The sequence below is a fragment of the Symphalangus syndactylus genome, chromosome 22 (assembly GCF_028878055.3).
Source record: "Symphalangus syndactylus isolate Jambi chromosome 22, NHGRI_mSymSyn1-v2.1_pri, whole genome shotgun sequence".
Taxonomy (NCBI): domain Eukaryota; kingdom Metazoa; phylum Chordata; class Mammalia; order Primates; family Hylobatidae; genus Symphalangus; species Symphalangus syndactylus.
Window position 1 is genome coordinate 25866088 of NC_072444.2, and position 70247 is coordinate 25936334.

Sequence of the window (70247 nt, forward strand, 5' to 3'; positions counted from 1 at the left end):
TTTGAGACCAGCCTGGACAACGTAGTGGTATCTTTTGTGCAGACCCCATCTCAGAGACCTCTGTTCTGTCTCTCTTGTTTGTTTGTGTTTTGAGACAGGATCTTGCTCTGTCGCCCACGCTGGAGTGCAGCAGTGTGATCGCGGCTCACTGCAACCTCCGCCTCCTGGGTTCAAGTGATTCTCGTGCCTCAACCTCCCGAGTAGCTAGAATGAGTGATATGCGCCATGATGCCTGGCTAATTTTTGTATTTTTAGTAGAGATGGGGTTTCACCATGTTGGCCAGGCTGGCCTCAAACTCCTGACCTCAAGTGATCTGCCCACCTCAGCCTCCCAATGTGCTGGGATTACAGGCGTGAGCCACTGTGGCTGTTCCCTCTGGTCTCTTTTGTCTCTAGAAAAAATTTAAAAATCATCCAAGCATGGTGATGTATGCCTGTATTTTCAGTTACTCGGAAGGCTGAAACAGGAGGATTGCTTGAACCCAGGAGGTTGAGGCTGCAGTGAACCGTGATTGCACCATTGCACTCATGCCTGGGTGACAGAGTAGGACCCTGTCTCAAAGAAAAAAAAAAAAGCCAAATCCCAGATATGTGGGAATGTGACCTTATTTAGAAATAGGGTCTTTGCTGGTGCAATCAAGTTAGGTGAGGTCATACTGGATTAGGCTGGCCCCTAATCCAGTAATTAGAGTCTTTATAAGAAGAGGAAAATATGGGCCAGGCGTGGTGGCTCATGCCTGTAATCCCAGCACTTAGTGCCCCTGTACTCCAGCCCGGTGACAGAGTGATACTCTCTCTCAAAAAAAAAAAAAAAGAGAAAAATGTGGACAGAGACACCCAGGAAGAACACCATACGCTGGTGATGGAGGCAGAGATGGGAGTGATGCAGCTACAAGCCCAGGACACCCAGGACTGCCACCCGCCACTAGAAGCTAGGAAGAGGCAGGGAACGACCCTCCTCTGGGATCTTTAGAGAGATCGTGGCCCTGCTGACACCTGGATTTTGGACTTCTGGCCTCTAAACCTGGGAGACAATTAGTTTCTGGGTTTTTTTTTGAGATGGAGTTTCACTCATCACCCAGGCTAGAATGTGATGGTGCCATCTTGGCTCACTTGCAACCTCCGCCTCCTGGGTTCAAGTGATTCTCCTGCCTCAGCCTCCTGAGTAGCTGGGATTACAGGCGTGTGCCATCATGCCTGGCTAATTTTTGTATTTTTAGTAGAGATGGGGTTTCACCATGTTGGCCAGGCTGGTCTCAAACTCCTGACCTCAGGTGATCCACCAGCCTCGGCCTCCCAAAGTGTTGGGATTACAGGCTCTCTCTCTTTCTCACTCTCTCTCCCTCTCTGTCTCTCTTCCTGAGATAGAGTCTTGCTCTGTTGCCCAGGCTGGAGTGAGCCACTGTGCCTGGCTTCCTCGACTTTCAATAATGGCAAGTATTTGGGGCAGGGGGAGAAAGGGATAAACACAGATAAAATGGAATAGTTAAAATCAAGACTTTTTTTTTTTTTTTTTTTTTACTTGCAAAGGGTATTAGGAACCATCTAGTCCTAAATTCTCATTTTGCAGGGGTATTTGTGAGGGCTGCCATGACAGAGTACTACAGATTTGGGACTTATACACCAATTGATTTCTTCACAGTTCTAGAGGCTAGGAGTCCGAGGTCAAGGTGCAGGCAGGGCTGGTTTCTCCAGAGCTCTCTCTCTGGCTCACAGCTGGCCGTCTTCTCCCTGTGTCCTCACATGTTCATTCCTCCATATGTGTCCATGCCCTAATCGCCTCTTCCTTTTTTTTTTTTGAGACGGAGTCTTATTCTATCGCCCAGGCAGGAGTGCAATGGCGCGATCTCAGCTCTCTGCAACCTCCGCCTTCTGGGTTCAAGCGATTCTCCTGCCTCAGCCTCCAGAGTAGCTGGGATTACAGGTGCCTGCCAACAAGCCCGGCTAATTTTTGTATTTTTGGTAGAGACGGGGTTTCATCATGTTGGCCAGGCTGGTCTCAAACTCCTGCCCTGGTGATCCACCCACCTTGGCCTCCCAAAGTGCTGATATTACAGGCGTGAGTCACTGCGCCTGGTCTTTTTTTTTTTTTTTTTTTTTTTTTTTTTTAAGATAGAGTTTTGCTCTTGTCACCCAGGCTGCAGTGCAATGGTGCGATCTCGGCTCCCTGCAACCTCCGCCTCCCGGGTTCGAGCAAGTCTCCTGCCTCAGCTTCCCAAGTAGCTGGGATTACAGGTGTGCACCCCCACACCTGGCTAGTTTTGTATTTTTAGTAGAGATGAAGTTTCACCATGTTGGCCAGGCTGGTCTCAAAGTCCTGACATCAGGTGATCTGCCTGCCTCGGCCTCCCAAAGCACTGGGATTATGGGCATGAGCGACTGTGCCCGGCCCTGGCCTTTTTTTTTTTTTTTTGAGACAGGGTCTTGTTCTGTTGCCCAGGCTGGAGTGCAGTAGCACAGTCACGGCTCACTGTAGCCTCAACCTCCTGGGCTCAAGCAATCCTCCCAACTCAGCCTCCTGAGTAGCTAGGACCACAGGTGTATGCCACTATGCCCAGCTAGTTTTTAAATTTTTTGTAGAGACAGGGTCTGGCCATGTTCCCCTGGCTTGTTTCAAACTCCTGGCCTCAAATGATCTGCCCATCTCTGCCTCCCAAAGTGTTGGGGTTACAGGCATGAGCCACCATGCCTGGCCCCTCAGCTCCTTTTGAGCTCTGCCAGGAGGGGCCTGGAGCAGAGTTCTGGGAAACCCCGTCAAGAAAGCGTGACTGTTCCTCTGGTGAAGCTCAGTTTCTCAGCTTCTTTCCTTCCTTGGGCACAGAGACAGGCTTCTCCCGGGAGCAGAGGCTGAGGGCCTGCACTCCAGCCTCAGTGGACCAATTCATCTTCAGCCTTCTGATCCGCATTCTTATTTTGAGCTCCCACGGCTAAAGCAATTCATCTCACCTATGCAGAGGGATGGGGAGGAGCTGAGAGTGTTGACACCCACCTGTGTTTTCTGGCACCTGAGTGACCCCTGAGACCTGCACTGGAGGGGAAGGGGAGGAGCCAACCTTTTGTTTAGTTGCTTGGAACTGCTTCAGATTAAATTCTCCCAGGGCAGGAGAGAGCTGCTGGGCCTGAGGATGTGGGGGTCCCTGGCACTTGCCTGGTAAGTGTCCCTTATTCAGGAATTGGGAGAAGCCAGTGGCATGCTTAGTGTGCTCACACTCCTTGAAGAAGCCAAATATCTTCCATCAGAATCAGAAGCCTTGCATCTAAGAAGGAAGGGGGCCAAGTGGGTGAGGGGCCCAGGCGCATGGATGCCTTGGGAAGGGCTGGCCTTCTCAGGTGAGGTCCGGCCACAGTCTCCCCCACCTTTCTCACACTCCTGTCATCCCTTGTTCTGGAATTCCAGTCCTTCCATCTTGGGAAGGATTTCCAGAAGGTTGGAAGAAAACGGAACACGACTTCCTTGTCTTAGAGGGTCCTTAAAACAAAACAAATTAGGGGTCAAGTTGACCAAGAGGTGCTTGATTTCAAGGAGTTTTCAAATGATAGGAGTCATGGTCACTAGCTATTCGATTGTAAGGATTAGGAGAAAATTTCATTTTTCCTTTCTTCCTTCCTTCCTTCCTTCCTTCCTTCCTTCCTTCCTTCCTTCCTTCCTTCCCTTTCTTTTCTCTTTCTCTCTCTCTCTCTCCCTCTCTGTCTCTCTTTCTTCCTGAGATAGAGTCTTGCTCTCTTGCCCAGGCTGGAGTGCAGTGGCGTGATCATAGTTCACTGTTATCTCTTAACTCCTGGGCTCAAGTAATCACTCCACTTTAGCCTCCTGAGTGGCTGGGACCATAGGCATGTGCCATCACACTTGGGTAATTTTTTAATTTTTTTGTAGAGACAGGGTCTTAGTGTGTTGCCCAGGCTGCTCTTGAACTCCTGGGTTCAAGCCATCCTCCTGTCTCGGCCTCCCAAAGTGTTGGGATTACAGGCATGAGTCACTGTGCTTGGCCAAAATCTCATTTTCCTTGGCAGCAGAATTGCTACCTCCTGTCCCCATCTGAGATGCATTTTTAAGAAATACTTTAAAAAGCTCCTGAGAGTGGGAAGTGAAGCCTCCCAGGCCAGCTTGAATGTCACAATAGCTGGCTTGTGGCCTTTGGGCCGTGGACTGCAGGGCTTTTGTTGGGTGTTTTGTGAGGTTGAAGTCTGTAGACAATGAAGGCAGTGGAGAAGCTGAGTGGGGCTTTGTGGGGCCGGGCGAGCAAGGGGGAGGTCCGGGCCCTGTCCTGGGGACCCATTGCCTTCTCTTGGATGCCCCATGAAGGGGCTCAGCTTTGGGGGATGGAGCATCATGTCTTCCCTGAGACTGGGATGGGGCAGTTCCGGGTCTGCCCCAGCTGGACTGAGAAGTGAGGGGGGAAAACCCAAACCCACGTCTTTCTCCCGATTGATGCTCAAGGAGGAGAACAGGAGCAGGCATCAGGTGGAGCGGAGAGCTGTCTATCCCCCACCTGCCACTGGGCCGATTCCAGACAGCATTCCCTGTGTAACAGCAGAGTCGGGGTCCCCGCAGAGGCCGGGGCTCAACACCAGAGTCAGCCACTTTACTCTTCCCCAAGTTTATTCTTCTGGTCCTGTCTCAGATTTACTCGCCCTGGGAGAACCTTCCTTCAAGACGAATTGCCTCAGCCAGGTTTTTGTTTTGCAAATTAATTGACTAATAATAGCGCCTCCCCGCTGCTGGGAGAGGAATCCCACATCGGGCTCAGCGTCCAGGCAGCAGAGCCCAGGGCGGGTACCCGGCCGTCCATGGGAGAGGCTCGCCACAGGCGCTTCTGAATTCAGTAAATGAAGCGGGGCAGCGGGGCAGCCAGGCAGCCGCAAGCTCCTCCCAGCTCGAAGGCTGCAGGCTCAGCTTAGATTCCAGGTTGGGGAACCAGTCCTGTCATTCTTTGCCAACCCACTCTGGGGAGACTGTGGGCCCTGGCATTTGGCCTCCCTGGGCTGGGCCTGAGGCCCTGGCCCTCTGCCCACCCAGGAATCGAATGGCTCAATGAGGGCAGCCCTAGAAGGAAATGCAGCACCCATTCCTGCCTTTTCACATTGCTTTTTAAACTTTAAACTTTCTTTCTTTCTTTTTTTTGAGACGGAGTTTTGCTCTTGTTGCCCAGGCTGGAGTGTAATGGTGCAATCTCAGCTCACCACAACCTCCGCCTCACGGGTTCAAGCAATTCTCCTGCCTCAGCCTCTTGAGTAGCTGGGATTACAGGCATACGCCACCAAACCTGGCTAGTTTTGTATTTTTAGTAGAGATAGGGTTTTGCCATGTTGGCCAGGCTGCTCTCAAACCCCTGACCTCAAGTGATCCGCCCGCCTCAGCTTCCCAAAGTGCTGGGATTACAGGCGTGAGCCACTGCACCCGTCCTATAGTAGTTTCTTTCTTCTCATTGCAGTTCAGTATTCCATTGCAGGAGTAGACCACAATGGGTCCATTCTACCACTGCTGGGCATTGGGGTGGTTTCCAGGTTACAGGAAATAATAGCACTGCCATGAACAGTCTTGGACGTGTCCTCTGATGCACTTGTGCATGCCTTGCAGTTGGAGCGGAAGCACTGGGTCGAAGGGTGGAGGAATGTTCAGTTTTAGTAGATTCTACCAGTTCCCAAGAGTGGTTGAACCAAGCTCACTCCCACCAGAAGGCAGGAGCTTTCTCAATGCTCCACATTCTGCCAATCTCTCCCTGTCATTCTTTCTTTCCAGCTTCTGGCTTCAGGATTGTTTCCCGAACTCCTCTAAGGAAAGCTTCTTTGTGGGAAGTTTAGGTTCTTGCCTGCAGTCATTTTAAATAGTTACAGTCTCAGCTGCCCACAGAGTCTTTTAAAATGTGAGATCTTTGCCCTGGGTGTGGTGGCCCACACCTGTAATCCCAGCATTTTGAGAGGCTGAGGTGGGTGAATAACTTGAAGCCAGGAGTTCAAGACCAGCCATGGCCAACATGGTGAAACCCCCGACTCTACTAAAAATACAAAAATTAGCCAGGCGTGGTGGCACACGCCTGTAATCCTAGCTACTCGGGAGGCTGAGGCACGAGAATCACTTAAACCTGAGAAGCAGAGATTGCAGTGAGCCGAGACCGTGCCACTGCACTCCAGCCTGGGTGACAGAGTGAGAGACTCAGTCTCAAAAAAGAAAAAAAAAAGTGAGATCCTCTTCCTTCCCTGCTTAGAGTTCCCCAGGGCTTCCCACCATTTTTTACGGAAAAACCCCAGTCTGCGCCCCTGGCCGTGGCTCCTGCCTGCCCCTCTCCTTTTTGCCCACCAGCGGCCCCTCTGTCACTGGCTGTAGTTCCACTGACCTTCTTTTGAGTCCTTAATTACAAACACACCAAACTCATTTCCGACTGTTTGCACCTATGCACTGACTATTTCCTCTGCTGGGAAATGCCCTTCCCCAGGTCTTTGCATGGGACTCTTTTTTTTGTTTGTTTTTGAGACAGGGTCTCGGTTTCTCACCCAGGCTGGAGTGTAGTGGCTTAATCATTGCTCATTGCAGCCTAGACCTCCCAGGCTCAAGCAATCCTCCCACCTCAGCCTCCTGAGTAGCTGGGACCACAAGCGCATGCCACCACGCCAGGTTAATTTTAAAATGTTTTTGTAGACATCGAGTCTTGCTGTGTTGCCCAGGCTGGTCTCAAACTCCTGGGCTCAAGTGATCCTCCTGCCTCAGTCTCCCAAAGTGTTGGGATTATAGGCATAAGCCACCATGCCCAGCGGGATGCCATGACATACATACCATCTTTGTTCGAATGTCACCTCTCAGTGATGTTTTACCTGACATAAAGAAATTTGGGGGCTCGGTGCAGTGGCTCACGCCTGTAATCCCAGCACTTTGGGAGACCGAGGTGAGTGGGTCGCTTGAGCTTAGGAGTTTGAGACCAGCCTGGGCAACATGGTGAAACCCCGTCTCTACAAAAAAATACTAAAAAATTAGCCAGGCGTAGTGGCTAATTTTTTTTTTTTTTTTTTTTTTTTTTTTTTTTTTTACTGTGGAGTTTTGTTCTTGTCATCCAGGCTGGAGTGGTGCAATGGCATGATCTCAGCTCACTGAGACCTCCACCTCTTGGGTTCAAGCGATTCTCCTGCCTCAGCTTCCTGAGTAGCTGGGATTACACGCATGTGCCATCATGCCCAGCTAATTTTTGTATTTTTAGTACAGACGAGGTTTTGCCATGTTGACCAGGTTGGTCTTGAACTCCTGACCTCAGATGATCCGCTAGCCTCGGCCTCCCAAAGTGCTGGGATTACAGGCGTGAGCCACAGCGCCCGGCAAAAAGAGAAATTTGGAATAAACAAAAATATTATTTTTAAAGGTTACTGATGGAAATGGTAATCCAATGGAAAACTAAGTGTTGTTTGGAGAAGAGGCTTCCTGCTGTCTAACTCCAGCCTTTCATCAGCTTTGTGCTATTTTATGGTGCTCTAGGTCTTAGAGAACCTATGGCAATGCAACCGATTCCTGCCTATGGACATGCAAATAAATTTCATCAGGGGAGGTTCCATTGGCTTCCCTTCCCCACTGTGGAAGAAGCCAGTTTGGTGTCTGTTTGCATCCTGATCTAGAAATGTATCTGTTCTTTCTTCTCCTTTGAACTGGTTGTAACCTCTGCCTGGTTCCCTCACTAATAATGAGTTAATAAAATCTTTACTACAGATTCATCATTTTATTTATTTATTTATTTATTGGAGACAGAGTCTTACTCTGTCACGCAGGCTGGAGTGCAGTGGCGAGATCTCAGCTCACTGCAATCTCTGCCTACTGGGCTCAAGCAATTCTCCTGTTTCAGCCTCCCGAGTAGCTGGGATTACAGGTGCACACCACCACGCCCAGCTAATGTTTTATATTTTTAGTAGAGACAGGGTTTCACCATGTTGCCCAGGCTGATCTCAAACTCCTGGGCTCAAGCCGTCCTCCACTGCCTCAGCATCCCAAAGTGTCGGGATTACAGCTGTGAGCCATCGCACCCGGCCTAAAATATACGTTGCCTTTTTTGAGAATGATCTTTTCACAGTGACCTCCCCATCAGAGGTCCTCTCAGGCTCTCTGTATCTCACCACTCTGTTTCATTTTCTTCTGAGCCTGATTATTATCTGAGATTATTTTGTTCTTCTATTTCTTTTACTTATTTTTATTTATTTATTTTTGCATTTGAAACAAAATTGTTTATAAGCTAGTTGTGTTTACAGAATGAAAAGTAAAATTAAAGACATTAATATTCTAAATTAGCACTTTCCAAACTGTGTTCTAAAAATCAACACTCATAACACAAGGAGATGATAATAATGTACACGGGACAGCCCCTGTGCGGTGGTGTTGGTTGTTGTTCCTTTTAAAATAAACTTCATCTCAGGGTGCTCTCAAAGCACATCTCTGTGGCCCATGAGGTGCTCATGCACAATGGGAAAAAATCAAATGCAGATATACTGTGGTGCCAGAAGAGAAAAAGCTGTTCCTTCTTCCAAGGCTAATGTCCAAAGTAGTACACATTGATTTAGGTCTGGAATGCAGTGAAAAACTAATTTTTCACAAAAAACATTCAGTAAAGGGAACCTATCCTTCTCACTGCGTTCAACATTGTCTTAAGGCATAAAGGCATCAAATAGCTACACTTTTTCTGGGATTGCTTATTTGCTAACTGATTTTTCCTTCCATCACGACGTCTAAGATTAAAAGAGAAATTGATACTTAATATTTAGAATCTGGATATCAATATATAGTTGACTCCAATTTCTTTTTCTTTTTTTTCTTTCGTTTTTTTTGAGACGGAGCCTAGCTCTGTCGCCCAGGCTGGAGTGCAGTGGCACGATCTTGGCTCACTGCAAGCTCTGTCTCCTGGGTTCACGCCATTCTCCTGCCTCAGCCTCCTGAGTAGCTGGGACTACAGGCATCCGCCACCACGCCTGGCTAATTTTTTGCATTTTTTAGTAGAGACGGGGTTTCACCGCGTTAGCCAGATGGTCTTGATCTCCTGACCTCGTGATCCGCCGCCTCGGCCTCCCAAAGTGCTGGGATTACAGGCATGAGCCACCGAGCCCAGCCCCAATTTCTTTTTTTTTTAATTATGCAATTATTTTATTAACTATGAGTGAAGGAAATGAATTGAGTATTTTAAAAAAATTGTTTAGTTAGTTAGTTTTTTGAGATGAGGTCTCTGTGTCGCCCAGGCTGGAGTGCAGTGGCACCATCATTATAAACAACGTCTTGTTTATAATTTTGGGTAAATTATTTCTCTATTAGCCAGGACACACTTGAGAAATATTTTTTTTCTGGTAGTAATTTGAAGTGCTCCGTTATCCCATTCTTGTCTCTTTTGCATAAGTAAACTGCTGCTGATGTCCATGGATACAGCTTGTTGCCCTCCCAGACGGGGCGGCCCGGCAGAGGCACTCCCCACATCCCAGACGGGGCGGCCGGGCAGAGGCGCTCCTCACATCCCAGACCGGGCGGCCAGGCAGAGGCGCTCCTCACATCCCAGACGGGGCGGCGGGGCAGAGACGTTCCTCACTTCCCAGACGGGGCGGCCAGGCAGAGGCGCTCCTCACCTCCTAGACGGGGCGGCCGGGCAGAGACGCCCCTCACTTCCTAGACGGGGTGGCGGCCTGGCAGGGGCGCTCCTCACTTCCCAGACGGGGCGGGCCGGGCAGAGGCGCTCCTCACATCCCAGACAATGGGCGGCCAGGCAGAGACGCTCCCCACCTCCCAGACTGGGCGGCAGCCGGGCAGAGGCTGCAATCCTAGCACCCTGGGAGGCCAAGGCAGGCGGCTGGGAGGCGGAGGCTGAGACCACGCCACCATACTCCAGCCCGGGCAACACCGGGCACCGAGTGAGCGAGACTCCGTCTGCAATCCCAGCACCTTGGGAGGCCGAGGCAGGCAGATCACTCGAGGTCAGGAGTTGGAGACCAGCCTGGCCGACACGGCGAAACCCCGCCTCCACCAAAAATACAAAAACCAGCCAGGCGCGGTGGCGCGCGCCCGCAATCCCAGCCACCCGGCAGGCCGAGGCAGGAGAATCACGGGACCCCGAGGCAGGGAGGCTGCAGCGAGCCGAGACCACACCACTGCACCCCAGCCTGGGCAACAGAGGGCGACCGTTCCGTAGGAAGGAAGGAAGGAAGGAAGGAAGGAAGGAAGGAAGGAAGGAAGGAAGGAAGGAAGGAAGGAAGCTCTTCTATTTCTTTACTTATGGTTGTTTTTTCGTCTCTTGGCCATTGTGCATAGTAGGCACTCAAAAGAAATATAACAAGTGGGCGGGACGCGGTGGCTCACGCTGGGATTACAATCCTAGCACTTTGGGAGGCCGAGGCGGGTGGATCACGAGGTCAGGAGTTTAAGACCAGCCTGGCCAAGATGGTGAAACCCCATCTCTACTGAAAATACAAAAATTAGCCGGGCGTGGTAGCGTGTGCCTGTAATCATCCCAGCTACTTGGGAGGCTGAGGCAGAGAACTGCTTAAACTGGGGAGGCCGAGGTTGCAGTGAGCCAAGATCGCGCCACTGCACTCCAGCCAGGGTGACAGAGCGAGACTCCGTCTCAAAAAAAAAAAAAAGAAATATAATGAGTGAATGAAGGTAGATGAGGCAGTGGCTGGGTGGTGCATGTCCCCACCCCCTTCCCTCCTCTCCCGCAGGGCCGTCTGTCTTGCCTGTGTTCAGCCCACGGTGTTCCCATGGAGCCTCTCCTTCGGGTCAGACAGGGACAAGCCAAGCTCTGCAGTGGAAGTTTTAACAGGTAAATCAATCACACTTTCATGGCTGGCATCAGGCTTTGGGTATTTCCTCAATGAGCAGACTGGGAACCAACCTGCTGGGTGACACTGGGCAACTTTGGAAGCGAGAAAGCCTTCCAAAGCCTTCACCAAAGCGTGGATTTCAGGCTCTCATTCTCCCAACAAGGAAGCGGCATTCCTGCAGGCCGAGTGCTGGAGCTCACGTGGCTGGCTGGGGCCAGACTTAGGGCTGGGCCTGGCATCCTCTGACTCAGAGCTCGGTGCTTGTTTCAATAATAAAAACTAGCACAGGGAGCGTGTGTCCTGTGCTGGGCCTGTCTTGGGGGATTTGTGTCTATTAATTAACTCATTCTAACAAGACTTGTAGATGATGACGCGAAGTCCAGAGGAGTGGGTGACTTGTCTAAGGTCCCATAGCAATGAGTAACGAGCCAGGATTTCACCCTCCAGAGCCCCTGCACTTAGCCACCCAGCAAACAGATGACACTGTGGGAGTAACATGTCTTTGTTGAGCGCTTACTCTGGGCTTGGCCCTGTGCTGAGGGTTTCACATGCATCATCTCATTTCATCTCCTTTTTTCTTTTTTTTTTCTGAGACAGAGTCTCGCTCTGTTGCCCAGGCTGTCATGCGGTGGCGCGATCTCAGCTCACTGCAACCTCCGCCTCTCAGGTTCAAGCTATTCTCCCACCTCAGCCTCCCAAGTGGCTGGGACTACAGACGTGCACCACCACACCCAGCTAATTTTTGTATTTTTAGTAGAGATGGGGTTTCATCATGTTGGCCAGGCTAATCTTGAACTCCTGACCTCCAGTGATCTGCCTGCCTTGGCCTCCCAAAGTGCTGGGATTACAGGTGTGAGCCACCATGCCTGGCCCTCACTTCAACTTCTTGATATCAGTGAGAGAGGGGCTATTTTTGTGCTACAAGGTTCAGGAGTCTCCAACACTACCTTCACTATTGACAGCAACTTCAAGTTCAAGGGAGCCCAATACCACCTTCAGGTGTGATAATTTACCAGAAGGACCCATAGAGCTCAGAGAAGCTGTGATACTCATGGTTAAATGCTGTGGGTTAAAATCAGCCAAGGGAAGAGGTGTATGGGGCGCAGTACAGTAGAGACCCGGGGGCAAGCTTCTGTTACGGGATCTCTGGGGTGTCATTTTCTGGCCAGAAACCTCTGTGGCCACTGGCACCTTTGCCTGAGTTCTTGGAGTTCTTGTCCTGTGTCCAAGAAGAATGAGGTACACAGACAAGTGAAGAGTGAAGAAGGGGAAGAGTTTTATTTAGTGTTAGAACAGCTCAGAGTAGTGGGTAGCTCCTCTCTGTAGGCAGGTCTTCCCACGGAGTGTTCAGCTCTCAGCAGAGAGGAGGCCCTGGAGACGGTGGCTTCTCTCCACAGGCAAGTCTTTCGGACGTCTCTGCAGGTCTCTGCAGCTCTCAGCAGAGCGGTTATCTTCTCTCTGCCCACTGGTCGTCCCACCCTCTGCTGCTCTCAGCAGAGAGGGTACTCAACCCATCCCGTTGCCTCTCTGCCCTCGTCTTCCTCTGGCTGTCCTCTGCCTGGCTCTGGCTGTGCCCTGGGCTTTTATGGACCTGAGGGGAGGAAGTGTGTGCTGATTGGTCCATGGGCAGCTATGGGCCAGCCGGAAAGAGGCACCACGAGTCCCTACTCCAGTCTGGGGGACTGGCAGCCCGGCCCGCAGCCTTCAGGCCCTCCCTGGCCCGCAGGTGGGGCCTTACTGGGGACCTGCCCCCTTCCACCCAGGAATCAATCGGCCTCCCACTGCCATTCATGGCCCATAGGCTCGGCCCCAAATCCCCTAAGAGATCTGAGCAGGCCCCTAGAGTGGAGAGAGGCCAGGCAGCAGGAGAAGACACCCCTGAGCTTGCAGAGACTTGGTGGGGGGGGCCCTTCCTGGGGTCCCCGAGGGTGCAGGCTGCAGAGACACCCAGCTCCTGCACCTGGGAAGGCAACCGCCGCTACACCTGGGAAGGCAGCCACAGCTGCACCCAGGAAGGCAGATCCTGCCTGCTCCTAGCCCTCCCCCAAGAGCACAGGGAGGCTCCGATCCACAGCTGCAGTTTGGGCAGCTGTAGCCCCATCCAGGAGGGTGGGGCTCCTGCCTGCTCCACAGAGCAGGAGGCCTGGGTCTGCAGCTGCGGTTTGGGAGGCTGCCGAGGCAGCCAAGGGGCTCCTGTCCCAACTCAGAAGGGGCAGGGCTCCCACCCGCTCCATAGAGTGTTCAACCCCAGCCGCACCTCCCTGCTGCAGCCAGTGTGATGGCACCAGCCACTGCCACCACTTCTAGGTGCCCTTTCCTCGTGGGGTTGTACAGACAGGGCCAGCTTCTCTCAGAATCGATGAGTGACAATACATACAGGGTATGCCGACCTGAGAAGAGCTCCTGAGCCTTCCTATCCAGAGGGTTTACTGGAGGTCAGTTGCATAGCCATGGCTGACTACCTACATGGCTGACTTTAGTCTTTTTTTAATTTTTATTTTATTTTTAATTTTTTGAGACAGAGTCTCGCTCTGCCATCCAGGCTGGAGTGCAGTGGTGTGATCTCGGCCCACTGCAGCCTCCACCTCCCAGGTTCAAGCGATTCTCCTGCCTCAGCTTCCTGAGTAGCTGGGATTACAGGCACCCGCAACCATGCCCAGCTAATTTTTGTATTTTTAGTAGAGACAGGGTTTCACCATGTTGGCCAGGCTGGTCTCGAACTCCTGACCTCAAGTGATCTGCCCACTTCGGCCTCCCAGAGTGTTGGGATTACAGGCGTGAGCCACTGCACCTGGTCTGACTTTAGTCTTGAGCCCCGCCAGAGGCTGAGCTGACACCACGTGGTCCAAGGCCACCAGCATTAATCACATTTTTAGCAAAGGCTATACAGCATGGCCCAATGCCCCAGGTAAACAAAGACACTCTTTTTTTTTTTTAAATTTTAAATTTTTACTTATTTATTTTAGAGATGGGGGGGGGTCTTGCTATGTTGCCCAGGCTGGTCTTGAACTCCTAGACTCGAGTGATCCTCCTGCCTCAGCCTCCCAAAGTGCTGGGATTACAGGCATAAGCCACCACACCCAGCCACAGAGACACTCTTAACAGGCAAAACATTCCAAGGGCTTAGAATTTACTTCCCAGGTGCTTTCACCCAGGAGGGGCAAAGGGCCAATTCTTTGGGCCCAGGTTAATTATTTACTGCACATGTGCCCATTTTGCAGAAAAGGAAATGGGGTCTTGGAGAGATTAAATGACTCGCCCCAGGTCACATAGGTTGATCCAGGGTCTAAGCCCTGATCATCCAACTCCAGGGCCCAGGTGCCTTGTGTTCTTCCTGGTGGCTTAAATGTCTCTGCTGAGAGAGAAATTAGCCCAGAAGATAATATTATTCCATATTCCCATTTCTTCAGTTTTAGAATAATGCTAGAGTGTGTGTGTGTGTGTGTGTGTGTGTGTGTATTTCAGAGACAGGGTCTTGCTAGATTGCCCAGGCTGGAGTGCAGTGGCATTCACAGGCATGATCATCGCACACTAAAACCTCAACTTACTGGGTAAAGGCGATCCTGCTGCCTCATCTTCCAGAGCAGCTGAATCTACAGATGTGCACCACTGTGCCCAGCTTGGAGTATATTTAACCTAAGCTCTCTATCAACTCTGGGCAGGGCTCTATTAGGGGAAATAGGTTACATCCAACAAGATTCCACTTCCTGTGGCTGAACAATCTCACATACTGTTGTTCTTGTGTGATTACAGAAAACTCCAGTGTTCTGTACTGGAGTACTTGGGATGAAAACATGTGCCTAACCCATATTTAGCACGCCTCTGTGGATGCCACGCACAGGGCAAGGTGCTGGGGGTGCCATGGTGAACAAGTTAGACATAACTCATGCCTTTTCCTGGAGCTCGTGGTTTATGTGTCATGGTGGAGAAGGGAAAAAGACAAATTTCTGGGTCACGGCTTCTCTTATTCTCCAGCTTCAGGCTCCAGCCACAGCCCTTTGCTGGCCAGATACCGAGCAGTTGCTGGCCAACAGGCATTGGTCCATGGGAGGACCCTGGGGATAGAGTGGTCTACAAGGCAGACATGGCCCCTCCCCTACCTGAGCTTCTCTTTGCCTCAGTGCGAGACAACCTTCTCTCCACCTATCCTCACTCGAGTAGGAGAAGTATACAGAAATCTCACGAACAACTAGATAACATATTCCCAACAGTGACTCAAGTCAGGAAGGAAAGAGACACAGGACCAGGGTAGAGAATGGGTGGGAGTGGTCAGGGAGGACCTCCCAGAGGAGGTGACGTTTAAGCTGAGACCTGCAGATGAAGAAGAGCCAGCCACATGAAGAGTCGGGAATGGTGTTTCAGGCAGAGGGAACAGTATGTGCAGAGGCCCTGAGGTAGAGAAAAGACCAGCTTGGCTCAGGGACACATGGATTGTGGAAGTGTTTGGATTTTATTCCAAGGGCAGTGGGGAGCCACTGAAGGTTCTGAGAAGGGACTGACATGATCTCATTTCCATTTTAAGATCCCTTGTGGCTGCCGTGTCAAGAATGGACGGGGGTGGGATGGGCAGAGGCTGGGGTCAGGGGTGACCAGGACATTGCACACTGCCTCTCCCCTCTGGTCTGAGCACAGGCTGTGCTCTCTGCCTGGAGCGGTCAGCAAAGCTGCAGAATTCCATGGCTGAGCCATTTTGCCCCTACTCTACGTATTTTTTTTTTTTTTTTTTGAGATGGAGTCTTGCTCTGTCGCCTAGGCTGGAGTGTAGTTGCGCCATCTCAGCTCACTGCAGCCTCTGCCTCCCTGGTTCCAGCGATTCTCCTGCCTCAGCCTCCTGCGTAGCTGGAATTACAGGCACGTGCCACCACGCCCTGCTAATTTTTGTATTTTTAGTAGAGATGGGGTTTTGCCATGTTGGCCAGGCTGGTCTCGAACTCCTGACCTCAGGTGATCCGCCCACCTCGGCCTCCCAAAGTGCTGGGATTACAGTCATGAGTCACCGTGCCTCGCCCATAATTTTTTTTTTTTTTGAGACAGAGTCTTGCTCTGTTGCCCAGGCTGGAGTGCAGTGGCATGATCTCCGTTCACTGCAACCTCCGCCCCTCCAGGTTTAAGCAATTCTCTGCCTCAGCCTCCTGAGTAGCTGGGATTACTGGCGTGTGCCACCACGCTCGGCTAATTTGTTTTTCGTATTTTTAGTAGAGGCAGGGTTTCACCATCTTGGCCAGGCTGGTCTTTAACTTCTGACCTCGTGATCCATCCACCTCAGCCTCCCAAAGTGCTGGGGTTACAGGCGTGAGCCACTGTGCCCGGCCCCGGCCCGTAGTTTTTAAAGTGCACGTGAATATCCCATATCCATGTCAAGCAGATTCAGGGGAGACCTCCCAGTTTCTCCACCAGCTCTCCTAGACAGTGGGAGGCTGTGTCCACAATGAAGCCCTGAGGTCGGTAGGAGTCAGACATACGTCTCATAACCACAGAGGAACACAACATTGGGTTCGTTATGGATTCAGCGTCATGTGTATTGTAACATTTACTCGATTTCTGTAATACTCTGTCTGGCTCTGTGATGGGCTGGAAAATGATGGCGTGGAGTTTGGGCCGCTGGTCCTGCTGCACTGTTCCTGGATAAGTCCTTTCATCTCTGGATGATGGTAATTATTATTATTATAAGAGCTGTCACCTTTAGGCAAGTGCTCTGCAGTGATCACCCTGTAAAGACTTTTATATGAGTTAACTCATTAAAGTCTCACATCTATCCTATGAAGTCCCATCATTGCCATCATCACCACCATCACCACCATTACCATCACCATCATCATCACCAGCACCACCACCACATGACCACCACCATCACCACCATAATCACCATCACTATTATTGCCATCATCACTGTCACTAGCACCAACGCCACCATCATCACTACCACCATCATTACCACCACCATCGACACCATAATCACCATAATCATCATATCACTTTTATCACCATCATCACCACCACAAATAACACCATCACCACCATCACCAGCACCATCATCACTATGACCATCACTACCACGATTATCACCATCACCATCATGATCACCACCATCACCACCATCACCACCATTAACATCATCATCACCACCGCCATCACCATCAATATCATCCCACTACTACCATCACTATTATTACTATCATCACCATCATTATCATACAATCAATTCACAGAAATAAACTGAAACTAAGCAACAGGTACACACACACACATACATGCAACAGAGGTGGGATTCAAACCCAGATGCCTACTGACACCAGTGCCTATGCTCTTTTTTTTTTTTTTTTTTTGAGACAGGGTCTCACTCTGTCCACCAGGCTGGACTCACTGCAGCCTCTGCCTCTTGGGCTCACAGTCTTCCCTCTCAGCCTCCCGAGTAGCTGGGACTACAGGCGTGTACCACTACGCTCCGCTAATTTAAACAATAATTTTTTTTCTTAGAGATGGGGGTCTTGCTTTTGCCCAGGCTGGTCTCGAACTTCTGAGCTTAAGCAATCTGTTCTCCTCAGCCTCCCAAAGTGCTGGGATTACAGGTGTGAGCCAACACGCCTGGTGAGTACTCACACATGTACCATGAAGTCACATTGCTCCCTGTCACTGCCTATAAAACATAAAGTTTAGATTTAATGACCTCCAAGACTTTGCTACTCAAAGTGTTGTCCGTGGACCAGCAGCCGTCACTTGGGAACTTGGTAGAACTGCTGAATCTCAGGCCCCGCCTTAGACCTACTGAATCTGTATTTTAATAAGTGCCCAAGTTACTTGTAGGCATGCTGGAATTCTTGTTTTTTTTTTTTTTTTTTTTTTGAGTCAGAGTTTCGCTCTGTCACCCAGGCTGGAGTGCAGTGGCATGATCTCCGCTCAGTGCAACCTGTCTCCCAGGTTCAAGCGATTCTCCTGCCTCAGCCTCCTGAGGAGCTGTGATTACAGGCAAGCGCCACCACGCCTGGCTAATTTTTGTATTGTTTAATAGAGACGGAGTTTCATCGTGTTTGCCAGGCTGGTCTCGAACTCCTGGCCTCAGTGATCCACCTGCCTCGGTCTCCCAACGTGTTAGGATTACAGGCGTGAGCCACCGTGCCCGGCCTGCAGGCTGGAATTTGAGGACCTCCCCAACAGTTTCTTCCTCCTTGGACATTCCATGAATTGTGACCTCTGTATGGAGTAAAGGGTCACTATGTTAGGACGATACAACCCCTACATGCCCTTTCCTGACTATGTCATTGAAGCCAGGCTGAGAGGAGCTCCTTCTTTCCTTCCTTCCTTCCTTCCCTTCCCTTCCCTTCCCCTTCCTTCCTCCCTTCCTTCCTTCCTTCCTTCCTTCCTTCCTTCCTTCCTTCCTTCCTTCCTTCCTTCTTTCCTCCCTCCCTCCCTCCCTCCTTCCCTTTCTTCCTTCTCGGAAGCATCTTCTTGTTGGACAGACACAGTCGAGTGCTTCTCAGACTACATGACCCTGTGGATCCCGAAGAACCACGTGGAGGGGCTGAGGCGGTGGCTGGCCAGGACTTTGCACTTGCCAGGTAAGAGGCGGTGAGTGGCTGGGCGGGGTTTTTGCTGGGGCTTTTGTGTTGCCTTCCCCTGCCTGCAATGCTCCTCCCCCATGGCTCTTGCAGGTTCCTGGGCATCACTCAAATCTCTGCTCAAAGGCCACCTCCCCCCACAGCCCTTCCAGGCTCTCTAAAGTCGTCCACGCCCACCCCAGTCACAATCCCGGCACTCTTCACTAGTAAGATGATCTCCTGCCATTGTTCCCAAGCTTGTCATCTGCGCCCCTCTTCCAAACAGAAGGCAGCGCTGTGAAGGCGCGGCCCACGTGCTTTTTGTTTACAGCTATGTCTTCAGAACCGAGAACACTGCCTGGTGCTTAGAAGATTCCCAATAAATATTTGTTGAATGAACAAGTGGCCCAAAGCCCTGGAAGAAGCGTCCATCTGGTACCGATATGCTCCAAAATTGAAATCACTCTGCAAAAGTGGAAGTGAGACTAAAGGGGTGATTCTCACACACTTGAGAGAAATGGGAGGCCATCACATGCTTGGTGGGGGAAGAGCGCACCTAAAACAGCAAAAAACAAGGGCATAGTGTCACTTCCAGAAATTTCTGCCATGAGCTTTCCAACAGAAGAAGTAGGAAAGCATTGGATGGCATCAGGGTACCTGGAACCTTCTGGAACCTTCTGGAGGGAACACAAGTAGAGAGAGGAGCAAACAGCTTGCTTCCCTCCATGCTGTCCATCTCGGTGGCTGCAAAGCAAGCCCCCAGGTTCCTCTTCTCTTTTGCACAGAAAAAGAGATATTGAAGAGGGAGGCTTTCCAATCTCACTGAAAGTCTAGGAAAACCTCCTAGGGACCCTGCTCATTCTGGAAATTCCTAAAGCAACTTCTGGGACCGGTAGGGCCTAAATCTGCCCTGGGAGGGCCAATAACCCATTGGCCAGCCAGCCCGGGACGCCTTGGGAGAGACATTTGTGTATTAAAAGGCCGCTTTTCCAGGAGAAAAGCTGTGGATACATTAAGCTGTCGCCTGTTCTTTGGAGAGCCATTATTAATGGAAAACAATAGATTAATAGTTTTAAAACGCTTGTTCAATAAGTAATTTTTATGGCTCTGGATAGAGCCCATTAAACATTTCTGTGTGTTATTATAAAGAAGTTTTAAGCGTAAAATCATAAAGCCAATAATCAGAGAATTAGTCACAGCGGCCAGCCACAGGCCATTAGTTTTAGGCGCTGTCAGAGACACCTGTGGCTTTTGAGGGAGAGTTTTCATTTCACGCGGCAACGCCAGGTGGGGATGGAGAAATGACGGTGCCTGCTGCCTTCCATAAACTTGAGGGGACAGCAAGCAGGTGTGAGCAGCAGGGTGCCAGGCAAATATTTACAAAGTGCAAACGTGAATGCAAAACTAAAACGATCCAGGTCAATTTGCACATCCAGCTCAGACACTTTTTCTCCCCAGCGAGCTACCTTTCGCAGCCTTCCTCCGCCAGAGGCAGAGGCACGGCCTTGATCTCTTGCTAAAGATAGCGGTGGAAGCTGCGTGCTTTTGATAGGAAAGCACGTCACCAGAGAATCCCACATAGAAAGGCTGCCAGAGCTGTTTTCTGGAATAGCGTATTCATCTCCCATCAAATGCACAGTCGACTCAAGCATTTGAAAGTGAAACTGAGCTTTAAAAATGCTTTAAAAATAATTATGACAAAAGCAATACAAGATAATTACAGAAACTAGAGGCAATCCAAAGGAGATAATCAAAACTGCTGGTAATCCCTCTACCCAGAGATAGCCCCCTTTATTTTTCACTCATTCAACAACTACTTATTTATTTATTTATTGAGATGGAGTCTCACTTTGTTGCCCAGGCTGGAGTGCAGTGGTGCAATCTCGGCTCACTGCAACCTCTGCCCCCCGGGTTTAAGCGATTCTTCTGCTTCAGCCTCCAGAGTAGCTGGGACTACAGGTGCCCCCTACCGGGCCAAGCGAATTTTTGTATTTTTATTTTTATTTATTTATTTTTTTGAGACAGAGTCTCACTTTATTGCCCAGGCTGGAGTGCAGTGGCGCAACCTCGGCTCACTGCAACCTCCACCTTCCGGGTTCAAGTGATTCTTCTGCCTCAGCCTCCTGAGTAGCTGAGACTACGGGTGCCTGCCACCACTCCCAGCTAATTTTTTTGTATTTTTAGTAGAGACAGCATTTCACCATGTTGGCCAGGCTGGTCTCAAACTCCTGGCCTCAAGTGATCCACTTGCCTCGGCCTCCCAAAGTGCAGTGATTACAGGTGTGAGCCACCATGCCCAGCCTCATTCAACAGCTATTTATTGAGAACCTTCTGTGTGCCAGAAACAGCTTGAGGCACTAAAGATGCAGCAATGAACAAAACAGACAAATACCTCTGGCCCCATGGAGCTGACATTTGACTAGAGGGCAATAAACAATCAATATAACAAATAAGCCAGTAAGATAGTTGGTTAGAAGACAATGATTGTGCAGAAAAGGGTGAAGGAGGGCAGGATCGGGGAGTGTTAAGAGGGTAGTCAGGGTGGGCTTCATGGAGAAGGCGACATTTGCACAAGGACTGAAAGGAGGCAGGGGAGTCAGCCATGCGGATATCTAGGAGAAGAGAGTTCCAGGCAGAGGGCACAGCCAGTGCAAGGGCCCTGAGGCAGGAGTGGGCCTGGGATGATTGAGAAATAGTGGGTCTGGTGTGTTTGGAGCAGAGGGAGGGAGGGGAAGAGAAGTAGTAAAGGGGGTCAGAGAGGTGAGGGCAAGTCACGTGAGGCTTTCAAGGGCTTTGTTTTTTTATGCAATGGATTTTTTTTTTTTTTTTTTTTTGGGACAGTGTCTCACTCCGTCACCCAGGCTGGAGTGCAGTGGCACAATCTTGGCTCACTGCAACCTCTGCCTTCCGGGTTCAAGTGATTCTCGTGCCTCAACCTCCCAAGTAGCTGGAATTACAGGCGGGTGCCACCACACCTGGCTAATTTTTGTATTTTTAGTAGAGATGGGGTTTCGCCATGTTGGCCAGGTTGGTCTCGAACTCCTGAGCTCAAGTGATCCTCCCACCTTGGCCTCCCAAAGTGCTGGGATTACAGGTGTGAGCCACCGTGCCTGGCCAGCAATGAAGAGGTTTGAGCAGAGGAGAGACACAATCTGCCTACGTTTTGAACAGGATCCTGCGGGCTGCTGCATGAAATATACACAACAGGGGCAAAGGAGGAAGCCCGGGGACATGGGAGGAGGCAGCCGCAGTGACACAAGCCGAGGATTCGCGGGGGGAGATGGGGTCGGATTCTGGATACACCTTGAATGAAGAACCATCGGGCTTTCCTGTTGGTATAAGCCTTTCCAGACTTTTAAAAATTACTGCTATTTTTATCCCCTCCAGGTAAGAAGCTTCCAGGCGGAGCAGTTTCTATCTGTGAGTCTGATATTTCTGACCCTGCCAGAGAAGCCACCTCCACAGGTTCAACCCGCGTTTCTGTCCCTTTCTCATTCCAGGCACCTGGAGGACCCCTGACCACCTGGATTCTTCTCTTGCTAAATGTGGCTACTTCCTACATCCGGCTTCAGATGGTGACTTCCTTTTTCGAGTTCAATACTCGGCCTGCTTTGTGCAGAAAGAGGTGGGTTTGGGAAACTTTTTTGTTTTTTTTTTTTAAAAGGAGATTTAAGGAGCTAAGCCTGAGCTCAGATGTCAAGTAAGGAGACACTGCACCATTATTCCTCAGTAGAAACTGAGCTGAGGGAGACCAGAAATCTCTGCCCTCATGGAGTTTATGGGCATAGATATTAAAAGGCCGCTCAGCTCAGATGCTGCCTCCTCCAAGCAGTCCTCCTGAGAATCCCCCCTTCTCTGTGCAGTGGACCTGCTTCTATCGTTGCCAACACTGACTCATAATGTGCCCACTCACACACCATCTCCTGCTGGACCTGGAGTCTCTGGGGTGAGGCAGTCACACCCACAGGCTTGCCTCAGGGCCTGACACACAGTAGGTACTCAATAAGTGCTGAATGAAGTGAATAAATGGTGCTGAGGAGTTGCAAAGGCTGACTGACAGCCCTCACTTGCACAGGCCCATTATGGGCTCACGAGACCATGTGACTCTAAAATTTACAGAAGCAAGATATTTTTGTATTCTTTTTCCTTTTTTTTTTTTTTTTTGAGATGGAGCCTCGCTCTGTCGCCCAGGCTGGAGTGCAGTGATGCAGTCTCGGCTCACTGCAACTTCCACTTCCCAGCTTCAAGCGATTCCCCTGCCTCAGCCTCCCAAGTAGCTGGGACTACTTGGAAAAAGTAGCTGAGACTACTTGGTAAAGGTGGGGTTTCACCATGTTGGCCAGGCTGGTCTTGAGCTTCTGACCTCAAGTGATCCACTCACCTCGGCCCCCAGAGTAGCTGGGACAACAGGCATACACCACTACACCCAGATAATTTTTGTACTTTTTGTAGAAGATGGGGTTTCATCATGTTACCCAGGCTGGTCTGGAATTCCCAGGCTCAAGCCATCCTCCCGCCTTGGTGTCCCATTGTGTTGAGATGATAGGAATGAAACACTGTGCCAGCATTCTTGTTACTTAAATTTCACTCCAGGGGTCCTGCAAGGGGACAACCAGCCGCACAGTTTGGCTCAGAGTTTTTTTTTTTTTTTTGTCTTTTCCTCACCTCCACTTCCCCTTTCCATTTCTTTGTGCTCCCTTCCTTGACCTAGTCCAGAGTTTTTGCCGAGTGGGGCTGTGGTCTGGAGTGGGGGAAGGAATTTTGGGAACTACCCTGCTCCTTCTCTTTCTCTTCCTCTCTGTGGTCACCCTTCTCTGACAGCCCTGTCACCCTTCTCAGGCCCCACCGCAAAGCTTAGACTTGGGTTCTTCTTGTGTGGCTGAATGAGGGCAGCCTGGGAGGGGCGGAGGGACCTATTGGTTTGACATCTTTGAAGTCTGCCTTGTACCGGAATGAGCTAGACCAGCTCTCATGTCTAGTCTCAGAAATGGCCACATGCCTTTGGCTTAGTGATTTACCTTCTCTAAGCCTCAACCGCCTCATCTGTAAAATGGGAATTTTATGTCTCATAAGCCCAGCCTTGGCTGGGCTTGGTGGCTCACGCCTGTAATCCCAGCACTTTGGGAGGCCAAGGAGAGCGGATCACTTGAGGCCAGGAGTTCAACACCAGCCTGGCCAACATGGTGAAACCCCATCTCTACTAAAAATACAAAAATTAGACAGGCGTGGTGGCGTATGCCTATAATTCCAGCTACTTGGGAGGCTGAGGCACGAGAATTGCTTGAATCCGGGAGGTGGAGGTTGCAGTGAGCCAAGATCAGGCCATTGCACTCCAGCCTGGGTGACTGAATGAGACTCTGTCTCGACAACAAAAAATAGCCCAGCCTTATGAGACACTGGTGAGCATCAAAGGAGATAAAGTGTGAACAAATGTTTGTCAACTCTCAAGGGACATTCGGACGCAAGCTCTTATTCTGTCTGACTAGGTTTGACCTTCCCCAAATCCCCAAATGCTCCCCAGCCTGGAGGGCTTCCTTGGTGGGGGCTGAGCTTCCAGAGCCAGACCCAGGCTCCGTGTTGGTGTCGACCTTGGTCTCGTTTCCCATCCCTCTTCCACAAGCCCACCTTCTAGGAGGTTCATGGTATGCTGTTTGCTATGAACAGGGACTGACCTATAATTGCAGCCTACTAAATGTATTTTCCTCTCTCATTTGCACACATGAAATTTGCCCTACTTCCAGAAAGCAAATTACAGGCTGGAAATCAGAATATTTCAGAAAGGGGTGACGGGGTTGGAGCGGAGTGATCGCTACATAATGAAGTGTCCGATGCTAAGGTCAAGGCTGGGCCAGGAAAGCGTCCACTGTCGGCCCATGTTCATCCAGGTAATGGGTTCGGAGGGTCTGAGGGGTGGCAGAGGGACCTCCTAGGCTGGGCTTCTCTCTAAAGGCCAAGGCAGGTGGCCCTGGCTCCTGCACCATAGGACGTGGCCCAGGGAGACAGGTGGTAGCTGCAGATGCAGTATGGCATTGTTCTCCTAAACATCCTTGGGTACTGGCTGGGTGCCAAGTCTGCTGGGTTTGGTTCTGAGCAAGGAGGGGTGAGATGGGAGGGGAGGGGGAGATTAAAGTTCTCTGACCTCAGGTTCTGGATTTCCCATCTTGGCTGGCTCAGGGGGCCACTTGGGTTATCACCAAAGCTGCAAAATTGCATCTTTGTGTCCTTTCTCTCTGGATTGAAAAAATTTGCTGGTTTGGATGCTTTTTTTTTTTTTGACCTGGGTAATGTCAAAGAGTTATAGACCCCAAATACGATCAGGTGCAATGTCTACATTTTAAACATCAGGGAAGAAAGGTTGAGCCCCAGCCCAGATCCAATGGTGAGCTCTTTCATGGCCGTGTGCATTCCGTGAATTCAAGTTTCTCTCTAGCTCTCATCAGCGGGGCACCTCTGTAAGCTAAACAAGATTTGGATGGGAGTGGGGAGGGCTAGAAACCCAAACATCTATAGGGACCAAACCCGCCACACAAATGAGCGTGCTGGACTGAGGAGGAGGCAGTAAAGAATTTTACTCATTCCTTCATTTAGTCAGCTGGTGCTTTTTTTTTTTGAGATGGAGTCTTGCTCTGTTGCCCAGGCTGGAGTGCAGTGGTGTGATCTCGGCTCTCTGCAACCTCTGCCTCCCAGGTTCAAGCGATTCTCCTGCCTCAGCCTCCCAAGTAGCTGGGATTGCGGGCGTGTGCCACCATGCCCAGCTAATTTTTGTATTTTTGGTAGAGACGGGGTTTCACCATGTTGGCCAGGCTGGTCTCGAACTCCTGACCTCAAATGATCCACCCGCCCCAGCCTCCCAAAGTGCTAGGATTACAGGTGGGAGCCACTGTACCCGGCCTGTTTTTTTAAAGAGACAGGATCTTGCCCTGTCACGCAGGCTCACTGCAGCCTTGACCTCCTGAGCTTAAGGGATCCTCCCACTTCAGCCTCCCGAGTAGCTGGGACTATAGGCTTATGACACCATGCCCAGCTAATGTTTAAATTTTTTGTAGAGACAGAGTCTCACTATGTTGCCCAGGCTGGTCTCAAACTCCTGGCTTCAAGCGATCCTCTCACCTTGGCCTCTCAAAGCCCTGGGATTATAGGCATGGGCCACTACTCCTGGCCCAGCAAACACTTATATATGGCTCATTCTGTGCTGGGCACCGTTCTACTCACTTTGCAAATATTAACTCATCTCACCTTCATAGCAATTCTATGTAGTTGGTTCTATATTGATCCCCATTCTGCAGGTGAGAGAACTAAGCAGAGAGAGATTAGGAGACTTGCCAGCTGGTAGCAACAGAGCTGGGCTTTGAGCCAGGCCACATGGTGCGGGCTGGGGATGCTGGAACAGGCACAACCTGCAGTCCTGGCACCCTACGGAGGCAGCTGAGGCAGGACTCCACTCCAGCCCCATTTTGCCAGATTTTCCAACATTTCAAGATAAACTGGAAATCTATAATTGTATGTGAAATCCTCCAGTTAAAAAAAGTTCACTTTATTTATTATTTTGGGGGGATGGAGTCTCGTTCTGTCACCCAGGCTGGAGTGCAGTGGCATGATCTCAGCTCACTGCAACTTTCGCCTCCTGGGTTCAAGTGATTCTCCTGCCTCAGCCTCATGAGTAGCTGGGATTACAGGCATGCATCACCATACTCGGCTAATTTATTATATTTTTGGTAGAGACGGGGTTTCACCATGTTGGCCAGGCTGCTCTAGAACTCCTGACCTCAAGTGATCTGCCCGCCTCGGCCTCCCAAAGTGCTGGGATTACAGGCATGAGCCACCACGCCCGGTCAAGTCACTTTAATTTTGTAGGCACTGTGCGGCTCAAACAAAGTGCTGGATTTGGCCTGAGGGATTTGGGCAGGCATCTTCTGTCTGTGAGGAGGAGGAGGAAGGAAGGAGGGAGAGAAAGGAGAGGAAGGCAGAACTGAGAGGAGGAGGTTGGAGTGAAAAGGCTGCTGATGACAAACACCATTTATTCAACAAGCATTTATTTATTTATTTATTTATTTATTTTGAGACAGAGCCTCGCTCTGTTGCCTAGGCTGGCATACAGTGGTGTGATCTCGGCTCACTGTAACCTCTGCCTCCTGGGTTCAAGTGATTCTCATGGGATCACAGGCATGTGCCACCACCAGTTTAATTAAAGCCAGTTGACTTTTTTATATTTTTTGTGTTTTTAGTAGAGATGGGGTTTCACCATGTTGGCCAGGCTGGTCTCGAACTCCTGACCTCAACCGATCCACCTGCCTTGGCCTCCCAAAATGCTAGGATTACAGGCGTGAGCTGCCTTGCACCTGGCCCCAACAAGCATTTATTGAGCATCTATTTTATGTCCAGCCCTGTGCTGCTGCTAAGGGAACAGATATGACCAAGGCATGACTTGCGCCAGGAGGAGCTTATCGCCTTCTTCTCCTCTGACCTGAACTTCAAAAATGAGTGTGCTGTGGTGGGAAGGGCCCCGGCACCAGCCCAGCTCAGAAGACCTGGGCTCATCTCCGCTCTGAGCCCAGCTCACTGTCATGTTGGACTCTCTAAAGTTCCTTTGCTTCTTAACCTGAAGGAGCAGGGGCTGAGCGGGAGGGGCTTCCTCTGCCCACCTGCCTTTATTAAGGGCTCAGAGTGGCCACGCCAAAGCCGGTGTTGGTGCACCTAAGAATTGAGGGGCCGGCCCCGCCCCGGGATCCCCAAGCAGGGCTGCCAGGGCACCTGTTTGACATCCCAGGGCTGGTTACTGCTCCCTTTGCACTGGGCCTGTGATTCTCGAAGCCGCCGCCAGGGGGACGGTGTTGCTGTCCTCACACGACACTGGGCCTGGGCCGAATTGCTGAGAAAAGCAGAAACGACTCCTCACCTGGGCGCCCGCTTGGTCTCCATCGTCCTGCCCTTGAAGCCCAGATGCCCCAATGTCCCAGTCCCTGGCATCCTTTACTGACCGAGGTGTGGGAGCAGGTTGGGGGGGGGCTCTGCATCCCTAAACAGAGTCTCACAGAGGTGGGGAGCACACAAGGAGCAGAGGCGGGTCTCTGCTGCCCCCGCCTCCCCTCCAGCCCCTTCCCCCATCTGAGAACCTCATCGAATTGACTGATTCATTCCCGGTGACTTCTGCAGCCGCCACTTCCGTGGCTGCATCTTGAACTTGCATTAAGTTTTAATTAAAGCCGTTTCACCGGCCTTGCCCTTGGCTAAATGCAGCTGTGGGCACAGGGCACATAGATATTTAATACTCTGCCTCTCCCTGCTGATGGCGCAGGGTGCCCAAGGGTGTACCCGAGCCGTGCCCTGCTCGCAGCGATCTGCGAGATCGCTTAAGTGTGCCCACAGGCCCCGAGCGGGAGGCCGCGCAATAACTATTCATTGCCCTGGGTTAAGTGTGCCCGGGGGCACCCGTAAACTCAATGCAGTGATTAGCGATTGCTCCCAGTGAAGGCTGCCCGAGCTCCTGCGGAATGTCCACGGGCCCTAAATAGAGCCTCCTCCTGGCGACTTAAAGGGCACGGTGCGTTTTGCCTGCGCACTTGTCACGTCTTCCCTTCCTTCCTTTTTTTTCTTGGAGACAGAGTCTCATTCTGGCCAGAGTCGCCTAGGCTGGAGTGAGTGGGACAATCTCAGCTCGCTGCAACTTCCGCCTCCCAGGTTGAAGCGAACCTTGTGCCTCAGCCTCCTGAGTAGCTGGGACTACAGGCGCCTGCCACCACTCCTGGCTTTTTTTTTTTTTTTTTTGTATTTTTAGTAAAGATGGGGTTTCACCAGGTTGCCCAGGCTGGTCTCGAACTCATGAGCTCCGGTGATCCACCCGCCTCAGCCTCCCTAAGTGCTGGGATTCCAGGCATGAGCCACCGCGCCTGGCTTTCCCTTCCTTCTTTTAGCAGAATTGCTTTCCTTCTTCTTACAGCCTGGCCTCTGGGGGCCTCTCTGCCTTCTTCCTGGTTCAGCAGCAGGGGTGGGCTGGGGCACCATGGTGCAGCTTTGGTGGTGTAGAGGAATTCCCGCATCCTCTTCATTCTCCTGCCAGACCTTGTGGACGTCTTCTCCATTTCTTCCACTTTGCTCCCCAAGGGAAGGCAGCACCCCCTAAAAGCAAGGCCATCACAGGGCTGACCCGAGGGGCTCCCTGTGGGCCGCCTGAGCCTGCTGCCAACATGGGCTCTCCGGGGCCAAGGAACAGCCGAGCTGGGCAACTGGGGAGGCTGCATGGTGGTGGGGTGCCTCTTCCTGGCCCCACCCACTCCTTTCTGCTTCTGGAAGCCCTTCTCTGTCCCTGGGGAGAAAAGGTGGGTAGCCTTGAGTTGGGCAGCTGTCAAGATGAGTCAATTCACTCTGGCCCCAGTCTCCCCATTCTGTATCGAGTAGGAGACGGGGTCTGATGGTCTCCGAGGGACCCTCTGCTGGTCTGTGACTCTGTCCAGTGCCACAACCTCCCTGGCCAAGTCTGACACAAAGGCAAAGGGGCATTTGGAGAAAGTAGAGAGACTTGAGAGAGCACCTGTGTGGGCAGCACTGGCTGCAGAGGAGTTTTGGGGAAGGTCCCTTGCCCACGCCATCACCTTGGACCCTGGTCTGTGAAACGGGAGAATGGTGCCACCCTACGGGATGGCTGTGAGACTCAGGCGTGGTACGAGAAACCACTGTCTCGGTTTGCCTGGGCCTGTCTCAGTTTTAGCACTGAAAACCCCACATCAGGGGCACCTCTCCACTCCTGGGGAACCGGGATGGTTGGTCCCGCTAAAAACGGTGCCATTGGGGGGCACAGGTGTACTCTCTGGGCCCGTAGAAGCCCTTACTCTCTACACTGCTGCTAGTTGGATCCAAAGTGGAAAGAAAAAGGGCGAGGAAGAAATTGGGACCTAGGGAGAAAAACAAGACAAGAGGCCTAGGAAACAGCCCCAATGGAAGTGGGCTGTGAGCAGGGTTGGTCCCATGCACATCCGATCTTGGCCTCACCAGCTGCACCCAGGACCCCAGCTGCCCCCTTGGCCGGGCCCAGGATGGCAGCTGAGGTGGTGACATTTCCCTGCGTCTGTTGACACTAGAGTCCCAGAACATAAACGATTTTCTTGTCTTAATGAGCAAACAACCCAGTGGCACAGCTCTCTCACCGGCCTCCTGCTGGGGTAATTGCCGGCGCTGATGGGCACAGGCAGGGATGTTTGCTCACCTTTACTCACCGCTTGCAGGAGACATTGCTTCCTCTTTGTCTCTGCAGGTCTCCCGGCCCCTGCCCCTGCGGAGCGACAATAGACAGGTAAGTGGGCCCCATTGGAATAGCAGGAGCAACTCTCTGGAAGTTTCTGCCAGGCCTGGTGGGTGCTCGGGATGCTCTGAGGCAGCTTTTGAGTTTGCTTGTCCTCTGGAGAGTGTCATGGATGGTACAGACTCTTAGGGACCAGGTCTTGCCAGCTGAAGTTTGAAGCTCCCGCTGATGCCCTCCAGGCAGAGGCCTGAGGCCATCTGAGAAGAACCTTGAAGAGGGGACCCCAGCTTTGGGTGGGAGGCTGGGTTGGAAGGCTCTAAGGTCCTTCCTGTGCTAAGATTCTCTCTGCCAAGTCTCCAGTGACAGGGAGCTTGTTCCTTTGTAAGGAGCTTGTTCCACGTTGCACAGGTGTTTCCCGAATTTTCCTTCTGCTGGTCCTTTGAGTGTTTCCCGCAGCCTCCCAGAAGGAGCCAGTCCCTCTTCTCCATTTTACATCCCTTTGAATATTTGGGGTCAGTGAGCTTGACCTTCCCAAGTCTTCCTGACGTCCCCCTGCCAGTCCTCCTGAGATGGGAGCTGGGGACCCTTCCCTGTCCCTCTGCCCGCATCTGGCCCTCACCTTTATTCAAGGCCCCGATTCCCATGTCCCACTAAAGGGTGGCAAACAGAGCCAAGAACAGGACTTCAGTTGTGCCCAGCCAGGGCAGCATAGGGGCCAACTGGTTGGCATTGCTGTTAGGGGTAACTGTGTGTTCGTTCTTTCAGTCGCGTTGTACACCTACTGTGTGCCAAGCACCCCTGCAAGGGACCTCCTCCCCTAAAGTATAAGCGTGCTAGTGTCTAGTTGACTCTCCTCCCCGAGTGGCCTGCCGTCCTGCCTCCTGGCCTAGATTATCCTCCCCGTGACCCTGTTACCTTCCTAGGTGACCCCTCAAGTGTCCCTTCTCCATAACCCCTAGTGACCGTACCTCCCTGGCCACATGATTTGTGAAAGTGTCCTGTTTCTCCAGACTCCATGGCTGCTGTCCCTTCGAGGGGAGCTAGTGGCTTCTCTTGAAGATGCCAGCCTGATGGGACTGTATGTGGACATCAACGCCACCACTGTCACCGTCCAAAGCCCGAGACAAGGCCTTCTTCAGAGGTGGGAGGTCAGTGGTGGGCAGCAGGCCCTGCCAGGAGGTGAGGGGCCTCTGGGGCATAGCACCCAGAAGAGCAGGTTGCCACCCCTCCAGTGACAAGTCAAATGTCCACCTGCGAGACTGGACAGATTTAGGCAGGCGCCTTAAAAAATTGGGCCCCATTAGCGTAAAGTGCTCCGCTCTGCAGATTAGGGGCTCCTGCAATCATGCATTCAGCTCGTCCTGATCATGGTGGCAGGAGCGTAATTACCATCTCTTTAAATAGCCCAAAGTTGCCGTGTAAGAGAAGACGGCTCACATGACATTTGCTCTGAGCTTGCTTCCTGCCAAAAATATCTCAGCTAAATAATATTTCCTAGTTGCATCGGCGCAATAATCCCTGACCTGGGCTTTGTAACACTTGGGGCTTTAGTTCAGAGACTAGTTCGAAGGTGGGAGAGGGGGCCCCTGTGGAGGGAGTTTGCATCTGGAAGGAGCAGTTTTGGAGACCTCAGGGGGACCCCCTCCTTCTCCAGGTGCTGAACACCTCTGTTGAGCTCCTGCCACTGTGGCTGGTGAGCGGTCACCATGCCTATTCTTTAGAAGCTGCTTGCCCACCGGGTAAGACCCAGGAGTGCCCCTAATGTCCACCTTTCCAACTTCATCCCATTCTGGTCTCTGTTTTCTCCCTTCTCTGGGCACCTTATTCCCCTCTGTCTCATCCCACCTCTCCTCTCCTCAGTCCCAACCTTGGCTATGTGTTTCAGAAATGCTTGGGACAAAGAGAAGTTTGCTTTTGCTGGAAGGTGTTGGGGTATGTGTGTGTGGAGTAGGGGTGGGATGTGGGGTGAATAAAAAGTAAAATCATCGGCTGGGCGCGGTGGCTCATGCCTGTAATCCCAGCACTTTGGGAGGCCGAGGCGGGTGGATCACGAGGTCAGGAGATCGAGACCATCCTGGCTAACAGGGTGAAACCCCGTCTGTACTAAAAAAATACAAAAAATTAGCCGGGCGTGGTGGCAGGCGCCTGTAGTCCCAGCTACTCGGGAGGCTGAGGCAGGAGAATGGCGTGAACCCGGGAGGCAGAGCTTGCAGTGAGCCGAGATCGTGCCACTGCATTCCAGCCTGGGGGACAGAGCGAGACTCTGTCTCAAAAAAAAAAAAAAAAAAAAAAAGTAAAATCATCTACTACAGACCTGCAAACTTGAGGTCTGCAAATTCTTGGGAGCTCCCAAGCTGGCTCCAGGGACTCTGAGAACAGAGACGGGAGAGAGCCTGCAGCCTGGTCAGACCCTCCAGGGCTCTGTGATCTGAGGGCTGTGGGGACCCCTGATCTAGACCACGTATGTGATAACTGTTTTGTTCAGCCTGGAGTGACACCATTGCCCTGGGTCTTATGTCATATAAAGAGGTCCGGAATCTGGAAGACCACTTCCTACCTCCAGGAATTTAAATTCAAAGAACTCGGCGTGTAAAGTTAGGTGGATCAAAGGCTTCATCCTGTGTGGGTAGATTAGAGGTGGTTTAGACTTTCCATTTGTATGAATTTTATCATGGACTGAGTTTCGGGATCGGGGCTCTGGGGATTTTCAGGCATTGGCAACGACCATCATGAGCCTCCAAACATCTCTTTCCCTGTTCACAGTGTTTCAAATCCCTTTATATAAAGGCAGATGCTTCCATTAGCAGCTGCAGAGCTGCCTTAAAATGTCCCCCTGAGAGCCTGACACAGTGAAATTCTTGCTAAAGTGTAAACAACTGATAGGAGCTGTATTTCTTTCTTTTTTTTTGAGATGGAGTTTCGCTCTTGTTGCCCAGGCGGGAGTGCGGTGGTGTGATCTCGGCTCATTGCAACCTCCACCTCCAGGGTTCAAGCTATTCTCCTGCCTCAGCCTCCCAAGTAGCTGGGATTACAGGCGTCCGCCACCACACCTGGTTAATTTTTTGTGTTTTTAGTAGAGATGGGGTTTCACCATGTAGGCCAGGCTGGTCTCGAAATCCTGACCTGAGGTGATCCACCCACCTCGGCCTCCCAAAGTGCTGGGATTACAGGTGTGAGCCACCGTGCCTGGCCTAGGAGTTATATTACTTAAGAGTTGCTGTGGAAATGGAAGGGGCACTGGGCTAGGTCACCGAAGCCAAAGACGGTCTCGGTAGAGACATTTCTGCAGCTTCCCTGCTGGCATCTGCTTCCTGATGGGCCTTTGCAAGTGGCAAGGTCTGTCAGGTGTTCGGGGATGGTCTTTTTTTCTTATTTTCTTCATCCATGCAGCTAAGTTTCAGCCCAGGCAGTGATACCAGGACACCAAGTAACTTGCTGTCACTGACTGGGGAAGTGTGCTGTGCTGGCCACAGGTGTGGCCCCTGGAGAAGGCCCACCACCACTTAATTTGTCCACAAGCCTGCAAAGTGTGTCTTTTTCTGTGTCCTGTGTCCTTCCCATTCCAGTGTCATTCCAGCCAGAGTCGGAAGTCGTAGTTCACATCCCCAAGCAGAGACTGGGTCTAGTCAAAAGAGGTTCCTACATTGAGGAAACCCTGAGCCTCAGATTCCTCCGAGTCCACCAGTCCAACATCTTTATGGTGACCGAGAACAAGGACTTTGTGGTGGTCAGCATTCCGGTGGCCGGGGTGCTCCAGGTCCAGGTGAGTATCCAGTGGCATCTCTGTCTTGCCCCTTCTCTTCCTGAGGCCCTTCTCCTTTGGTCACCAATGCCATATGCGGTCAGAAACATGGAGGGTAGGCCAGTCACAGTGGCTCCTGTCTGTAATCCCAGCACTTTGGGAAGCCGAGGCCGGAGGGTCACTTGAGCCTAGGAGTTCAAGACCAGCCTGGGTAACATAGTCAGACCTCACTGCTACAAAAAAATTAAAAAATGAGGTGGGAGAATTGCCTGAGCTTAGGGAGTTGAGGCTGTAATGAGCTGTGATTGTACCACTGCACTCCTGCCTAGGCAATGGGAGTGAGACCCTGTCTCAAAAAATAAAAGTGGAGGGCAGATCTGTGGTGCTGGCTGAAAATGGACTTCACCATGTATGCCCCTCAGGCCCATACTTTTACCAAGGTAGCCCCATCAGGGGACAGCCACAGGGCATGGGATGCCCCTGCCATGTGCAACTAATTTCTTTTCTTTTCTTTTCTTTTTTTTTTTTTGAGACGGAGTCTTGCTCTGTCGCCCAGGCTGGAGTGCAGTGGCACGATCTCGGCTCACTGAAACCTCCTCCTCCTGGGTTCAAGCGATTCTCCTGCCTCAGCCTCCCGAGTAGTTGGGACTACAGGTGCGTGCCACCACGCCCAGCTAATTTTTTGTATTTTTAGTAGAGACGGGGTTTCACTGTGTTAGCCAGATGGTCTCAATCTCCTGACCTCATGATCCACCTGCCTCAGCCTCCCAAAGTGCTGGGATTACAGGCGTGAGCCACTGCGCCCAGCTAACGTGTAACTAATTTCTTGTGGCCCCACAGCGATGCCAAGAAGTCGGAGGAACCCCGGGAACACAAGCTTTCTATAGGGTAGACCTGAGCCTGGAATTTGCCGAGATGGCTGCCCCAGTCCTCTGGACAGTGGAGAGCTTCTTCCAGTGTGTGGGTGAGTGAGGCACCATGAGGCTGTGACTGCTGGTAACAGGCACACACTGCACAAACCCTCTTTCCTTGGCCCTGGGGTTCTTTCTTCTGTGACAATGTTTCACTTCCTGGACCCGACAGCTCCCATACCTACAAGGTAAGTGAGGTGTCAGACATACTGGCTGGAACTGGCAGGAGAACAACAGTATCATGAGAACTGAATGGTGATGTGGTTCCTGGCCCTGGAGTCTGCCAGGGAGGGGACAGGGGAGGCAGATGGGGGTGCATCCATTTCCTAACCAACCACACAACCTCAGTGAGTTACTTAACCATGTTGAGCCTCAGTTTTCCCATCTGGAAAATAGGCATACCAGTACCCAGTTTGAGGATCGAATGAGATAAGGGGAATGAATGGCTTAGAAGAGTGAGTGCCTGGCGCAAGAGGAGCTGTTTCCATTTATCCACTCTCTCTGTGTGAGCTCCAGTTCCTCGGGTCACTTGGTAGACAGATGAGTGTCCCTGGCAAAGAGCACGACACAATGCAACTTGTTTCTCAGCTCAAGAGGAACCTTCTTCTAAACGTGGTGTATGCCTTCATGCTAGGATGCTGGGATGGGGTTTTTGGCGAAAGCTCCGCTAACGGACAACCTGGTATTCACACATGCAAAACCACCAGGAGCAAAATCCATTGAAATACAGCACAAGGAAATGCACATAATTCACAAACGATGTCGATCACTTTCATCTTATACTTCCTAACTGTCCTCAATCGAAGACAGACGCGAAGGAGATTTAACTCAGATGTTAATAGCGCAAGTTTGCCCTGTCACGAGGATATGATGTTTCGGTGCTGCACAAAAATGTAATTATATTCAGAACTATATTTAAAGATTAAAAGGGGGACTGCCTACCACAGCTAGCCCCAAATTCAGAATTAGAAACAAAGAAAAAGGCGGGATGGGGGGTGAGTTCTGACAGTCTGCTAAAAATGGAAATGTTTCTTGAAAATTTTTACACATTTCGGCTGTTTTTATTTTAACAGTTTCCTGCAGTGATGACATTAATCTTGGAAAGGGAGGGCTAGAACTTTATCCAACAGATATTCAATAAGCAGTTGCAGTTTATGAGGCCCCATGCAAGGCTTAGGTGGGAATAGAGGCTGCTGGATTTGGTTCTTGCTCTCAAGCAGCATCCAGTCTGGAAGGGAAGATAAGAAATGCCCAGAGAAAGGCCGGATGCGGTGGCTCACGCCTGTAATCCCAGCACTTTGGGAGGCCAAGGTGGGAGGATCACTTGAGGCCAGGAGTTTGAGATCAGCCTAGCCAACATGGCGAAACCCTGTCTCTCCTAAAAGAGGACATCTCTAATGTGTAATCTCAGCTACTTGGCCGGCTGAGGCAGGAGAATTGCTTGCACCTGGGAGGTGGAGGTTGCAGTGAGCTGAGATTGTGCCACTGCATTCCAGCCTGGGCAACAGAGCAAGACTCATCTCAAAACAGAAACAAAAACAAAAAACAACACAAAAAAAATGCCCAGAGAATTATGAGGGCAGGTGGACTCAGGAGAGATGTCAGAGAGTAGATGATCTTTATCCTGGGTTTTGATGAGAGGGCAGGTCCTTGATAGGAAGATACGGAGTACAGTATAAAAATAGATCAGCAACAGCAATAGAAACATTTTAGGAAGAGCTTTTTGGCCTCTCTGGAAAGATTTACACAGGGAAAGAATGTTCTCTTCCTCGTTTTGTTAATTTAACATCAGCAACCGGAATGAATCTCTCCCCTCCCTGGTTCCCAGCACACCTCCCCTGCACCTCCCCAGCGGGCTCCCTGCAGCTTCGAGGTCTTTCTATTCTTATTATAGTTATGGTGCATGCTCCTGTCTCTCCCTCTAATATGAATTCATTCAGATCAGGGGCTGTGCCCTGTTCGGCTTCTTATTCTTGATGGGCCTTATCTTGCTGCCTTGCCCTTGGTAAGCACTTCATAAATGCTTGTTGGCTTGAAATTTCACCAGGAATTAAAAAAAAATGTTTTACACAGATAACATTTTTCTTTTGTAAATATGTGACTAATGTGTTGGAATATTAATATATGCTAGAATTGCCTAAACTCCCCGTGGTTAGAGATTTTTAAAAAATCTTCCCCCTCCCTGACCCCAAAAGTAATTAGAACCTATAGGACAAATCCTAATTATTGAAGTGTCTGGTCTGGAGAAATCTAAGAGATGGTTTAGATATAGTTGTTTTCATATTTGTGTGTATGTGTGTGTGTACATATATAGATATATATATATATATATATATATTTTTTTTTTTTTTTAAATAAGAGACAGGGTCTTTTTCTATTGCCTAGGCTGGAGTACAATGTTGCAATCATAGCTCATTATAACATTGAGCTCCTGGGCTCAAGGGATCCTCCTGTCTCAGCCTCCTGAGTAGCTGGGATTATAGGTACAAGACACCATACCAAGCTAGTTTTTAAATTTCTTTTTTTTTTTTCCCCGAGATGGAGTCTCACTCTTGTTGCCCAGGCTGGAGTGCAATGACACAATCTTGGCTCACTGCAACCTCCGCCTCTCCTGCTTCAGCCTCCCGAGTAGCTGGGATTACAAGCGCCTGCCAGCACGCCTGTCTAATCTGTATTTTTAGTAGAGATGAGGTTTCACCATGTTGATCAGGCTGGTCTTAAACTCCTGACCTCGGGTGATCCGGCCGCCTGGGCCTCCCGAACTTCTGGGATTACAGGCGTGAGCCACCACGCCCAGCCTTAAATATTTTTTATAGAGATGAGATCATGCATGTTGCCCAGGCTGTTCTTAAACTCCTGGGCTCAAGTGATCCTCCTGCCTTGGCCTCCCAAAGTGCTGGGATTACAGGCGTGAACCACTGTGCCTGGCCTGTTTTCACATTTTAAAGTGGGGTTCACTGATGGAAATGGCTCTTGGGGTGCGGCAGGGAGTGACAGTGGCGGGACAGTGGGGAGAATAAGAACACCCAGGGCCTGGGCATGGGAGGATAAAGCAGCAAAGCTCAGTGTTGGAGGTGACAGGGAGTGGTGGAGACTCCTGGGAACCCACAGCCACCAGGTCCCTCTAAGTGGAGCAACCTCGCTTAGCTGGAGCTGATCCTATCTTGCAGGGAGGCAGGCCCATGTAGCCAAATCTGGTTTTCCACGAGAACCTGGTTATATAAGAACCCCTGCTTTTAAAATGTTGTTGGTTAATTTGTTTTTTTAATTTTTTATTTATTTATTTTTTTTGAGACGGAGTCTCGCTCTGTCGCCCAGGCTGGAGTGCAGTGGTGCAATCTCGGCTCACTGCAAGCTCCACCTCCCGGGTTCATGCCATTCTCCTGCCTCAGCCTCTCCGAGTAGATGGGACTACAGGCACCCGCCACCACGCCCGGCTAATTTTTTGTATTTTTAGTAGAGACGGGGTTTCACCGTGGTCTCGATCTCCTGACCTCGTGATCTGCCTGCCTCGGCCTCCCAAAGTGCTGGGATTACAAGCGTGAGCTACCGCGCCCGGCCTGTTGTTGGTTAATTTAAAAAATAGTTCAAACACCCTGCAGGCCGAGTCAAACATGTCCAAGGGCTGTATTTGACCCCTGGGCCAGAATTTGCAAGCTCGAACCCAGCAGTTCTCAACTGCGGTTGATTTTTGCCTCTCAGGAGACACTTAGCAACATCTGGAGACCTTCTTCGTTGTCATGACTCAGGGGATCCTACCAGCATCTGGTGGGGGGAGGCCAGGGGGCCTGCTAAACACCCTGCACTGTACCTCCTCTCCCACACTTGGCAAAGCGTGATCAGCCTGGAATGCCTACGCTGCCTGGGCTGAGTCTAACCTGAAAGGTGGTCGGGAAGGGAGCACTCTCCGGTTCTCTGTGGTTCCTGAGGCTGAGCCAATGTATTTGACCTCAAAATAGGAAATGGCTCAAAGACGAAACCATCTGGTGGCATTGAAGCTGGGACAGGGAGTCAGGGCCAGGTGCCCCTTGCAGAAATTCGAATTTCTGTGATTTAATTTTAAATAATGGGCCGGACATGGTGGCTCATTCCAGGCCAAGGTGGGTGGATCATTTGAGGTCAGGAGTTTGAGACCAGCCTGGCTAACATGGTGAAACCCCATCTCTACTAAAAATACAAAAAAATTAGTTGGGCGTGGTGGTGCACACCTGTAATCCCAGCTACTTGGGAGGCCGAGGCAAGAGAATCGCTTGAACCCAGGAGGCAGAGGTTGCAGTGAGCCAAGACTGCACCACTACAACCCAGCCTGGCCACAGAGTGAGACTCCGTCTCAAAAAAAAAAAAGAATCTTTACGTCCACATAGTCTCAAAAAGGACTCCAGTTGGGAGGACTGTGAACTTCAGCCAATGGACATTTCCCAACCCAGGGCTTGCATCTGACCTCCCCAAGCTTCCGTTCCCCACCTGTGGAAAAGGGGTCACTTGTGGTCCCTTCCATTCCCCATCTGTGGAAAGGGGTCACTCATGGTCCCTTCAGCAGGGCATTGGGAGGATTTTGCTTCCTTAGGAGGAAGGCTGACCTCTGTCTTCTCTCTGGAAGATTCAGGAACAGAGTCGCCTGCCTCAACTGCTGCACTGAGGACCACTCCCTCCCCGCCATCCCCAGGACCAGAGACCCCCCGCCCAGCGGGAGTGCCATCTGCTGCTTCCTCCCAGGTGTGGGCTGTAGGACCAGCTGCCCAGGAATGGCTTTCTCAGGACCTCCTGCACCGGCCTTCCAATGCGCTGGCCAAGGCACGTCTATGGCTGCATACTCTGCCCATGGTTTCCTCCAAAGAGTCCGGTCCCCATGAGGTACCGGTAGACCCAGCTGGGCCTGAGGCCCTTCTCTTTCACCACCATTCTTCCAAAGAGAGCCCCACTCTGATCCCTAACCATGTCACCTCCTCAAATTCAGAATATTTCCCATAGAAAGCTGGGCCCCCAAGAGCTCCCCCCGAGGGCAAACCCCCTTCATCTGTCAGCCTGGATCACAGCAGCCTCCCAGGGCCTTGAGACACAGCCAAAGGAGGCAGCGGGGGGGTCAGCAGCTATGCACACAAACGGAGGGAGGGAAACTGAGGCACACCAGAGGACTGGAGACCCAGAAGTCACAGCTTCCTCCAGCTCTTCTTTTTTTTTTTTTTTTTTTTGAGATGGCGTCTTGCTTTGTCATCCAGGCTGGAGTCCAGTGGCACGATCTTGGCTTACTGCAGCCTCCACCTCCCAGATTCAGGCGATCCTCCTGCCTCAGCTTCCCGAGTAGCTGGGATTACAGGCACATGCCACCACGCCCAGCTAATTTTGTATTTTTAGTAGAGATGGGGTTTCACCATGTTGGCCAGGCTGGTCTGGAACTCCTGGCCTCAAGTGATCCACCCGCCTTGGCCTCCTATTGTGTTGGAATTACAGTCCTGAGCCACCGCACCTGGTCCCTCGAATCCATCTTTGGGCTGAGATTCTCAGGGCAGCCAGAGCCCTTGTGTTCTTGTTTCTGATGCTTTTTCTCTCTCCACTTCTCTCTCGATGAAGAAGGGGCTTGGACCTTTCCTGCAAACAGCCAAACCGGCGAGAAGAGGCCAGACATCTGCCTCCATTTTCCCCAGAGTGGTGCAAGCTCAGCGAGGTCCCCAGTCTCCCCCAGGGGAAGCAGGGTTCCCTGGACACCCCACACCTCCAGCCATGCTCCCCTCGGAGCCTGTAGAGGGTGTCCAGGCTAGTCCCTGGCGGCCACGTCCAGTCTTGCCAGCGCACCCGGCTCTGACCCTGCCCGTGTCCTCAGACGCCTCCTCTCCTTCACCGCCAGCCCCAAGGCCTGAACGATCTGAATTGCTCCTGGTCTCAGGACCATCTGTCACCCTGACTGAAGGTCTAGGAACTGTGAGGCCTGAGCAGGACCCTGCCAAGTCTCCAGGAAGTCCCCTCCTGCTGAGAGGGCTGTCAAGGGGTGATGTGGCTGCACCCGAGCCCATCACGGGGGAGCCCGGCCAAGCCAGTGAGGAGTTCCAGCCATTGACGAGGCCCTGGCGGGCCAGACTGGCTGCAGAGGAGCTGGTTTCTCACCATTCTCCCGGAGAGCCCCAGGAAACATGCTCTGGAACGGAGGTGGAGAGGCCATGCCAGGCTGGGCCTAGTCTTCCCAGGGAGGGGGCCAGGGGGCCCGTGGACCTTTCATCCTCAGAACCAAGCCAGGATGTAGAGGGGCCGGGACTCTCCATCCTGCTGGGGAGGGATGCCGCATTCTCTACCCCAAGTGTGAGGCAGCCAGACCCCAGTGCCTGTGCCGGGGCCTCAGGACCCGAACTCACTGGGATGCCCAGGGTGAGGCCGGCAGTGCCCCTGGCAGTTCTTCCTATGGAGCCTCTGCCACCAGAACCTGTTCGCCCAGCAGCTCTTCTGACACCCGAAGCCTCATCTGTAGGAGGGCCAGACCAGGCCCGATACCTGGAGTCAGCCCCTGGCTGGCCCGTGGGCCAGGAGTGGGGGGTTGCACACACATCCAGCCCTCCGTCCACGCAAACCCTGAGCCTGTGGGCTCCCACAGGAGTGTCGCTACCCAGCCTGGTGGAGCTTGAACACCCCTTCCAGGCTGGCCGGGGGGCCTCACCCCAGCAGGAGCTGACGGAGCCCAGCTTGGCCCCCAGTGCTGAAAGCCACAGGCCTCCTGAGCCACAGGACAGTGTGGAGGGGTTTCCTGCGAGGCCCCCACGCTGAGCCTCCATGCAGACTCCAGGGTGAGTCCTGGGTGCACCCTGGGGAGGTAGAGTGCAAAGGGTGGGAGGCAGTGATGGGTCGGCCTGGAGGTGGGGGCTGGGGCTGTCTTTCCAGGGAAGCCCCAGTGCTCTTCCGGCCCAGATCATCACTGTGCTCAGCCACAGCTGGGCATCTAGGCCAGGGAGTCCAGGGGCACTGGGTCACTGAGAGTCACCGGGGCCATCCAAGCCAGCAGGGTGCCAGCTGCTGCTGTGGAACCCAGAGGGAGTGGTGAAGCAGCAGGCCGTCTGCCTGCATGGACCTCCCTGAGGGAAGAGGCGCTGAGTGAAGGGCGGTGTCTCCTGGTCTCTCCCTGGCCCTGCCAGCTGCGTTTCTGGGCTTGGTCTGCTGTTGGAGGTAGTGAAGCATCAGGGTAAGGTGCAGGCTTTGCAGCCAGGCCTGCCAGGAGCTAGGGTTCAAGTCCCAGTTCCTCTGCTGTTTGGCTCTGTGACCTTGGCAAGGCACTCACCTCTCTGAGCCTCAGTTTCCTGATAGGTCAAATGGGGATGGTAATCGTTCCTCCCGATGGGGCTGTTGAGAGTTGGGTGGGAAAGGAACGTAGAGCATTTGGCGTGGAGCCGGATGACACCCAGTGCACTCTGAACTCAAGAGCCGTTCTTACGGCGATCATTCCACCATCCACCTCGTGGACCATGACAGCCAGCACGCCCAGAACTCGAGAGCCGTTCTTACGGCGATCATTCCATCATCCACCTCCCGGCCCAGGCAGAGGGGGTGCTTGCAGGCCCAGGAAAGCATGGAGGGCCTCAGCCATGGTCCAGACATCTCTGGGGGGTCGCTGGTGACGGTGATATGAACCCTTGGTGTTTACCCCCTCCCCAGGCCTTGGGGTGCCATGACCTCAGGTCTCTAAAGGACTCCAGGGGAGGAGAATGGGATGCCACTGCTTCATTTTCATTACTCATAACTCCCTTCCTCTGGGTTCCATGGCAGCAGCTGGTACCCCACTGGCTTGGACAGCCCCAGTGACCCTCAGTGACCCAGCTGCCCCCAGGCTCCCTGGCTTAGATGCCCAGCTGTGGCTGGGTGCAGTGTTCTGGGCCGGAAGAGCACTCACTCAGTGCTTCCCTGGAAAGGTGGACCCCCAGACGCCCACCTCCAGGCAGACCCATCACTGGAAGTGGGATTTGAAATGCAGCCAAGAAGAGGAGACCGTCGGCAACGCCCGCCTGGAACAAGAAATAAATAAATAAATAATCAGGGTTGTCTTGGCTGATAAACGGTCCCCACCTCGAAGAAGACTTCTCCCCCCTCTGCGGTCCCTCCTCCTCCCTCTCCGGGCAGATCCGTCCCGGGCAAAAGCTTAATAGCCCCATTTAAGGCTTTTCCTTTTCACCACGAGATTGAGCTGCTCCTGCCATTACGAGGTTTTCAGCTTCTCTCTGAAATCAAATTACTGACTCCATTTAATTTTTTAAAAGCTCAGATGATTTCCCTTCTCGAATCGGAGCCGTGACTCCAAGGCCAGCCCCCACCAGCCCTACCAGGCGGTTCCCCTGCGGGCAGCCGCTGCCCTGGGACGGCGGTCCCCACGCCTGGGGAAGCCTGACACCTAGAGGGAAAGGCAGCAGGAGGAGGCCTGAGTCTCTGGCCGCCACCCTGGACACTGGGCTGGGTGGCCTGAGCTGGAGGAGGCCCACAGGAGCCCAAGGCTAGAGGCCGGATGATCCTCAAAGGCTGGTGGGGTCAGTGGTTAGAGCCCAGCACTGATGCCGTAGGCTCACACCGGAGGGTCCCTAGCCTCCCAAGTGCCTGGCCACAGTGTGTGACTGGGACTCCACCACTCAACAAAGGTTTATGGAGCGCCTCCTCAGTGGTGCCAGGCACTGTTCCAGCCCCGGGGAGGCTTCGGTGAATCGAACGAAATCCCTGGTGTGGGAGGGAAAGTTATAGAGCGCACGTGAGAGGGGGATTGGACACCGACAATGAACACATGAGACAATTTCAGACAATGCTTCCTGCTCTGAGGAGGAGCAAACAGGCAACTCCGGTTGCGAGCTGCTTTGGGTGGGAAGGTCGGGCGACCCCTCTGAGGAGGTAAGGAGACAACCGCAGAAAGAGCTGGGGGTGGCATCCAGTCAGAGGGACAGAAGAGCAAGGGCCCTGAGGAGGGCTGGAAGGATGGAAAGAAGGCCGTGGAAGCTGGTGATGTGAGCAGGAGAGTGCAGGGGGGATGGACCTCCAGGGTTTGCAGGTCCCGTCAGGAGCCCAGATTTTATTTTGGCCTTGATGGGCTGTCTAACAGGGGCCTTTGAGCAAAGCAGTAGCCTTGAGTAGATGCTTGAAAAGGCTGGCTGGAGAGTGGACGTCAGAGGGACAGAGCAGCAGTCCCACTGAAAGGAAAGGTGACTCAAAGGGTCTCCTCTTTGAGGGCTTGTGCCACTCCCACACCTGCGTCCAGATGACGCAGGGAAGGTGGCTGCCTGGTGACGTTGGAGACATGACACATCTTTTTATGATGATTTATTTATTTATTTTTGAGACAGAGTCTCGCTCTGTTGCCCAGGCTGGAGTGCAGTAGCTTGATCTTAGCTCACCGCAACCTCTGCCTCCCAGGTTCAATCGATTCTCCTGCCTCAGCCTCCTGGGTAGCTGGGATCACAGGCATGCACCACCACGCCCAGCTAATTTTTGTATTTTTAGCAGAGACGGGGTTTTACTATGTTGGCCAGGCTGGTCTCAAACTCCTGACCATGTGATCCGCCCACCTCAAATCTTTTATCTCAACACTGGCCGTGGTGTTTCTCCCAGGAATCAGTCTCTGTCTCTCTTTGCCTCCTCCCCTCCACCTCCATCCACTTCCATCCACCCCTGCCCTTTCTCCGTCCCTGTAGAGCCCCCCAGCTTTGGGACAGGGTAGACCAGGGGCACACATGCACGAGAAAGTCCTGTAAACCAGGGCTGACCCTTTACCAAGTCCTCCCGTGTTTAACAACCACCCTGCGCCCTTGGAGACGAGACAGAGGGAAGGGAGTTAATGAAATCACCAGCCTTTACCTGGCATAAATGGCTCTTCACCCCCCAGGCGGGCGGCGATTTGCAAGGCTGAGAGGGTCTGGGCATTAACTGTTCTGGGCACTCTTCCCAGCTCAGCGCTCCGTGCAGCTGGAACAAACCACTTTACTTCTCTTCCTTCCCCCAGCTTCGATCTGCACCCGCTCAAAAGCGGGGCAGTCGTGCTTAATTAGAAAGTGCTCAGGGTTCTCGGGAAGGCTCCCATTCTCCCTCCAGATGGGACAACCCCATTTCTGTGACCAGGGCAGACCTGGCTGGCACCCATGCCTGATCCTGGGACACACACGGGTGTTGCCTCTGCTGGTTTTCCTGTTGAGACCTCCCAGGTCTTGCAGTCATTTGTTTATGGCTGACACGTCTGTGATCAGTGAAAGTCTGGCAGGTAGCAGCTCTTTCCCTCAGGGTCAGCAGCTGCCGGGAGATCTTGGACAGCCTGGGCTGTTCCAGGTGCTTAGGTATCACTCAGTGGTTCCCCGCCCTCAGCGGCTTGGATTCTCATCTTTTATGCCCCCACGACTCCGCATGAAGTCCAAAGGCTGTGTTGCATTTATTGCACTTTTCTCCTGCTACACAGAGCAGCTGGAGCTGGTCCAGTTTCTCTTTTGGGCTTTCCTTCTTGAGCACAAAGCCTTTCACGCCCTTTAGCATCCAGGCTCATTGTTTTTCCCTGGTTGAAGGTCCTGACTTACTAGTGTTTTTTTGTTTGTTTGTTTGTTTGTTTTGTTTTTGTTTAGAAGGCATCTCACTCTGCAGTCCAGGCTGGAGTGCCATGGCACAATCTTGGCTCACTGCAACCTCTACCTCCTGGGTTCAAGCAATTCTCCTGCCTCAGCCTCCTGAGTAGCACATCACCACACCTGGCTAATTTTTGTATTTTTAGTAGAGATGGGTTTTCACCGTGTTGGCCAGGTTGGTCTTGAACTCCTGACCTCAGGTGATCTGTCCACCTCAGCCTCCCAAAGTGTTGGGATTACAGGCGTGAGCCACCGTGCCCGGCCGCCAGATTTTCAGTGCTTCCCTCAGCGGACTTTACATCACAACATACTCTTTCAGTCTTCGCTGCAAGTCTCTGCTGAGAATTTGTTTTTGTTTTTGTTTTTGAGGTAAGATCCTGCTCTGTTGCCCAGGTTGGAGTGCAGTGGTGCAATCATAGCTCACCGCAGCCTCGACCTCCTGGGGTCAGGTGATTTTCCCACCTCAGCCTCCCTAGTAGCTGGGAGTACAGGCACGCCCCACCACACCTGGCTAGCTTTAAACAGTTTTTTTTTGTAGACACAAGGTCTCGCTCTGCTGCCCAAGCTGGTCTGCAGCTCCTGGGCTTCTACCACCTCAGCCTCCTAATGTGCCGGAAGGCATGAACCACTGTGCTCAGTCCTTTGGTTGGGTGTTTGAATATTACTTAAGCTGGAACTGTAGTTTTCAATTTAGTAATCCTCCCAATTACTGTGTAATCAGAGAGGCAGTGTGGTTGGGAAGTGCTTTCTTCTGGAGGTCTGGAGACCAGATCTGTCCCCACAAGCCATGTGGCCTTGAGCTCGTCAGTTCACTTTCTGAGCCTCAGTTTTGCTGTTGGGCTGTTAGGAAACCGGAGTGAATGGCCCAGCAACCTCTGATCCAGGAGGACACCTGGGCCATCCCATGCAGATGGGATGTTCAGAGTCTCTCGTGCAGTCAGGGGAGAACCTCTCTCTTCTGAGGGTCCATTGTCACTAGCTCAGCCCAGCCCCTGCCCACCGCCCAACATCTCTGCTGCTCACAGGACTAGTGCCTGGGGCTGGGGACTGCCAGAGACATTAAGCCAAGCCAGGTGGGAGGACAAGATGGGACGATATGGACAGAAGTTCACTCCCATGCAGGCAGCCACAGCCCACCTGTAACCTGCTCCACAAATGACCTCCCACCTGCTCCTGGTTCCTTTCCCAACAACCAGGCTGAGCCATTCCACCTCCCAGATGGAAAAGCCCTCAGAACAGTGGTTCTTAAAGTAGGGTCCTGGAACAGCAGCCCTTCCCACCCCCTCACCCGCACCTCGTCCTTGTTAGAGGAATGCAAATTATCCAGCCCCACTCCAGACCTACAGCTCCGGAAATTCAGGGAGTGGGGTTTGGCAGGCTGCAGGACTGAAGCCATCCAGGGGGTTCTGATGCCCTACTGTGTAAGTTGAGAAGTGCTGCATGAGAGAATCTGCAAGGGATACCCCCTAAATCAGAGAATGTCACAGCCTCCATAACAATGCAACACTTGACTCTCATACACCTCCCAAGTACTTGCCACCTCCATCTGTTCATTGCGCCCAGCACCATCCCTTCCAGGGAGAAAAGAATTGTTCTTCTCACTTTACAGAGGAAGAAGCTGAGGCTCAGGGCCCGCCCAAAGTCACAACTAGCAGATGGTGGCAAGAGGGACCAAATCCCGGCCTCCTCATTCCAAGGGGGCGGGCTCTCTCTTGGACACTTTGGGTTTCTGGGGCTTCTTAGACCAAGAGAGCAAATGCATGTTCCCCGGCCAGAGAGGCATCCCCCGCTTGCAGCCCTCTCCCCGCTTCCCAGTTGCAATCTTAGGCACAAACATCCAGGAAACATAAATTTTGCCTGGCAGTTGAGTAAGAGCTCTGAAAGGAGTTACACGTCAGGGGTATGGGACTTTATTTCTCAATGAAATAGCCTTTTTATGGTTGGAATAAAAGTGCCAGAGGGAGCCTCATGCCAGGCAGTAGAAAGTTATTTGATAAACTCCTCCAGCCAGGGGTGGGGCTGCGTGGGAGGTGGCGGCCAGAGAGAAGATCCCCCCCATTTCCAGATGCATCTTTCTCTTCAGGTTAACGCTGTGGAAGACCCCGGGGGGCCTCGTGGGCCACCCAGCTGGGGAAGGGCTGGCCCTGGGACCATGCCAATGCCTTCGCTCCGATAGCAGGTCCCGGGAGCAGAGCTGCAGTTCAGAGAGCGAGCAGCAGGGGGCAGCATAACCCACCGTTCCAGCCCGTCTGGTGGGCGCTGCCGGGGGCTGCGAAGCCCGGGTCCCTGAGGCTCAGCCCTCGGAGGAGATCAGCAGTGGCCCCCTCCCTGGGACCTCTTCCTCCTCCCTTCAGCCCTTCCAACCCCTTGTCCCTTCATGGCAAGGAGAGTTTGTCAATCTTACCCTGGTGGCAGCCTCTGCCCCGATCCAGATGACCATGGGGGTGGGAGTAAGTGGGAGGGGGCTTCTCCATCCCCTTGCCCACCCCGTGGCTGCTTTCTCAAAGCTTCTCCAGGGTTCGCTTTGGATTTCACTAACCCTTGGCTTCCTTCTGAGGGGGTCTCTGGAGGGGTCTCTGTGTTCGTGGGTGGATGGGTGGCTTTTGTGGGCTGGGGACAATAGCCTTAGTGGTCACTGGGGGAAGGGGGACAGGATAAAAGCCTGAAGGACAAAGAGAAAGCAAGGAAACCTCCTCGTTTGAGAACGTGTGTGATTGGCAGGTTTACGGCCTCGGGAAGGTGCGTGGTATTCCGCACAATCAAGTCATTTTTAAAAATAATCTCTCTGCTTAAGTCGTACACGCTGCTAATTGCATTTTAATAAGTCTCTTAAAATCTTGCCATATTTTTTAATATCCTAATATTAGGTAAGTGATTGCGGGGGACACTGGAGGGCATGGGGAGTTTATGTAGCAGAGGAAGGGCTGTGATGAAGCCGGGGGGTGGTGGCCACCCAGTGGCCTGTGGTGTGTGTGGGGGATGGATGGGTGTCTGTGTTTGTGTGACCTGTGCAAGATCCGGGGGCTGTGAGTGTCCACAGACAGGGCTTCCCCTGGCCACAGCCCTGGACAGTGGGCCCCGTCTTCAGCCGCAGTGCCAGAAATCACTTATTACACCTGCTGGGGTCCTGCAGTCATCGGGGACAGACAGGCTTCCTCCTTCCTTTTCATCCTCTGGCCCCAAACTAGAACATCTGAACCGAGGGGACCTTCAGCCCAGTTCCTCTTCTCGTCTTTTCCCCAGGATGCAGGCCTTGAGCCCAGAGAGGGCAGGTGACTTGGCCAAGGCCACGTAGTAAGAAGGGGACCGGGGGGAAAGTTGGACCCAGTCTTGAGAGGGGCAGAGGAGGAACTGCCTCATCCCTCTCATCGCAGCACAGGGCGCTGCCTACACCATCCAGCCCTAGCATCCTTCCACACACACTACATGCTCTGACCTCCCCGTGGGGAGAAGGTGGGTGGTTGCTGGTGGTGGCTGCCATTCCTGGAGCCCTTACTAGGTACGTGCCAGGCACCCTGCTGAGCACATTCCCCTGAACAGCCGTATGGGTTGAGTATTTTAGGATTCCTGGGTGGATCCACAGCTAAGAAATGGCAGAGCTGGGATTTGAACCCACAATCGCTCCTGTGCCTGGCTAGGGAAGGTTCTTGACCACCATTGGATGGGAGGCTGAGCTGGGATCCAAGCACATTCTACATCTCCGAATGCCCAGGGCCGGGGAGGACCATGCTGGGAACAGCAGGGGAGACTGGCAGAGGCAGGGAGGTAGGGCATTGGGTGCCTACAGTCTTTTTCTCCTGACCCCTCTGTTACTGCAGGGCAGGGTCCCAAGGCCAAGATCAACAGCAACCCTTTTCCCCAGAGCCCCTGGAGGTCAGAGGCCTGGGAAGGCGGTGGCCTGGGGTTGCAGGCCTCAGACCTTAGCCACGCTCTAGGTTTCCGGAGGCCCCCTGAGGCACCCGCCAGCCTCCATTGGCCCTGGCCTTCCTCCTCCCTCCTTCTCCCTCCCCCTCCTCCATACATGCCGTGGGCCCGGGTGGGAGGCACATGTCGAACGAACTTCTGAACAGGAAGTCAGCGTCCAGGTCGTCCCGAGTCCCTTTTCATGTGGTTTCTTTAATCCCCCAGGCTGGGTTTCAGAAGCGTTTTACAGTTTCAGTTTTACAAAGCTACGCTCCCTTTAATGTTGGCGTTTTTCAGGAGGTGGGGGCAGAGCGGCTTCAGTCAAAACATGTGTGTTTTACATCAGCCAGCTGCGGACAGGGCGGCCCAGGGCGGGAGGCAGCAATGTGGCTTCCAGGTTCCGCGCGGGGTCCTTGGGGTAGACGAATCTACCCAGCTCTCTACCTCTCCTCTCCTGGGCTCTGCCTTCCTGCCTCCCTGAGTCCCTTTCTCCTGTCCATGGGGCCAGGGGGGCCAGGGCACTCCTTTCCAGCCCCTTCCCACCTGAGCTCTGATCTGGTCAATGCAGATCTTCTTGCTGGTTTCTGCTGCCGAGACACCAGCGTGCTGATCTTCCGCCACACCCTGAGCTGTATCCTCCAACCACCTGGGTTTTCATTTACTTAGTATTTTCCCTTAAATCACTGCACTTCTTTCACTTACGTAGATAGTACCTAAGCAAAAATGTCCCTGAAATTGTGAATTTGATGTGCTAGTTACATCTATCTGCTCTAATACACAATAAAACAAATCTAAAACTATTAAGGCATTTAAAAAGGTGAAGAGCATCACGCCAGCCTCGCATGCTTCTGGAAATCCTGCCTCCATCCCCCTTCTGTGGCAGAGAAGACGAAGGTCAGGAGGTGAGGTGGCCCGTCCGAGGTCATGGGATTGGTGAGAGTCCTACCTGACTGGTCTGCCTCCGAGGCCAGCATTGGATGTGCCATGAGTCATTTCCAGGGCTGGCTTCTTTGCCACGCAGTTTCAGGCTTTAGAGGAGCCGCCTGGGGCTCTGTGAGCACACCAAGGAGAGGGGCTGAATTCCCTGGCAGTGTGGGCGGGTGGAAAGAACACAGACTTGGAATCAGTCAGACCTGGGATCAGATCCTGGCTGCACTAACTCCTAAGACTGTGATCGTGGGCAAGCATCTCCACGGCTTTGAGCTTTGGTCTCCTCCTCTGTGAAATGGGGATGACCACACCGGCCTGGAAACAGCAATGCCAGGGTCAGAGACATACTGGGACAGAGCCCGCATCGGCCAGGCCTGCAAACCCAGCGGTCATTCGCAAGCCCTCAGGGCTTGGTTCTTATCCACTGTGCTCCTTGTCGCCAGCCTGGTTTCCATCTCTCCTCCCCTACCCACAGGAGGCAGCAGGAGGTCCAGGGAAGGAGGATCAGGAGTAAAGGTGTATGCCCAGAGGGGCTCACGGGCCCTCCCACCCTCTGTCCCTGCGCTGCCTGGGAGCAGAGCAAGTCCTGCGCGGGAGGATGCTGTGACCAGCAGTGCAGTCTGCGCCCTGCCGGGAGAAGGAGGAAGACAAAGGTGGCTCTCCCTGCCCACAGAGGCGGGGTGACTCGGGGGCTCCAGAGGCTGTTTGGATAGTGGGGAGGGCCTAGGATACCCAATCCATGCTGCCTGAAATGATGGGGGGTCCAGTATTGCAGAGGCCACCCCCCCGGTAAAGCAGAGGCCCTGAGCCCTGCTGGCCCCAGAGCTTTGCTGCTACCCAGAGCCCCCAGCTGCTTGAGGGGCTTTGCCTCCATAGTGGCCAGGGGGTCTCTGGAGCATGACGCCTCGGATCTGAGCTGCTGTTCTCTGGCCACAGAGTGAAGTGGTCTGGCTTCCCCCAGTGCCAAGGGCTGCCCCCAAAGGATCTGGGAGAGTGGAGGAGGCTGATGTCAGGCCAGAACACAGAGGGACAGGACCTAGGGGTGGGCACTGTTCTAGCCGCTGATTCTCTCCCTTCAGAGCCTGGGGGCAGTTAAGAGACCTTGAAGAATGCAGTAGTGATGACGATGATGATGGGGAGGCTGGTTAAATGCACTGAGCACTTGCTACGTGCCAGACCCAGTGCTAAATATTTTATTTTTATTTTATTTTTTTGAGGCAGGGTCTCATTCTGTCACCCAGGCTGGAGTGCAGTGGTGTGATCTCGGCTCACTGCAACCTCCACCTCCCTGGTTCAAGCGATTCTCTTGCTCAGCCTCCCGAGTAGCTGAGACTACAGGTGCACGCTACCACGCCTGGCTAATTTTTGTATCTTTAGTGGAGATGGGGTTTCACCATGCTGGCCAGGCTGGTCTCTATCTCCTGACCTCAAGTGATCCACCCACCTCAGCCTCCCAAAGTGCTGAGATTACAGGCGTGAGGCACCGCGCCTGGCTGCAGTGCTGAACATTTTACACAGTCATTTCATTCCATCTGCTCTGTGACACACAGTGGGAGGGCATCTAGAATAGTGCCAGCTCACAGTAGGCCCTCAACGAATACTTAAGAAAGAGGCTTGGAGAGGGTGAGAGATCCACCTGATTCTCAGCCTCCGTGTTCTTACTGTGTTTGTCCTTCAGGGCTGGCCGCTAGGGCGGGCATCCGGGTGTTGGCAGAGGAGAGGTTTGGGGCCACAGGTTCTGCACAGCGCACCTGCCGGCTCTTCCTGAGGGAGGCTGTGGCTGTCCCTTTCGGGTGGGTCTGTGGGAGGGCCATCCCCCAGGGCTGAGGATGCCTTGTCCACTTACCCCAAGCCACCCAGGGGAGCAACACCCTCAGCCTAGGGCCTCTTCTGCTCCCCCTGGGGCAGTGTAGGGCTGGGCCTGGCCCTGCTGCAGCTGCGTGGGGCCCAGGGAGGAGAAAATCAAAGGCAGCCCATGTGGGTCCTGCTTTCATCTCCCGGCTTCAAAGAGGTGCAAACAAACCCTGTCCCCGTGCCAGGCAGCAGCTCCCTCCTCACCGCCCAGCCTGCTCTTTCTCTTCTCCTCCTCTTTCCCCGGAAACCAGCAGGCCTCAGTCCTGGTTCCAGGAGCACCCCAGAGGGGCCCGACTCCTGGCTGTGTGCGAGAGGCTGGGCAGGGCTGGCAAGGAAGGAAAGGGGAGGCTCTGCCAGGCCGAGAGAAAGGGGGCTGGGACCCTCTCACCTGTGCACGCTCTGGAAGCTGGGGGTTTATCCAACCCAGACGTAACCTTCCCATCTAGAACTGTACTGTCCAGGACTATGGCCACCTGTGGCTCCTAAGCACCAGTCTCCCGTATCTAAATGCCCTATAAGTAAAAGATGCACAGGACTGCTCAGCTTTGGTGCAATCAAAGGAATGTGAAATATCTCATGCATCATTTTATCTCTGACCATGGGCTGACAGGATAATATTTTGGAGCTACTGGGTTTAAAAAAACACGTTGTTAAAATTAATTTCACTTGGTACTGCTTACTCTTTTTTTTTTTTTTTTTTTTTTGAGATGGAGTTTTGCTCTGTCTCCCAGGCTGGAGTGCAATGGCGCGATCTCGGCTCACTGCAACTTCTGCCTCCCAGTTCAAGCGATTCTCCTGCCTCGGCCTCCTGAGTAGCTGGGATTATAGGCATGTGCCACCACAACCAGCTAATTTTGTATTTTTTAGTAGAGATGGGGTTTCTCCATGTTGGTCAGGCTGGTCTCGAACTCCTGACCTCAGATGACCCGCCCGCCTCAGCCTCCCAAAGTGCTGGGATTACAGGCGTGAGCCACCATGCCTGGTGGTTTGTTTTATTTGTGTTGGATTGTTTTGTTCTAGACAATATTCCCATGTTGTTCTTTTTGATTTTTTCAAGATGGAGTCTTGCTCTGTCGCCCAGGCTGGAGTGCAGTGGCATGATCTCGGCTCACTGCAACCTCTGCCTCCCGGGTTCAAACAATTCTCCTGCTCCAGCCTCCCTTGGAAGCTGGGATTACAGGCACGCATCCCACGCCCGGCTAATATTTGTATGTTTAGTAGAGATGGGGTTTCACCTTGTTGGCCAGGCTGGTCTCGAACTCCTGACCTCAGGTGATCCACCCACCTTAGCCTCCCAAAGTGCTGGGATTATAGGCGTGAGCTACCGCGCCTAGCAATATTCTCACTGTGCAGATGAGGGTCCTTGAGGCTCAGAGGGATTTTGGCACATGGCTCCCAGGTGCTGCTCGTAAAAATCATGAATGAATGAATTAATGCATAAATGAATGAATGCATGGATGAATGAATGAAAACCTAGTCCTGGCTACTGGGGAGACACAGGTGAAACCTGTCCCTGTTGCTGCCCTCAAGGAGCTCCCAGTCCAGAGTCTAGTCCAGTCTAGGAAGGAGAGGTAGTGGTGGAATCAGAGACCCCTGCATTCTGGGGGACCCCAAGGCCTCTGCACAGTAGGGCGGGGAGTGGTAAGTGGCTCCTGGGTCCACATCCTGGCTTCACTGCTTCCTGGTTGTATGACCTTGGGAGAGTTACTTAACCTATTTATGCCTCAGTTTTCTCCTCTGTGAAATGGGGGTGATAATAATTATCATTACCATGGAAGCAGCTCACTCTTGGGTTTCTGTGAGGATGAAGAGAGTTAACACACTTGACTCAGGCAGGGCAGAGCTTTGCGCACAGTGCGTGCAACCTGGTGATGATTAGTTATAATTCGGGACAAATGCTATCCATCACGTGTCACCTGGTCCTGACAGCAGCACCTGGGAGGGCTGAAGGCAGTGTCCTGCCCTGGAGAGAGAGCTGCACTCCCAGCCGGTCCCAGGCTGCCACCACCTGGAGGGGAGAGCGGAGGGACTCTGTGACTTTCCCTCCAAATCGTTTCTCTGGGTCCGCTTGGGCAGCGCCTGGAGTCCCTGCTCTCTGGGCTTCGTCTCCTGGCCTCGCCTGCCACCCATCATCTCTTTGCTCCATGACACACCCACCCTTACCCTACCCTATCCCAGCTCTGTCCCTGAGGCCCTGGGGCCTTTGGAAGTGGCTTTGAAGAGAAACACCCTCCAGGTAAACACAACTTTGTCTTGCTTCTGTGCTCTCAGGACAGACAGAGCCTCTGGTTCACTCCTGGTTACCAAGGACCTCCCAGGGAGGGTTGGTGGGAGGTGGGGGTGGGGAGCAGGGAGCCCAACACAGTGCCTGATGCACGGGAGGGCCCACCCCAGGAGGTGAAGGGAAACAGGCCTAGGGGATAGCGGGGTTCCTGGAGGTCTGGGCGGGACCTGGCAGGCTGTGGGTGGGCACTATGAAAGCACAGGCTCCCAAGCTGCAGGAGCAGCCGGAGGAAAGGTCTGAGGAGACATCTCGGGGCAGCGAGATGATCCATCACATTCATGGTGAGCCCAGGACCCTCTGGAGCCTGGATAGACCCCAAGCATCCCCCAGATTGCGGGGGGACACTTGGGACCCACCCCTGACACAGCCTTTCAATCTAGAGCTGCGCTGTCCAGGACGACAGCCACCCGCGCCTCCTGAGCACCAGTCTTCCGTGTCTGAATGAGGTTGCCGGGGACCCCACTGAGCAGGATTTGCTGAAGCCTGAGGGAAGGGGTGGGGGCTGTTCCCACAACTTGGCAGGGGTTGGGGGCACCCAGAGACGGTAGCAGGAAGCGGGATGATTAGAACCAAACGCGGCTGATGGGAACCAGATGTGCTGAGGTTTTGGGGGCTCTTCCAGAGAGAGATGTTTTTCTTTTCCACTGAAGCTGTAGATGGGGGAAGAGAAGGGCGCAGGCTGTTTGTTCCTCCCTGCTCCCCCAACCTCCTACCCAGTGTGGCATCAGGGCGTTCTGCAGCCCCAGCTGCCAAAAGGTAATGAGAGCCACACCTGGAGGCGATTTGCATAACTGCTCCTGTGGTGTCCTAGGACAGTTTCTGGGGAGAGGGCTGGGCAGGACCTATATGGATGTGGATGCGAGGGTCAGGGGACAACAGCCCCCAGCCCAGTCCAACCCTCCCTCGCTCACCCTGCAGGCCTGGGGATGCTTGGGGTCCAGAGGGTGCTTCATGGTAGCCCAGAGGCTCTGGGCTCCAGAGGGTGCTTCATGGTAGTCTGTCCTGCTGGCAGACCCCATGACTGCTCAGCCTCACTACTCATGCTCAGTGTCCCTGCGCCAGCCACTTCTTCCAGGAAGCCCTCTGGGTCCTCAGGTTAGATCAGGCACCTTCTCTGGGCTCTGGAATGCAGTGGCGCCATTGCGGCTCACTGTAACCTCCACCTCCAGGCATTCTCCTGCCTCAGCCTCCTAGGTAGCTGGGATTACAGGTGCATGCCACCATGCCTGGCTAATTTTTGTATTTTTAGTAGAGACAGGGTTTTGCCATGTTGGCCAGGCCCATCTCTAACTCCCAACCTCAAGTGATCTGCCCGCCTTGGCCTCCCAAAGTGTTGGGATTACAGGCATGAGTCACTGTGCCTGATCTTCTCTGGGTTCTGACACTGGGTTAGAGCTTCCAATATTTCCTGTGGTGGATTATAACTCCCTCTCCCAGTGAGCAGTTATCCAACTTAGACACCCTCCCCAGCTGCACTCAGCACTGGACCTAATAGGGTACTGCCTGTGGCCACACCCACCTGCCTCCCCAGGCCTCCCCAGATCCCAGCCCCTCCCTCATGGACACCTTCTAACACTCTACTCCTGGGGCCACTGTGAATTTTATATATATATATATATATATATATATATATATATATATATATATATATTACACACACATACATACAGTAAATTGGTTTTTAAAAATCAAGTCAGTCACTTGAAAGAAAAGCACTCATTGCAAAAATTACAAACCCCAGAGGCATAGAGAGTAAAACACGAAAGACCCCTTTGCTTGGACTGGCCCCAGTCACTCCCTTCCTCATGGCAACTTCTGTTAGATTTGTGTAAGCTAAGGTATCCAGTCTTTTGGCTTCCCTGGGCCACAGTGGAAGAAGAGCTGTCTTGGGCCACATATAAAATACACTAACACTAATGATAGCTGATGAGCTAAAAAAAAAAATCACAAAAAAATCTCATAATGTTTTAAGAAAGTTTACGAATTTGTATTGGGCTGCATTCAAAGCCATCCCATGCCACAGGTTGGGTAAGCTTGGTATAGAGCTTTCTAAATTGTGTGTGTGTGTGTGTGTGTGTGTGTGTGTGTGTGTGTGTGTGTGTGTTAAAAAATATACATATAGGCTGGGTGTGGTGGCTCACACCTGCAATCCCAGCACTTTGGGAGGCCGAGGTGGGTGGATCACTTGAGGTCAGGAGTTTGAGACCAGCCTGGCCAACATGGTGAAACCCTGTCTCTACTAAAAATACAAAAATTAGCCAGGCGTGGTGGCACACGCCTGTAGTCCCAGCTACTTGGGAGGCTGAGGCAGGAGAATTGTTTGAACCCAGGAGACAGATGGAGGTTGTAGTGAGCCGAGATCATGCCACTGCACTCCAGCCTGGGTGACAGTGCAAGACTTCATCTAAAAAAAATACATATATATATAAATATTACATATTATTATATAATATTTATATAATTATAAATATATACTATTATATAATATTTATATAATTATAAATATTAACATAACATAAAATTTACAATCTTAACCTTTTTTTTTTTTTTGTTAGAGATAGGGTCTCACTAGATTGCCCAGGTCTCAAACTTCTGGCCTCAAGCGATCCTCCTGTCTCAGCCTCCCAGGGTGCTGGGATTACAGGCATAAACCACTGCACCCAGCTGATCTTAACTGTTTTTTAGTGTACGAGTGCACGGGTTCAGTGGCACTAAGTACATTCACGTGGTTAGGCAACCACTGCCACCATCCATTTCTAGAACTTTTTTATCTTTCCCAACTGAAACTCTGCACCCATTAAACAGTAACTTCCTATTCCCCCCTGCCTGCAGCTACTGGTAACCGCTACCTTACTTTCTGTCTCTGTATTAGTCTGCTTGTGTTGCTATAAAGAAATACCTGAGGCTGGGTAACTTATAAAGAAAAGAGGTTTAATTGGCTCACAGTTCTACAGGCTGTGCAAGCATGGCTCCAGCATCTGCTCCTGGTGAGGCCACAGGAAACTTCCAATCATGGCGCAAGGCCAAAAGGAAGCAGGCGTGTCACTTGGCGAGAGCAAGAGCAAGAGGTGGGGAGAGGTAGCATGCTCTTTTTATTTATTTATTTATTTTTGAGATGGAGTCTTGATCTGTCACCCAGGCTGGAGTGCAGTGGCACGATCTTGGCTCACTACAACTTCCATCTCCCAGGTTGAAGCCCTCCTCCCGCCTCTGCCTCCCAAGTAGCTGGGATTACAGGCGCACACCACCACGCCCAGCTAATTTTTGTATTTTTAGTAGAGGCAGGGTTTCTCCATGTTGGCCAGGCTGGTCTCGAACTCCTGGCCTCAAGTGATCCACCCGCCTCGGCCTCCCAAAGTCCTGGGATTACAGATGTGAGCCACCGTGCCCAGCCTCATGGTCTTTTTTTGTTGTTGCTGTTGAGACAGATTCTCACTCTGTCTCCCAGGCTGGAGTGCAGTGGCGCAATCTCACTCACTGCAACCTCTGCCTCCCGGGTTCATGTGATTCTCGTGCCTCAACCTCCCGAGTAGCTGGGATTACAGGCGTGGGCCACCACGCCTGGCTAATTTTTGTATTTTTAGTAGAGATGGGGTTTTGCCATGTTGGCCAGGCTGGTCTCGAACTCCTGTCCTCAGGCCATCCTCCCACCTTGGCCTCCCAAAGTGTTGGGGTTACTGGCTTGAGCCACCGCGCCCGGCCTCATGCTCTTTTAAACAACCAGATCTTGCATGAACTGAGAGAGAGAACTCGCTAATCCATGAGGATGGCACCAGGACATTCGTGAGGGATCCCCCACCATGACCCAAACACCTTCCACCAGCCCCACCTCCAACATTGGGGATTATATTTCAACATGAGATTTGGAGAGGACAAACATCCAAACCACATCAGTCTCTGTGAATCTGACCACTCTGAGGACCTCATGTAGGTAGAATCCTACGTTCTTTTGCCTTTGTGTTTGACTTAGTTCCCTTATAGCATAATGTCTTCAAGGTTCATGCCTGTTGTAGCATATGTCAGAATTCCCTTCTAAATCTTTTAATTAAAACATTTTTTTTTTGAAGAGAGTCTCATTCTGTCACTCAGGCTGAGGTGCAGTGACGTTATCACAGCTGACTGCAGTCTCTAACTTCCAGGCTCAAGCGATCCTCCTGCCCTTAACCTCCCAAGTAGCTGGGACTACAGGCATGTGCTACCAGGTCGAGCTAATTTTTAAAAGTGTTTTGTAGGCCGGGCGTGGTGGCTCACACCTGTAATCCCAGCACTTTGGGAGGCCGAGGCGGATGGTTCACAAGGTCAGGATTTCAAGACCATCCTAGCGAACACGGTGAAACCCCATCTTTATTAAAAATACAAAAAATTAGCTGAGCATGGTGGCATGCGCCTATAGTCCCATCTACTCGGGAGGCTGAGGCAGGAGAATTGCTTGAACCCTGGAGGTGGAGGTTGCAGTGAGCTGAGATTGGTTGCGCCACTGCACTCCAGCCTGGGCAACAGAGCAAGACTCCGTCTCAAAAAAAAAAATGCTTTGTGGTAACAGGGTCTTACTATGTTGCCCAGGCTAGTCTCAAATTCCTGGTTTCAAGGGATCCTCCTGCTTCAGTCTCCCAACGTGTTGGGATTACAGATATGAGCCACCCTGTCCGGCCCAAAAGATATTTCTTACTCTGAAGTCACAGTCAAGAATGTTGAGAAACCTGGCCTGAATTTCCATACCAGCCAAGTGCCCTAGTGTGGCAAGCACAATTCCTGCACCAAGACACACAGGCTTTCCTCTTGAGGTCCCTTCTGCTGCTGCTGCCCTTGTCTTAGGTTTTTGCCACCTCTTGTTGGCTATTTTTTTTTTTAAGTCAGAGTCTCGTTCTGTCGCCCAGACTGGAGTGCAGTGGCGCGATCTAAGCTCACTGCAAGCTCCGCCTCCCGGGTTCATGCCATTCTCCTGCCTCAGCCTCCCGAGTAGCTGGGACTACAGGTGCCCGCCACCACGCCGGCTAATTTTTTGTATTTTTAGTAGAGACGGGGTTTCAACGTGTTAGCCGGGATGGTCTGGATCTCCTGACCTCGTGATCCGCCTGCCTCGGCCTCTCAAGTGCTAGGATTACAGGCGTGAGCCACCGCACCTGGCCTTTCTTTTTTTTTTTTTTTGAGACAGAGTTTCGCTCTCATTGCCCAGGCTGGAGTGCAGTGGCATGATCTCCACTTACTGCAACCTCCACCTCCCAGGTTCAAGTGATTCTCCTGCCTCAGGCTCCCGGGTAGCTGGGATTACAGGCACTGCCACCATGCCCGGCTAATTTTTTCTATTTTTTTTTAATAGAGATGGGGTTTCACCATGTTGGCCAGGCTGGTCTCAAATTCCTGACCTCAGGTGATCCACCCGCCTTGGCCTCCCAAAGTGCTAGGATTACAGGTGTGAGCCACCATGCCTTCCCCGGCCCCCCGCCCCCGCCTTTTTTTTTTTGAGACAGAGTCTCATTCTGTCGTCCAGGCTGGAGGGCAGTGGCACAATCTCAGCTCACTGCAAACTCCACCTCCCAGGTGCAAGCGATTCTCTTGCCTCAGCCTCCCAAGTATCTGGGATTACAGATGCTCCCCACCACGCCTGGCTGATTTTTGTGTGTTTAGTAGAGATGAGGTTTTACCATGTTGGCCAGGCTGGTCTGGAACTCTTGGCCTCAAATGATCCACCCACCTCAGCCTCCCAAACTGTTGGGATTACAGGCGTGAGCCACTGCACCTGGCCAGTTTTTGGCACCTTTTAACTCAGCTGAAATACTCCCTTCTCTGGAAAGCCTCCCTGTTCCTCTCTAATGCCTGGAACACTCTCTCTCTCTTGGGTTCACCCTCCCATGTTTGGTCTCACTTTCCCTGACAACAGCTGAGCACACACTGTCCTGCAGGGTGGATGACTGGGCCTTCTGACCTGAAAGTACGCTCCTCTAGGAAGGGGCCCACCCCACACCTGTCCCATGTGGGTGTCTAACAGTGCCACTGAACACAGAAAGGCCAGGGCCAGGCTTGCTGACAATAACCATGACAATACTGGTGCAGTGGTGATGTGCTGGTGACCGTAATTCGTGGTCATTGTAGGGAACAGTTTTCATGCTCATGGGCCACCCAACACTCTGTGAACCCTCTTTTTAGAGTGGAGGCATCTGTCCCAGTAGGAGTCCTGCTCTCGCAAGGTAGAAGTCAGAAATTCACTTTGCCAGCCTCCCTTGCAGCTAGAGTGTGCCCATGTGACCTGGTCTCCACCAATCAAGATTTCTACTTGGAAGAGGTGTGGGCAGGCTCTGTGCTGATGGAGCTTGGGAGGGGGACACCCAGATTTCAGAAGCAGCAGTGGTGGTGTCCTGGCAGGGGCATTCCTGACAACTTAGGGTGGCTTGAAGCAGCATCCCAGTGCTCAGCAACAGCAGCTGAAGTCACTCTTCCAGAGCATCCCTGGGTGCTAGTCTGGCCTCCAAGTCTGATCCTGTGGCCCCTCTAGAGAGTTCGTGAGTTACCTAGTGCCCCATTTTTCAGGTGAATTGACGTAATATTTATGCATATAGTTCTATACACCTTAACAAATTTACACAGTCATGTAGCTACCACCACAATCAAGATACAGAACTCACAAAATCTCTAAGTGCCCCTTGGTAGTCAAGCCCAGTGGTGTGCTAGAGCTGGTTAGTATCAGTTCATGGGAGCCAGTTGTTAGGTTTTGAGGAATTTTGCAAGCTGTTTCTTAAACACAGTTATCATTAAACATTAAATTACATAAACTAGGGTGGGTGCGGTGGCTCACGCTTGTAATCCCAGCACTTTGGGAGGCCGAGGCGGGCAGATCACGAGGTTGGGAGATTGAGACCATCCTGGTTAACACGGTGAAACCCTGTCTCTACTAAAAATATATTTGAAAAAATTAGCCGGGCATGGTTGTGGGTGCCTGTAGTCCCAGCTACTCGGAGAGGCTGAGGCAGGAGAATGGTGTGAACCCAGGAGGCAGAGCTTGCAGTGAGCCAAGATTGCGCCACTGCACTCCAGCCTGGGCAACAGAGCAAGACTCTGTCTCAAAAAAAAAAAAATGATTTAAACTAACAAAAAATTTTATTAAAATAAAGGTAATAAGACCAGGCACGGTGGTTCATGCATGTAATCCCAGCACTTTGGGAGGCCAAGGTGGGCAGATTGCTTGAGCCCAGGAGTTTGAGGCCAGTCTAGGAAACAAGGTAGAACCATCTCTGCTAAAAATACAAATAATAGCCAGGCGTGGTGGTACTCATCTGTGCTCTTAGCTACTTGGGAGGCTGAGGTGGGAGGATCAATTGAGCCTCGGAGGTTGAGGCTGCAGTGAGCCATGACTGCACCATTGCACTCCAGCCTGAGTGACAGAGTGAGACCCTGTCTCAATAAATAAAATAAATAAATAAAACAAAGGTAATAAACTTACCACCTCCTAATTATTTTGCTACATTTTACTGTTTAGATGCCCTTGAGATTATTTATTTATATATTATTATTATTATTATTGTTAAGAGATGAGAGTATTACTGTGTTGACCACACTGGTCTTGAACTTCTGGCCTCAAGCAATCCTCCCACCTCAGCCTCCTAAAGTGTTAAGATTACAGGCATGAGTCACTGCACCTACCTGAGATTATTTATGTCCATTGTATCTATATGGTATAAATACTATCTAATGATGTGCTAATGTACAGCTCTTCTCAACTCTGAATTCAGTGACCCCATGTGAGCACCTTAAAATTGGCCATGGTTGGAGTATTTATATCAGAGACATTGGCAAATGCTACAAATCAAGGTCTGATTTTATTGTTTTGTTGATAGTCTAGACATGAGAAAGTAGCGGAGAAAAGGCAGATAATACAGATTAAACTTATAAGTGTGGTATGTCTGTTGCCATTACATTGAGAATAACACAAAAAATTAAGGAAACATTCGTTCAGTATTTAAAAACTATGATCTGATTTAGCAAAGAAGTCACTCACATCATTGATGAACTAATGAAGTTCTGACATATATCTTTGTTGTTTTATTTTTGTCTTACTCTTGTCAAATGGTGGCTTCCCAAATACGGCCAGTGCAACCTGTTGATGAGACAAAGCTGGGTTTATTGCTTACTATAGGAAGGGAGAACATCACGTTGACAGGGCTTTGTCGCCATTTCAAAGTGGGAAGGCAAAGTCGGAATCCATTAAGAACTAGAAGTTTGGTTTAAGGAGGGTCTTTCCATGCAGGAGTTTGATTAGGATTGTGTTAGGAGCTGGGCACGGTGGCTCACACCTGTAATCCCAGCACTTTGGGTGGTTGAGGCCAGTGGATCACTTGAGGTCAGGAGTTCAAGACCAGCCTGGCCAACATGATGAAACTCTGTCTCTACTAAAAATACAAAAATTAGCCAGGCATGGTTGGGGGTTGGGCTGTAGTCCCAGCTACTCAGGAGGCTGAGGCACTGCTGCACTCTAGCCTGGGTGACAGAGCGAGACTGTGTCTCAAAAACAAAACAACAAAACAACAAAAAACAGGATTATGTTAGGGTCACAACAAAACAGTCCAGGATTGGTGGAGACAGCAAGGTGAGGGTCTGTGACACAGAGCAGTCGAAGAATCTCAGGGTGCTACCTGTCAATACTTCCCATTGAGGAATTGGTGGGTCTTATGGGAAGTTTCTCTAATGCACAATCAAGTCATTTGTGTGGGCTAGAGTCTCCCAGAATAGCACGGAGACAATGGAATAATGTAGTCTTGTTGTACACTGTCATTTGTTTGAAGGGAGATAGTTTCAGTCTTCAGTGTCCAAGGTGTATGTTAGGGTAGGTGTTTTTTTTTGTTTGTTTGTTCATTTATTTGTTTGTTTGTTTGGAGTGCAGTGGCATGATCTTGGCTCACTGCAACCTCTGCCTCCCAGGTTCAAGTGATTCTCCTGCCTCAGCCTCCTGAGTAGCTGGGATTATAGGCACCTGCCACCATGCCTAGCTAATTTTTGTATTTTTAGTAGAGATGGGATTTCACTGTGTTGGCCAGGCTGGTCTCAAACTCCTGACCTCGTGATCCGCCCGCCTTGGTCTCCCAGAATGCTGGGATTACAAGCATGAACCACCGCATCCAGCCGGGTAGGTGGAGTGCCCAGGCTGGAGTGCAGTGGCGCAATCACGGCTGACAGCAGCCGTGACCCTCAGGTGATCCTCCCACCTTGGCCTGCCAAGTAGCTGGGACAACAAGTGCATGCCACCACACCTGGCTAAGTTTTTTATTATTTGTAGAGATGGGATTTTGCCACATTGCCCAGGCTGGTCTCAAACTCCTGAGCTCAAGGAATCCAACCACCTCGGCCTCCCAAAGTGCTGGGATTACAGGCATGAGCCACCACTCCCAGCCCCAGTGGTTTTAATTGTTACTCTTTAATGTTAAGTAAAATATCAACCAACATTCACATTGGATCTGCACTTGTTTGTCAACTGCAGCCACAGGTTGGTTCCAGTTACATGAATTTAGCAAAATTGAAGCACTTTGTGAGAATCAATTGGCTATATGAAATTTACTTTTTTTTTTAAACAGTTTCACTCTGTCACCCAGGCTGGAGTGCAGTGGTAAGATCTCAGCTCCCTGCAACCTTCGCCTCCCAGGTTCAAGCAATTCTCCTGCCTTAGCCTCCCGAGTAGCTGGCATTGCAGCTGTGCACCGCTATGCCTGGCCAATTTTTGTATTTTTAGTAGAGACGGGGTTTCATCATACTGGCCAGGCTGGTCTCGAGCTCTTGACCTCCATGATCCTCCTGCCTTGGCCTCCCAAAGTGCTGGGATTACAGGCATGAGCAGCTGTACCCGGCCTGAAATTTACAATTTATCATTTGTAAGTTATGGGCTATAAATTCAGCAAAGTTGCAGGAGACAAAATCAACACACAAATATCAGTTGTGTTTCTATACACCAGGAATGAGCAAACTGAAAAGGAAATAAAACAATTCTATTTACAACGGCATCCAAATACCTAGGAAAAAAATTTAACCTAGGAGTTGAAAAACTTGTACACTGAAAACTACAAAACATTCCTGAAAAACACTGAAGACTTGATTAAATGGAAAGACATCCCATGTTCATAGATTGGAAAACTTAGTATTGCTAAGATGGCTATTCTCTTCAAAGCAATCTACAGATTCTAGTGCAATCCCTATTAAAATTCCAATGGTCTTTTGGGGCAAAAATAAAAAAGCTGACCCTTACATTCATATGGAATTTCAAGAGGCCCCAAATAGTCAAAACAAGAAACAAAGTCGGAGGAATATACTAGTTTGCTTGGGCTGCCATAACAAAGTAACACAGACTGGGCAGCTTAAACAATAGAATGTATTTTCTCACAATTTTGTAGGTTGAAGTCCAAGATCAAGGTGTTAGGCAGTTTTGGTTTCTTTCGAGGCCTCTCTACTTGGCTTGCAAATGGCTCTCTTCTCTCTGTGTCTTCACATGGTCTTCTGTCTGTATGTGTCTATATTCAATTTCCTCTTCTTGTAAGGACACCACTCCTGTTGGACTAGGTCCCACCATAATGTAATCATTTTAACTTGGTTACCTCTCTAAAGAATTTATCTCCAAATACAGTCACATTTTGAGGTATACTGGGAGCTAGAACTTCAACATAAGAATTTTGGGGGTAGAGACACAATTCAGCCCATAACAAAGGGTTACATTTCCAGATTTCAAAATTTACTACAAAGCAACGGTAATCAAAATGGTGTGATACTGGCATAAAGACAGACATGTAAACCATTGGAACAGAACTGAGAGTCCGAGCTGGGTAGTGGCTCATCCCTGTAATTTCAGTGCTTTGGGAGACCAAAGCAGAAGGATCGGTTGAGGGCAGGAGTTTGAGACCAGCCTGGGCAACATAGCAAGACTCTGTCTCTACAAAAAATAAAAATAAAATAAAATTAGGCATGGTGGTGTGTGCCTGTAGTCCTAGCTACTCATGAGGCTGAGGTGGGAGGATCGCCTGGGCCCGGGAATTCAAGGCTGCAGTGAGCCATGATTGTGCCACTGCACTCCAGTCTGAGTTACAGAACAAGAGCCTGACTCTAAAAAAAAAAAAAAATTGAGATTTAATATCCAGAATATCTAAATAACTCTTACAGCTCAACAAGAAAATAATACACAATGCAATTTAAAAATAGGAATAATAATTGAATAGATATTTCTCCAAAAAAGATATACAAACGGCCAAAAGCACAGGAAAAAATATTCAACATCACTGGTCATTAAGGAAATGCAAATCAAAACAATAGTGAGGCCAGGTGCGGTGGCTCACTCCTGTAATTCTAGCATTTTGGGAGGCCAAAGTGGGTGAATTCCTTGAGCCCAAAAGTGAGACCAGCCTGGGCAACATGGTGAAACACTCTCTCTACCAAAAAAGATACAAAAATTAGCCGGGCATAGTGGCACACGCCTGTAGTCCTAGCTACTCAGGAGGCTGAGGCGAGAGGATCACTTGAGCCCAGGAGGCAGAGGTTGCCGTGAGTTGAGATCTTGCCACTGCACTCCAGCCTGGGTGACAGAGTGAGACTGTCTCAAAAACAAAAACAAAAGCCAATAGTGAGATACCATTTCATATTCACTAGGATGACTATAATTTCTTTAAAAGGAAAATCAGTGTTGACTATGTGGAGAAATAGGAACCCTCATCCATTGCTCATAGGAATGTAAAATGGCACTGTAGCAGCCTCAGGAGACTGGCTGCTTAACTCAAAAAGTTAAACATACAATTACCATATAACTTAGCAATTTAATTACTAGGCATATAACCAAGAGAAAAGAGGACATGTCTACACAGAAACTTGTTGGTGAATGTTTGTAGCAGTGTTATTCATATAGCCGAAGACTGCAAACAACCCAAATGTCCATCAGTGGATGAATGGATAAACAAACCGTGGTATATTCATATAATGGAATATTATTCAGCCATAAAAAGGAATGAAGTATTGATAGATGCTACAACTTGGATGAACCTTGAACACATGATGCTAAGTGAAAGAAGCCAGACGTAAAAGGTCACATATGATATGATTCCATTTAAATGTACATGTAACTTTGCAAGAAACTGCCAAACAGTTTTCCCAAGTGGCTGCACCACTTGGCACCCCTACCAGCCATGTATGAGCGTTCCAGCTGGCACTGCATGCTTCATGTCCTTGCCAGCATTTGTTATTATCTACATTTTTTTTTTTTTAAACGGAGTCTCAGTCTGTCACCCAGGCTGGAGTGCAGTGGCACAACTTCGGCTCACTGCAGCTCCAACTCCTGGGTTCAAGTCATTCTCCTGCCTCAGCCTCCCAAGTAGCTGGGATTACAGGCACATGCCACCCCACTACGCCCAGCTAATTTTTGTATTTTTAGTAGAGATGGGGTTTCACCATGTTGGCCAGGCTGGTCTTTGAACTCCTGACCTCAGGCGATCTGCCTGCCTTGGCCTCCCAAGGTGCTGGGATTACAGGCATGAGTCACTGCACCCGACCCTGCAGTTTTCATTTGAACCATTCCAATAGGTGTGTAGTGGTATCTCACTGTGGCTTTATTTTCATTTTCCTAATGACTAATGATTTTGAGTATCTTTTTTTTTTTTTTTTCTGAGATGGAGTTTTGCTCTTGTTACCCAGGCTGGAGTACAATGGTACGATCTCGGCTCACTGCAACCTCCGCCTCCCGGATTCAAGCGATTCTCCTGCCTCAGCCCCCTGAGTAGCTGGGATTACAGGCATGTGCCACCATGCCCAGCTAATTTTTTGTAGTTTTAGTAAAGACGGGGTTTCTCCATGTTGGTCAGGCTGGTCTCGAACTCCTGACCTTAGGTGATCCACCCGCCTTGGCCTCCCAAAGTGCTGGGATTACAGGCGTGAGCCACTGTGCCTGGTCTGAGTATCTTTTCATGTGCTTATTTTCTATCATACGTTTTCTTTGGTGAAGTGTCTATTTACATTGTTAGCCCATATTTGTATTGGGTTCTTTTCTCATTTTTGAGTTTTGAGAGTTCTTTGTATATAGGTTACCAGTCTCTTATCAGATATGTGTTTGGTAAATGTTTTTCTCCCAATCTGTGACTTACTTTTTCTTTTTCTTACCAGTGTCTTTGAAGAGCAGAACTTTTCCATCTTGATGACATTACATTTATCAATTTTTTTTCTTTTATGGTCTGTGCTTTTGTGTTCTAAGAAAACTTTGCCTAACCCAAACTCTTACAGAATTTCTCCTATATTTTTTTCCAGGCATATACCTAATATACCATATTAGTACAGTGGTATATTAGGTATATATATATAGGCATATTAGGTATATGCCTAATTACCCCCCCCTTTTTTTTTTAGAGATGGAGTCTCTCTCTGTCGCCCAGGCTGGAGTGCAATGGCGTGATCTCAGCTCACTGCAAGCTCCGCATCCCAGATTCACGCCATTCTCCTGCCTCAGCCTCCCGAGTAGCTGGGACTACAGGCGCCCGCCACCATGCCTGGCTAATTTTTTGTATTTTTAGTAGAGACAGGGTTTCACCATGTTAGTCAGGATGGTCTCGATCTCCTGACCTTGTGATCCGCCCACCTCAGCCTCCCAAAGTGTTGGGACTACAGGCATGAGCCACCGCACCCGGCCCCTAATACCCGTTTATAATACCTTTCCACTTAAACCAGGGTGGCTTCTTTTGTTTGCAACTGAGAACACCGACTGCTCTGGAAATGGTGGTGGTGGTGGTTATGGGGATGGCACCAGTGCCAGTGGTGAGGTTGGAGAGAACAGTCGTGTGAGTTAGAAGTTATGGTTGATGCTGGGGTTAGTGCTGGTGGTGATCATGGAAATGAGGCAGGTGGTGTTGATCAGTTTCTACCTGAAATCCTTCTCACTGTGGTGCAAAATCCGTGGCAGCCCTGATTGTCATTAGCTTGTCACTTCTCATTGAAGATCCATATATATTGCAGACTCCAACCTGTCAATCTCTCATAAAACAAGATGGAAAGTTGGGGGTGAGTCTCAAAGCCACTTCCAAGAATTTACCTCTGTATATACTTGCTGAAGTATTCAGGATGAGAATGTTCATTGAATCGTTGTCTATTGCAGGAAAAAAATGAAAACCAACCGGAATGTCTATCCGTAGGAGAATGGCTAAATAAAATATGGTCTCTCCATACTGTGGAATATTACGCAGACTTCAAATAGAATGAGATAGATCATTACGGACTTCTGTGGAAGGATACCCATGATACATTACTAAATTAAACAACAAATTGCAATGATATATGCTATCCTATTTTTTAAAAAGTATATGCAGATGCATGTTTGCACACTCCAAAAAAAAATTGTCTGGAACCACACACAAGAAACTGTTATCAGTGGATCTCTAAAAGACACTTCACTTCACATGCTTCTGATCTGTTTGAATTCTTTGCCTTGAGCAGTTACTACTTTAATCTAAAAGTAAAAAAAAAAAAATACACAATAATGCATACAAGGTGAGGTGGAGCGAGATTATTCTCTTTATTCTCGAAATAAGGAAACAGAGTCATGGAGGGGAGGTGCTGTCCTGACTTGCCTGGGTGGGTGGCCCAGGGAGCCAGTGGGAGGAACTGGCTAGACAGAAGACCTCTTGTCTGGTTCCCAGTTGCTGTTCCCCCACTGCCTTTCTTGGAAGCATGGTCCTGCCTCCTTGCCTGTCACAGGGCAAAGATGACCTCTGAGCCCTGCTCAGCCACCAGTTGCGACAGGTAGCTGTGGCCTGGGCCAGCCCCTTGTCGGTCTTTCCTCCATGTCCTTCTTCTCCCGCGTGGGTATCCCATAATAGCCCCACTGGCTGTGGGGAGGTATGTGAATAGCCCCACTGGCTGTGGGGTGTGTGCTGGGTGGATGGTGCAGGTTTAGAGGGGCTGAGGATGAGGAAACAGAGGAGCTCTTCCTGACCAATGGCCTGAGGCCCACAGCCTCATCATCCCCTGGGAAGTGTGTTAAGAATGTTGGCAGGGCTGAGTGCGGCGGCTCATGCCTGTAATCCCAGCACTTTGGGAGGCTGAGGCGGGTGGATCACCTGGGGTCAGGAGTTCGAGACCAGCCTAACCAACCTGGTGAAGCCCCATCCCCACTAAAAATACAAAATTAGCCAAGTGTGGTGGTGCATGCCTGTAATCTCGGCTACTCGGGAGGCTGGGACAGGAGAATCACTTGAACCCAGGAGACGGAGGTTGCAGTGTACCAAGATTGTGCCATTGCACTCCAGCCTGGGCAACAAGAGTGAAACTCTGTCTCAAAAAAAAAAAAAAAAAAAAAGAATGCTGGTAGGCTGGGTGTGGTGGCTGAGGTGGGCAGATCACTTGAGGTCAGGAGTTCGAGACCAGCCTGGTTGACATGGTGAAACCCCGTCTCTACTAAAAATACCAAAATTAGCCAGGTGCGGTTGTGGGCACCTGTAGTCTCAGCTACATGAGAGGCTGAAGTAGGAGAAGCGCTTAAACCTGGGAGGCAGAGGTCGCAGTGAGCCAAGATCATGCCACTGCACTCCAGCTTGGGCAACAGAGACTCCGTCTCAAAAAAAAAAAAAAAAGAATGCTGGTTCCTGGGTTTTACCCCTGGCCCAATAATCTGAACCCCTTGAAGATGCATACCAAGGCTTGGATTTTATGGGATCTAGCTACAACAAGAACCATGTGAGATGCATCTCAAAACTATAGTTCTCAACCCTGGTTGCCCATTAGAATCACCGGAGGCACTTTAAAAAATACAGCGGCTCAGCCGGGTGCAGTGGCTCACACCTGTAATCCCAGGACTTTGGGAGGCCGAGGCAGGCAGATCACGAGGTCAGGAGATCGAGACCATCCTGGCTAACACAGTGAAACCCTGTCTCTACTAAAAATACAAAAAATTAGCCAGGTGTGGTGGCAGGCGCCTGTAGTCCCAGCTACTCAGGAGGCTGAGGCAGGAGAATGGCGTGAACCCGGGAGGCGGAGCTTACAGTGAGCCGAGATGGTGCCACTGCACTCCAGCCTGGGCAACAGAGCAAGACTCCGTCTCAAAAAAAAAAGAAAAAATACAGGGGCTCCAGTGCCACCCCAGAGATTCTCAAGGGTCTGCAATGTGGCCTGGACGTTGGCAATTTTTCAAAGCCCCCAACTGATTGAATGTGCAGCTGGGCCTGAAAACCACCAGCCTTCTATTCTAATGACATCAGAATCTCTGGGCTGGAACCCGGGCATCTGTGGTTTTTCAAATTCCATGGGAGATTCTGATGTGCAGGCAAACTCAAGAGTCCTTGATCTGGCTCTTGGACCACAGCAGCAGCAGCATCACCTAGAAGCTTGTCAGAAATGCAGAATCCCAGGCTCTCGACCCACCTAGACCGACTGCATCAAAGCCTGAACATTAACAAGATTCCCGGAGATTCGTATGCACGTTGCAGTTGGAGACGCAGTTGGAGAATTGAGCTGAAGCAGGGTAAGTTTAATATTCTAAACTCCCAACCCTGGAATCACCTGGGAGCTAAAAAATCTCAACG

The 70247-nt window shown here is 51.2% G+C and overlaps 1 protein-coding gene across 2 annotated transcripts; it reads left to right on the plus strand.

Moving 5' to 3' along the window:
• Positions 1 to 3125: 3125 nt before the first annotated feature.
• On the plus strand, positions 3126 to 42207 carry C22H1orf127 (chromosome 22 C1orf127 homolog). Of its 2 annotated transcripts, XM_063631817.1 has the most exons (14): positions 3126 to 3151; positions 10669 to 10769; positions 12270 to 12272; positions 18210 to 18326; positions 21806 to 21930; positions 24047 to 24190; positions 29554 to 29592; positions 30552 to 30689; positions 31196 to 31280; positions 33108 to 33304; positions 34124 to 34247; positions 38795 to 38988; positions 39766 to 40967; positions 41941 to 42207. In XM_063631817.1, the coding sequence occupies exons 1-13, from the start codon at positions 3126 to 3128 to the stop codon at positions 40945 to 40947; spliced, it is 2475 nt and encodes an 824-aa protein (XP_063487887.1). In that variant the 3' UTR covers positions 40948 to 40967; positions 41941 to 42207. The 2 variants fall into 2 exon arrangements, with proteins under 2 accessions (XP_063487887.1, XP_055117570.1); XM_055261595.1 differs by lacking the exons at positions 3126 to 3151; positions 10669 to 10769; positions 12270 to 12272 and having other exon boundaries at positions 18224 to 18326; positions 38795 to 38910; positions 42084 to 42207.
• The last annotated feature ends 28040 nt before the right edge of the window (positions 42208 to 70247 follow it).

Bases quoted from the DNA above. Each gene is read 5' to 3' on its own strand.
- C22H1orf127 (XM_063631817.1), top strand. From the start codon at position 3,126: ATGTGGGGGTCCCTGGCACTTGCCTG. The intron at 3,152-10,668 runs GTAAGTGTCCCT...CCTCTCCCGCAG, and splicing joins GGGTCCCTGGCACTTGCCTG to GGCCGTCTGTCTTGCCTGTG. The intron at 24,191-29,553 runs GTAATGGGTTCG...TTGTCTCTGCAG, and splicing joins GTCGGCCCATGTTCATCCAG to GTCTCCCGGCCCCTGCCCCT.